The sequence below is a fragment of the Betta splendens genome, chromosome 19, assembly GCF_900634795.4.
Source record: "Betta splendens chromosome 19, fBetSpl5.4, whole genome shotgun sequence".
Lineage (NCBI taxonomy): Eukaryota > Metazoa > Chordata > Actinopteri > Anabantiformes > Osphronemidae > Betta > Betta splendens.
The window spans coordinates 16,384,272-16,454,203 of record NC_040898.2 but is presented as its reverse complement, the minus strand read 5'-3'; the positions used below and the strand labels follow the sequence as shown (position 1 = coordinate 16,454,203).

Below are 69,932 nucleotides of genomic sequence, written 5' to 3'. Positions count from 1 at the left end.
AAAACTCACGTGTTAAACAACAAAACGTGTATAAAAAGTACTACAAACAACAACACAATTCGACACATGAACAATATAAAAATACACAGCAACAAAGACCCAGATCCTCAGATCCGGATTTTGGATTAAAAGTTAGGATTATTTACACAGTGATTAAAATGGCTCATCACCTGAAAAACGTCTCAGCAGATGAGCCTCCACCCACCATAACCAGACTAATTCACAATCTCTCCACTGTCATCAAGCCGGCATCACCCAGAACCACCACACAGACACTTATAGAGGGAAATGCCAAAAACTGGGCATATACCACCATGCTGATCCTCCAAGAACATTACACACAAGTCATGGAGGCGGAAGTGGAGAAACTGACCAACTTGTGTTCCACTCACAGCTGGCACGATCCCTTTGAAGTGGCAAAATCCTGGGTGAGGAGAAACTTGGGTCGTCGTCTCAAGGATGAAACTCTGGACCAGGTCAAACTTGTCCTTGTGGTTCACTTGGACAAAGAGACCTCAAGTGAAAGGGGAGAAAGGGAGGAGGAGCAATGTGGACCACACGACTGCAGCCCGGATAAAACCGAGCACACTGTGCGGCCACGTAGCACAGTCTCAACACAGGTTCACAGTAGGGGACAACACACAGCGACTGCGTTCCCCATAGCCCCCACCCCCCCTCCTCCGACGGACATCACAACTACACGCACCTTGCAAAAGCGATCGCCAATCATACCACATCCTATCACCACTAGGACAACAGCCACAATGACACAGCAAGGGACAGACTGGTCACCACTGAGGAGTGAAGAGGAAACTGGGCAACTCAGCTCTCCCTCGCCTCCTGCTGGGGCCTGGGGACCTGCCTCGGAACCAGCTTCCCCCAAAGAACAGAGAGCGCCAAGAACATTCACCGCCACACACACAACCCTCCCGCAGTCCCCTCCTCCTCCCCCTTGGACCCCCTGTTTTACAAACTCACCTGACCACAGCTTGGACCTCTCAGGACATGAACTGGAAATGAAGCGGGATGGTCCTAGGATCAAATCAACAACCATGGGCCAACACATGCAGTGGGACTCTGGACAGACTCCAACTACAACTAAAAAACTGGAAAGAGCAGTCCAGAGCCAACTAGTGTTGAGTGATCCATCAAACCTAAAGCTCACACCACACATACCAACACGCAGACCCACCAGACATATTAACACTAATAACAAACTGCAGAACTGGAGTCTCAGTGTGGGGAAAAAAATGGCTTTTAATAGGGGACTCGAATTTGGCCAAACTGCCACCATTCAAAGTGCCGGACCTCCAGGTAGACAGCTACCCAGGGGCCACGTTCAGGCACGCTGAGGCCCTGATGAGCAAAGCCACCTGCTCCACCACGGTGGAGAAGGTGGTACTGTCGTTTGGCATTAATAACAGGGCTCAAAAGGTCAAGCAAACCTCTACTAAACAGCTCCAAGCGGCAATCAGAGCCACAAAGCTTCGCTTTCCACAGGCTGAAGTCTGGGTCCCTCTGGTGAACTACTCCCCAGCGCTTCCCCTGAAAGAAAGAAACAACCTGCTGACATTAAATATGTATTTGACAAAAAATTGTCAGTACATACCTGAGCTGCCCAGGGCAAAGTTCAAAACAGGAGATGACAATATCCACTGGACTCCAGAAACGGCCCGCCAGATGCTGCAACATTGGTGTAACCACATAAACTCAAAGTCCCCATAAGCTTGCCGGTACAAGAGGGGAACAAAAATGTTATGATTCTGGCCAAAAAATTCAAACCCACGCACTCACAACTTACCTTGCTAAATAGGGGACTCACCTTCATCCCCACCAGGGGAATCAACCGGAACATCAAAGAACAGGCGAAATGGGACATCCAACAGTATCACAGGAGACTGAAGTTGGCCGTCTATTTCAGAGGCAGGGGAAATCAGAAACCGCCACCTTTCACTCCCGAATCTGACTGGACTCCACCCAAGGGCACACTGCCACCTGAAATCACTGCCCTTACTGCAGCTGATAAGGATCATTTCGATCAGAGCTTCCAGATGTGCCGGGTCAAACACAACCTCTGCGCAGATGAAGCCCAGGCCTTAGAAGAGCTCAGAGACAATAAACACATAGTTATCAAACCAGCCGATAAGGGCAGTGTGATTGTGATCATGGACAGGGAACAGTACTTGTGGGAGGGATATAGACAGCTTAACAACAGAACCTACTACACCAAGCTGGACAGGCCCATCTATCCGGACACCATACCCCTGGTGGACAAAATAATTCACACCCTGCAAGAAAAGAAATTTATTACGGTTAAACAGAAAAAATATTTACTTACCGACACAGAACCTAGAGCGAGGTTATTTTATATGCTCCCCAAAATCCACAAGGATCCGGCAAAATGGAGCAAACCATTCGAAATTCCACCTGGCAGACCAATAGTCTCAGACTGCAGCAGCGAAACCTACCGCACTGCAGAATATTTGGACCACTTCCTCAATCCGCTCTCCACCATGCACCCCAGCTACATTAAGGACACTTACAGCTTCGTACAAACAGTGACGAGACTACAGGTTCCACAAGACGCCATGTTGTTTACAATGGACATTGACAACCTGTACACAAACATAGACATCAAAGAAGGCATACTAGCAGTCAAAAACTGTTTTCAAAGGAATCCAAACAAAAAGAGGCCTGACAAAGAGCTTCTACAGTTACTAGAGATCAACCTGACCAAAAATGATTTTGAGTTTAATGGGGAACACTTCCTACAAATAAAGGGCACAGCCATGGGAAAGAAATTCGCACCAGCATATGCCAACGTTTTTATGGCAGAGTGGGAGACCGGAGCACTTGCTGGGTGCCACAAAAAGCCTCTCCACTATTTCCGTTACCTGGACGACATCTGGGGTGTGTGGACCCACTCACAGCAGGATTTTGAAGAGTTTTTGCACACGCTTAACCATCACAACAGCTCCATCACACTAAAATCAACCACCAACCACACAACAGTAGACTTTCTGGACACAACTACGTTCAAAGGAAAAGACTTCAACAAGACAAACCGACTCGACACTAAGGTTTTTTTTAAAGACACCGACACACATGGTCTGCTCCACAGAACTAGCTTCCATCCCAGACACACATACGCGGGATTAATCAAATCACAGCTGCTTAGATTTAGAAGAATATGTAGTCACTGGGAGGACTTTATGGTGGCAACGAGAACTCTGTTTACGGCGCTGAGGAATAGAGGTTATCCTCGATCCTTCCTCAGAAGGTGCTTTAAGACCTTTGAGCAGATGAAACCGCTCACAGACTCCAGAATCCTCCCGTTTGTCACTACATACTCTCCTTCCACAGTCAAACTGGTCAGACAGGTCAAGACAAATTTCACACGCACAATCTTACACACGGCCATTCTCCCAGAGCACAGGATTATAGCAGCATTCAGAAAAAACAGAAATTTGCATGATTACTTGGTGAGAGCTAAAATCAGGCCACTGCAGGCCACAACGGAAAAAGGATATGTTAGTTTTTTTAAACAAAAGGAGTGGGTCCACAGTACAGACAGGAACACAGTTTATAAGGTGGAGGTGAGAGGCAATCCTCGTAGTAGGAACTGTGTCTATTTGGTCATATGCACGTCCTGTGGAGTACAGTATGTTGGGGAGACATGTAACACGCTGCTCACCAGATTCACCCAACACAGACACAACATACTGAAACAAAAAAAGACCCACACCCACTTCGTCCAACATTTTCTACGCCACGGATGGGATGCTGTAAAGGCCACAGTTTTACAGGCCAATCCCAGGTGGTCACAGAGTCAGAGGCGTAAGGCGGAGAGGGTGTGGATCCACAAATTGGACACACAATTTCCTCGGGGCCTGAATGAGAAATAGCAGGGCCTTCACTGGGCATGGGGATGGCCTGTGCATGGACTTCTGTCGCCGGCTCTTGGCGATGGAATTCCTTTCCCTCTCCCTAAACCAGCCCGTGCCTCCCCTGCTCACATGTGAGTCCGCGGGATCTCCTGGGGCACCTGTAGAGAAGAAAAAGAACAAACAAAAATTTGTCATAACACAATAACAGAAGGAAATATGCGAATGGAATTAATTCATTACACAGAGAATATCTAATTTTGGTACAAAAACAGTGCAGAAGAAATCAAAAAACTGACACCTGGCCCTGTCATTTTCCACTAACCCTAACCACCAAGGGGGGCTTTGCCTGACCCTAAAAAGACCCAGGGATTATTGCCTAACCCTAAAAAGACACAGGGACTATTCCCTAACCTTAAAAAGACCCAGGGGCCACTTGCTGAAGCTGAAGTACAACACAGGACCAAATCAAATAAAATTTTCTGAATTCATTCATAAAAATTTGACCTTTTTTTTGGAAAAAAACAGCTCATGAGAGGAGAAAATAGCTGTATAGAATGGGAATTCTCCTTGGAAAACACAGACTGAAAGGATAAGTATTACAAACCTTTATACATTACAATAGAACATCAAATACAATGTGCTATAAAGAACACAATGCTTTGGACAAATGAACTCTATTAAAGTCAAAAAACGAATTAGACCCCTTTTTTTTTTTTTTTTTTTTAAGGAAAGTCAATTTACATGATATCAAACTGGGTACAAAATTGATTAAAATCCATTGATCTACTAATTCTACTTTAAATTAAATTAAAAATTTGCCTAAAATTCATAAAATCCCAAGGATTTTAATCAATAGTCGCATTCCTGTAGTTATTTTCAACTTCAAAACAAAACATGGGTCCTAAGTGAACCTTTGTGATTGTTTTGCCTCTCAAACCAAAACGGAGACGGATAAATGAATCTGTCGCTCACCGTAGCAAGTGGGCGGGGCCAGGTGCGGCACTCACAGCACTCAGCTCGGACACACACGCGCTGCTGCACTCGCTCACTCGCTCAGACAGAGAGCAGACATAGCGCTCTTCAACATCGAACACGGACTTTTTCTTACTTTTTTTCTCTCCACAAAAACATTTTTTTGAACAAGCTTGCCTGAAGAAGGTTCTTATAAGAACCGAAACGTTGCAATTTAAGCTTGTTCACCTGCATAGAGGCTTTCTACGGAGCAGCTCCGACATGAACAGATGGGAGGAGGAAGACGGCTGGACGGTGGTTGAACGAAGGCGCGGCCGCGGTAAGCAGCGCGACCAAACCTGGCGTCAGCTCCAGCCCCCTCGCTTCCAAGAGACAGTCTACCGCCGCTCCTATGCTTCTGCAACCAGAGCTGGCACACGTACGGGAAGTTACCCCCGACGCTACTACCGAGAGCCAGGCTACAAGCCGCAATTTTTTGATCGCCGGAACCGTAATGGTCCCGGCAATAACAATAAAAACTCACGTGTTAAACAACAAAACGTGTATAAAAAGTACTACAAACAACAACACAATTCGACACATGAACAATATAAAAATACACAGCAACAAAGACCCAGATCCTCAGATCCGGATTTTGGATTAAAAGTTAGGATTATTTACACAGTGATTAAAATGGCTCATCACCTGAAAAACGTCTCAGCAGATGAGCCTCCACCCACCATAACCAGACTAATTCACAATCTCTCCACTGTCATCAAGCCGACATCACCCAGAACCACCACACAGACACTTATAGAGGGAAATGCCAAAAACTGGGCATATACCACCATGCTGATCCTCCAAGAACATTACACACAAGTCATGGAGGCGGAAGTGGAGAAACTGACCAACTTGTGTTCCACTCACAGCTGGCACGATCCCTTTGAAGTGGCAAAATCCTGGGTGAGGAGAAACTTGGGTCGTCGTCTCAAGGATGAAACTCTGGACCAGGTCAAACTTGTCCTTGTGGTTCACTTGGACAAAGAGACCTCAAGTGAAAGGGGAGAAAGGGAGGAGGAGCAATGTGGACCACACGACTGCAGCCCGGATAAAACCGAGCACACTGTGCGGCCACGTAGCACAGTCTCAACACAGGTTCACAGTAGGGGACAACACACAGCGACTGCGTTCCCCATAGCCCCCACCCCCCCCTCCTCCGACGGACATCACAACTACACGCACCTTGCAAAAGCGATCGCCAATCATACCACATCCTATCACCACTAGGACAACAGCCACAATGACACAGCAAGGGACAGACTGGTCACCACTGAGGAGTGAAGAGGAAACTGGGCAACTCAGCTCTCCCTCGCCTCCTGCTGGGGCCTGGGGACCTGCCTCGGAACCAGCTTCCCCCAAAGAACAGAGAGCGCCAAGAACATTCACCGCCACACACACAACCCTCCCGCAGTCCCCTCCTCCTCCCCCTTGGACCCCCTGTTTTACAAACTCACCTGACCACAGCTTGGACCTCTCAGGACATGAACTGGAAATGAAGCGGGATGGTCCTAGGATCAAATCAACAACCATGGGCCAACACATGCAGTGGGACTCTGGACAGACTCCAACTACAACTAAAAAACTGGAAAGAGCAGTCCAGAGCCAACTAGTGTTGAGTGATCCATCAAACCTAAAGCTCACACCACACATACCAACACGCAGACCCACCAGACATATTAACACTAATAACAAACTGCAGAACTGGAGTCTCAGTGTGGGGAAAAAATGGCTTTTAATAGGGGACTCGAATTTGGCCAAACTGCCACCATTCAAAGTGCCGGACCTCCAGGTAGACAGCTACCCAGGGGCCACGTTCAGGCACGCTGAGGCCCTGATGAGCAAAGCCACCTGCTCCACCACGGTGGAGAAGGTGGTACTGTCGTTTGGCATTAATAACAGGGCTCAAAAGGTCAAGCAAACCTCTACTAAACAGCTCCAAGCGGCAATCAGAGCCACAAAGCTTCGCTTTCCACAGGCTGAAGTCTGGGTCCCTCTGGTGAACTACTCCCCAGCGCTTCCCCTGAAAGAAAGAAACAACCTGCTGACATTAAATATGTATTTGACAAAAAATTGTCAGTACATACCTGAGCTGCCCAGGGCAAAGTTCAAAACAGGAGATGACAATATCCACTGGACTCCAGAAACGGCCCGCCAGATGCTGCAACATTGGTGTAACCACATAAACTCAAAGTCCCCATAAGCTTGCCGGTACAAGAGGGGAACAAAAATGTTATGATTCTGGCCAAAAAATTCAAACCCACGCACTCACAACTTACCTTGCTAAATAGGGGACTCACCTTCATCCCCACCAGGGGAATCAACCGGAACATCAAAGAACAGGCGAAATGGGACATCCAACAGTATCACAGGAGACTGAAGTTGGCCGTCTATTTCAGAGGCAGGGGAAATCAGAAACCGCCACCTTTCACTCCCGAATCTGACTGGACTCCACCCAAGGGCACACTGCCACCTGAAATCACTGCCCTTACTGCAGCTGATAAGGATCATTTCGATCAGAGCTTCCAGATGTGCCGGGTCAAACACAACCTCTGCGCAGATGAAGCCCAGGCCTTAGAAGAGCTCAGAGACAATAAACACATAGTTATCAAACCAGCCGATAAGGGCAGTGTGATTGTGATCATGGACAGGGAACAGTACTTGTGGGAGGGATATAGACAGCTTAACAACAGAACCTACTACACCAAGCTGGACAGGCCCATCTATCCGGACACCATACCCCTGGTGGACAAAATAATTCACACCCTGCAAGAAAAGAAATTTATTACGGTTAAACAGAAAAAATATTTACTTACCGACACAGAACCTAGAGCGAGGTTATTTTATATGCTCCCCAAAATCCACAAGGATCCGGCAAAATGGAGCAAACCATTCGAAATTCCACCTGGCAGACCAATAGTCTCAGACTGCAGCAGCGAAACCTACCGCACTGCAGAATATTTGGACCACTTCCTCAATCCGCTCTCCACCATGCACCCCAGCTACATTAAGGACACTTACAGCTTCGTACAAACAGTGACGAGACTACAGGTTCCACAAGACGCCATGTTGTTTACAATGGACATTGACAACCTGTACACAAACATAGACATCAAAGAAGGCATACTAGCAGTCAAAAACTGTTTTCAAAGGAATCCAAACAAAAAGAGGCCTGACAAAGAGCTTCTACAGTTACTAGAGATCAACCTGACCAAAAATGATTTTGAGTTTAATGGGGAACACTTCCTACAAATAAAGGGCACAGCCATGGGAAAGAAATTCGCACCAGCATATGCCAACGTTTTTATGGCAGAGTGGGAGACCGGAGCACTTGCTGGGTGCCACAAAAAGCCTCTCCACTATTTCCGTTACCTGGACGACATCTGGGGTGTGTGGACCCACTCACAGCAGGATTTTGAAGAGTTTTTGCACACGCTTAACCATCACAACAGCTCCATCACACTAAAATCAACCACCAACCACACAACAGTAGACTTTCTGGACACAACTACGTTCAAAGGAAAAGACTTCAACAAGACAAACCGACTCGACACTAAGGTTTTTTTTAAAGACACCGACACACATGGTCTGCTCCACAGAACTAGCTTCCATCCCAGACACACATACGCGGGATTAATCAAATCACAGCTGCTTAGATTTAGAAGAATATGTAGTCACTGGGAGGACTTTATGGTGGCAACGAGAACTCTGTTTACGGCGCTGAGGAATAGAGGTTATCCTCGATCCTTCCTCAGAAGGTGCTTTAAGACCTTTGAGCAGATGAAACCGCTCACAGACTCCAGAATCCTCCCGTTTGTCACTACATACTCTCCTTCCACAGTCAAACTGGTCAGACAGGTCAAGACAAATTTCACACGCACAATCTTACACACGGCCATTCTCCCAGAGCACAGGATTATAGCAGCATTCAGAAAAAACAGAAATTTGCATGATTACTTGGTGAGAGCTAAAATCAGGCCACTGCAGGCCACAACGGAAAAAGGATATGTTAGTTTTTTTAAACAAAAGGAGTGGGTCCACAGTACAGACAGGAACACAGTTTATAAGGTGGAGGTGAGAGGCAATCCTCGTAGTAGGAACTGTGTCTATTTGGTCATATGCACGTCCTGTGGAGTACAGTATGTTGGGGAGACATGTAACACGCTGCTCACCAGATTCACCCAACACAGACACAACATACTGAAACAAAAAAAGACCCACACCCACTTCGTCCAACATTTTCTACGCCACGGATGGGATGCTGTAAAGGCCACAGTTTTACAGGCCAATCCCAGGTGGTCACAGAGTCAGAGGCGTAAGGCGGAGAGGGTGTGGATCCACAAATTGGACACACAATTTCCTCGGGGCCTGAATGAGAAATAGCAGGGCCTTCACTGGGCATGGGGATGGCCTGTGCATGGACTTCTGTCGCCGGCTCTTGGCGATGGAATTCCTTTCCCTCTCCCTACCCCAACAACCTCAGTTCATAATCTTACCTAAAGAGTTGACCAAACCTAGTCACCATTACAACCCAACCCATAGCTCTTTCTAAACTCAACCAATACAGGAACTAGTCTGAAACATCTAAGATCATGTGTACATTTAATTCTTATCTGTGCCTTTCCATATGTACCTCTATTACTCTTGCAAAGTGACTCAAGTATCAGGGAACATGAGTGACATGCGTCGGCCCGGGCATTGCCGCTGGCTCTCCACACCAAACTGCCTAGTCCACGGACGAAAGCGGGGAGAGTCATCTGTGTCTATTTCAATACTCCTAACCCTTCCCTCTTGGGGTCTGGCGTGACCCCCACCTCCCTCCTCCCAACCTGCACGTTCGCTTTCCTCCTGGGGTCCGGCGTGACCCCCTCCTCGCTCCTCCTAACCTGCACGTTCTGTGTCCTCGTGGGGTCTGGCGTGACCCCCTCCTCCCTCCTCCCAACCTGCACGTTCGCTTTCCTCCTGGGGTCTGGCGTGACCCCCACCTCCCTCCTCCCAACCTGCACGTTCGCTTTCCTCCTGGGGTCCGGCGTGACCCCCTCCTCCCTCCTCCTAACCTGCACGTTCTGTGTCCTCGTGGGGTCCGGCGTGACCCCCTCCTCCCTCCTCCTAACCTGCACGTTCGCTTTCCTCCTGGGGTCTGGCGTGACCCCCACCTCCCTCCTCCCACCCTGCACGTTCGCTTTCCTCCTGGGGTCTGGCGTGACCCCCACCTCCCTCCTCCCAACCTGCACGTTCGCTTACCTCCTGGGGTCCGGCGTGACCCCCTCCTCCCTCCTCCTAACCTGCACGTTCTGTGTCCTCGTGGGGTCCGGCGTGACCCCCTCCTCCCTCCTCCTAACCTGCACGTTCGCTTTCCTCCTGGGGTCCGGCGTGACCCCCTCCTCCCTCCTCCCAACCTGCACGTTCGCTTTCCTCCTGGGGTCTGGCGTGACCCCCACCTCCCTCCTCCCAACCTGCACGTTCGCTTTCCTCCTGGGGTCCGGCGTGACCCCGACCGCCACCCCCCACTGCACATCCTCACCCACTTGTGGGGTCAGATGTAAAACCCTCCTCCGTTGCCCTCGTGGGGTCTAAAAATGAGAGCTGCGTGAGGGTTAATGGGGAACACTTCCTACAAATAAAGGGCACAGCCATGGGAAAGAAATTCGCACCAGCATATGCCAACATTTTTATGGCAGAGTGGGAGACCGGAGCACTTGCTGGGTGCCACAAAAAGCCTCTCCACTATTTCCGTTACCTGGACGACATCTGGGGTGTGTGGACCCACTCACAGCAGGATTTTGAAGAGTTTTTGCACACGCTTAACCATCACAACAGCTCCATCACACTAAAATCAACCACCAACCACACAACAGTAGACTTTCTGGACACAACTACGTTCAAAGGAAAAGACTTCAACAAGACAAACCGACTCAATACTAAGGTTTTTTTTAAAGACACCGACACACATGCTCTGCTCCACAGAACAAGCTTCCATCCCAGACACACATACGTGGGATTAATCAAATCACAGCTGCTTAGATTTAGAAGAATATGTAGTCACTGGGAGGACTTTATGGTGGCAACGAGAACTCTGTTTACGGCGCTGAGGAATAGAGGTTATCCTCGATCCTTCCTCAGAAGGTGCTTTAAGACCTTTGAGCAGATGAAAACGCTCACAGACTCCAGAATCCTCCCGTTTGTCACTACATACTCTCCTTCCACGGTCAAACTGGTCAGACAGGTCAAGACAAATTTCACACGCACAATCTTACACACGGCCATTCTCCCAGAGCACAGGATTATAGCAGCATTCAGAAAAAACAGAAATTTGCAGGATTACTTGGTGAGAGCTAAAATCAGGCCACTGCAGGCCACAACGGAAAAAGGATATGTTAGTTTTTTTAAACAAAAGGAGTGGGTCCACAGTACAGACAGGAACACAGTTTATAAGGTGGAGGTGAGAGGCAATCCTCGTAGTAGGAACTGTGTCTATTTGGTCATATGCACGTCCTGTGGAGTACAGTATGTTGGGGAGACATGTAACACGCTGCTCACCAGATTCACCCAACACAGACACAACATACTGAAACAAAAAAAGACCCACACCCACTTCGTCCAACATTTTCTACGCCACGGATGGGATGCTGTAAAGGCCACAGTTTTACAGGCCAATCCCAGGGGGTCACAGAGTCAGAGGTGTAAGGCGGAGAGGGTGTGGATCCACAAATTGGACACACAATTTCCTCGGGGCCTGAATGAGAAATAGCAGGGCCTTCACTGGGCATGGGGATGGCCTGTGCATGGACTTCTGTCGCCGGCTCTTGGCGATGGAATTCCTTTCCCTCTCCCTACCCTAACAACCTCAGTTCATAATCTCACCTAAAGAGTTGACCAAACCTAGTCACCATTACAACCCAACCCATAGCTCTTTCTAAACTCAACCAATACAGGAACTAGTCTGAATCATCTAAGATCATGTGTACATTTAATTCTTATCTGTGCCTTTCCATATGTACCTCTATTACTCTTGCAAAGTGACTCAAGTATCAGGGAACATGAGTGACATGCGTCGGCCCGTGCATTGCTGCTGGCTCTCCACACCGAACTGCCTAGTCCACGGACGAAAGCGGGGAGAGTCATCTGTGTCTATTTCAATACCCCTAACCCTAAAGCAGAAAATATTGTGAATGAGCCACAAGGCTCAGGAAGACTGGACCGAGGTTCGCTATGGACGACAAGTGACCTTTGAGAACCCATGGTGGGGGGGCAGGAGGGGAGCAGGGGCAGGGGGGATGGACCGTGCAATGTCGGGACACTGGAAAGGGGATCCCTGTTTTCACCCTCCTCCTAACCCTTTTATATATGGTTTATTTATCCCTCACTTTTATTTTTTTCTAACCTTAAAACAATTGAAGTGTACCTAATCTTAACCATGTTTTTGGTTTCTAGTTCAACTTCATTTATTGCAATCAATTCTCATTTTTTCACACATATATAGCTTTCCTCTCAACCGCCTTGCACAGCTTGACCATAATTCCCACAATTACAAGACAACTGGGAGTCTACCTCAGCCAGTGCGGATAAATAAAATATGGTTCTTTCAACTCATATGACTCTGTTCCTAACCCTGAACAGGATCTTAGCACTGTGTTTTCTGGTTAGTTTGGGGCACACAACTCCATCAACAGATCAACACATGACTAACTATAAGAAAATTGTATGGGGAGAACTCATGTGCTTTCACGCGTTCACTGCCCATGCTTACTACCAGAATGCACTTCGGAAAATAAAGACAGTTTAATGTTACACACCTGTCTGAGTGGAAAGTCATATTTGGTTTTGTTGTGTTTTCTCTACAATTATATTTTAATTTTCAAAGTGCCTGTTGTTCTTATAGATTATTATTCATATTCTCATGGATCAGGGAAAGGTGTGCTTGTCGGGAGGGTACAGCAGAGGGAGACAGAGCTGTGATGGTGCAGCTCTCTGACTGAGGGATGCTCAGAAAGAGGAGGAGGAGGAGGAGGAGGTGACGCCAGTAGGAGCTGCAGTGATGCTAACAGCCCAGACACACACAGGAGCTAATGATCACACACACACACAGACAGGCACAGATCAAGACAGAGGAAACAGTGAGTTAGGAGGAATTTTACTGCACACACACACACAGTGATCGCTGGCGCAAAAACTGAGCTGCAGTGACGTTAGCTGCTTTTAGCATAAGGAGGCTAACCCTCCCACACACACACACATATAAAACGATGCAGAGGGTTACTATTGGACGGTGAGTGATTTATATTTGTGTGTGTGTGTGTGTGTGTGTGTGTGTGTGTGTGTGTGTGTGTGTGTGTGTGTGTGTGTGTGAGGAGTTACAACTTGGGGGCTCAATGATGACAGCTGGAATGATGCTGTTACCATAGAAACAGCCATGTTTTCATACTGAGTCTGTCATTTTACCTTCAAAATACAGGAAACTACACTTACTACTAATACCGCTAATTCTACCACAATTACTGATTCTGCTACTGATACAGTACTTTTGAAACTACTACTGCTGATATTAGGAGTAACTGTGGTTGTTCACCAATCAAACAGATCAGCGATGTGCAATTCTGATCACAACTGTGTGTAAAATGAGTGACCCAACTAGAGCCAAAATTCAGTTTAAATAACTTTGAGAAATAATGTTGCCTGTTGATGGGAATGTTCTTCTTTCAATGTGCCAGATGCCAAAGCCATCAAACTTCAGATTGACACATAACTTTCTGGGGGACTCAACCAGGCGCCAGTGGTGATGTCAAAAAAAGGAGCAGGGATACGAGGGAAAGGGGAGCGACCAGATGCCATGGCAACCCTTCAAGCAGCCAATGAGGAGTTGAGAGCCAAGCTTACTGACATCCAAATTGAACTACAACAAGAGAAGAACAAGGTAAGAACTACAGGTACCACACAGGTACAGAGAGTAGCCAGCTATTTTCTGACTCACTAGGTGTTATCTCCAGGTCAGTCGCCTGGAGAGGGAGAAGAGCCAGGAGCTGAAGGCAGAACACCACCGGGCAACAGTAGCTGCCACAGAGCTGAAGACTAAACTTCATGAGGAGAAGCAAAGGGAGCTGTCTCTCACCAGGGAGACCTTACTACGGCAACACGAGATGGAGCTGATGAGGGTTATCAAGATCAAAGACGGGGAGATTCAGCGGGTTAATGGGCTAGTCCAGAGTCTGCGGGATGGGTCCACTGACAAGGTGCGACATGCACAGTCTGTCCATCTTCAGAGAGCCGCTGTTTATTCTTGGCCTTCCAGGATTCCTGCAGAATTACGAACATGGTCATACAGTGGAAGCAGTATAGGCCCCTGACATTGATCTGTGCAGCTGAGGAGCCAGGGTTGGGCATGAGTCGATTCATTAGTATTATCTTAGTAACAGTCCTGTTGTGTTACAGGTGAGGAGCACCTTAATGGCAGAGTTGGAGGAGGCCAGGAGGAACTGGGAAGCAGAGCGCTGTCGCTTACAGCAAGAGGTCCAGGAGCTGCGAGCAGCAAAGAGGTGTGCTGAGGAGGCTCTTAGCTCAGCTCAGCAGGCCTGCCAGGCTCGAGCTGCTGAACTCAGATCAGCTCATCACCAACACCAAGAAGAGCTGAACAGGACCAAGCGCGAATGCGAGAGGGAGATCCGTCGCCTGGTATGAAACTGGCAGCTTTTCACTTTACACGTGCAAGACTAACAATACACATAGTGTCCAGGACATGGCCACTACAGTATGTGGTGAATAGATTAATCAGAAATAACCTGCAGAATTTAGGAAACCTCTGGTCAGTCCTGGATCTGTGCATATTGGTTTCGTCAACATCAATAATAATTATCTGTCAAACTCTGGACTCCTATCTGTTAGTCTACAAACACTGAGGATGAGGGTCAGCAGTTCCATTACTGCAGTCCTCTATGTGCCACAGGGTTAGTGGCTCAACTCCTGGTTCCTTCAGCTTGCAGTACATGTCACACTGACATTTAACATAAAGCAAGCTTTTAGGTCAGAAGTTCTCCCAAAGGGATCAATGCAGTAGTTACAGTAATAAAGGGTTATCTTAGCATGAAGGACAGGATTTTATAATAATACAATATTTGAAATACACAACAGATAAGCATTATTCCTGATGTGAACACAGGGGGAAACGGGGAGTGGGCTTCATAGCCTGGTACTACACACAGAACACACAGAGACTGGTACCAGCCGAACACATATTGTATTTACTGAATGAACAGAGACTCGGTTCACTGACAAAGAAACTGTTGCAGCCTTTTAAAAGTGCCCTTAACCCTAACCCTAATGTCAAACTACTGAATCACAAAATAGCTACATTCAGTAACAAAGTAAAAAAACACATAGAAAGATTCACATCTGCCGAGAGAAACACAAGTATTAAATGCTGTTATGTCCACATAACACTAGAGCATATGGAAACTAATGCTGCTCACAGAAACCATAGAGGGTATGTTAAGCTGGGTCATTGAGTTTGACTTGGACTGATGGAGTTTATTTCATTTTAAACTCATTGGGCATTTATTAAATCATGTGTGCCGCTTTGTCAGTCAACAGCCCCATGTTACTAATGATTAAAAATTGACAGTTGACAGTGTAACAGATTCCTATCGGTTATTTTGGTGAAAGAGTGAGAAAACATGTCTTTTCAGAGAGATGACAGTAAACAAAAGTGGTTTGTACAGTTTTGGGCCATCACATACGAATCTGCCAACCAAAGTGGGTTAGGCTCAGTCATTCGCTCCTTCATCTACGCAGCTTGTTTTAGTGATGGAATCAAGTCTCGAGAAGGTCGTCCAGTACAAAAACACACACCTCCAATGTAAGTGGTGGTGAAAAGTGGTGATAAGTGAAATTGTTGCAATGTCCTTAAATGTGTGAACCATCAGAAAGCTTTGATGTGTGTGCTGGTGCTGTTGACTGAAGATGTTTTTTAACCACTGCACTGGACACAGTATGGTTCAAAACAGATATTTCTTGTGATTGTTACAAAACACAAAAAAGGAGGTGGCACTTTATCACCAGATTCATAAAAAAAGAAAAAGGCATGCTTTTTGTTCATCCTGAAGTAACACCAAAGTGAGAACTGATGCATTTTCCTTGTTACTGAGTTGTGCTCTGTTCCACAACGAACCAGAACAACCCATGAGTCCAGTTGTTTAGGTTGTAGGTTGATGTGTTTTGACACTAGAAGAGAGAGCTGCAGCCTCAGGCTTCTGACCTGCCCAGCTGACTAACCTGTCCCTCACCTAAAGCCTAACTTACCCATCTAGTTTTCTAACCCCACATTCTACCTATCTGTCTCTCACCTGTCTGTCTACCTGTCTACCTTGTGTGTCTGTGTGCAGATGGATGAGATAAAGCTGAAGGACAGAGCTGTCAGTGTTTTGGACAAAGCCCTGGGGCTGCAGGCTGGACATGCTCACCGCCTGCAGCTGCAGACTCAGGTGGCCGAGCAGCAAATCGCAGCCCTGAGAGATGCACAGAGGGCGGGGATAAACACTCCAGGCCACACCTCTAACCCCTCCCATAACTCTGTCACTCATCTTGTAAGATCTGCCTTCTCCTGCATGCTGTAACTCACCTATCTGTCCCACTTTGACTTCATCAAACAAACAACTTCACTCTCAGCCTTAATGTCAAAGGTGGAACTCTGATCTTTACGTTCTCACAATCCATCTGGACCTCACAGCTGAGAGGGTCATGTGACCAGCTTTTTTTTTATTTTCTCATCATCATCATCATCATCATCATCAGCAGCAGCAGCAGCAGAAGCAGCAGCAGGGGCCATGTTACTGAAATGTTTGCATTACATTAATGTTCAGTGTTTCTTTATATGTATTTTTTGTGCTTCTCAACCTCTTCTACCAGTAACATGATTTACCTTATGTTAGTAAGACTGGGTCAAAACTGCAACAGTCAGACATCAAGCTCAGTTGTTCTGTATAGCACCAATTCATTCATTTTATGATTTAAACCTTATACAACAGGAAAATACAACAAATCCCAGTGCAAAGCCCCAAGAGATGGCGAGACAGTGTTTAGCAGCTAATGAAAAGACAGAAGCATCTGTTGACTGCTGTCATATACTGAATGATACAGCAGCTAAAGGTTTAAAGACGGGGAAGCTTAGTAATCGGCTAGCTGTGATTGAAACACACCCTTTGGCTAATTTAAAACTACAATGAGAAAATAATGCAGGACATTAACCTCTGTGTGTGTGTGTGTGTGTGTGTGTGTGTGTGTGTGTGTGTGTGTGTGTGTGTGTGTTATCAGGAGGACAGAGACACTCGCAGGTTTCACTTAAAAATTGCTGAGTACAGTTCCACTGTCAGGAAGCTGGAGGATCGAAACGCTCTGCTGTCTGAGGAGCGCAATGAGCTGGTAACAACTGAAACATATCCTTACACATGCCTCCAGTTCTGGGTAATACATGTTTTACATGTTTTATCTCTTGCTGTTTAAGCTAAAGCGTCTCAGAGAGACCGAGAGTCAGTTTCTTCCTCTTTTGGACAAAAACAAACGTCTGAGCAGGAAGAATGAGGAACTGGCACTCACGGTGCGTCGCCTCGATAACAAGCTTCGTTTTGTAACCCAAGAGAACCTGGAGATGGTAACTATGGTAACCTCTGACCCTGAAAACACAGCCACACAGTTTGAGAAAAGAATGTGTCCCAATCAAACTGTAGCGCAGGGGTGTCAAACTCAAATTAGTCCCTTGCTGCTTTTCCAATTCCCCCTTCCCCAGAGCCTGCTGATTACCTTGTTCAGGTGTGTTAAGACAATCAGCAGCTAGATAAGACAACTGGCCTGTTTAAGGTAATCAGCAGGAGAGTTGGAAAACCAGCAGGGACACCAGCCCTCGAGGACCACAGCTTGACACCCCTGGGCTAGAGTGAAGGACCCAAATGCACAGCACAAACTAAGAACAGCAGGCAAATGCATGGTCAGGCAGGCAATGGTCAGAAATAAAAAATCCAGCATAGGCAGTGGTACCGACAGGAAACAGGATCGTTTACTAAAAAACAGGTAGAGCGCTGGATAGTGGTGAGTACACGCAACAGTCGGGTAAAGCAAGGAGGTCAGTACTGGAGTATTAGTAACAGAATGACTGATTGAACAAAGATGGTGACATCACATGAGTAGAATGACTAGCAGGAACTAAATGGCAAAAATAGTGACTAACAGTACCAATTCATGACACAAACTAGGTTCAACTGCAGGTCTCCTGGCTTTTATTGTAAAACAACTACAGTGAGAGAAAGAAAACGTTCCACATCAGAAAGACTGACTCTGCCGCCTGAGACTTTTCATTGATTGTGTTGTTTTTTTCCTCTCCAGAGGAGACCAAGCTCATTAAATGACCTTGATCGAAGCCACTCTACCAGTTATCATGGTTACAGCCAGGACGAAAGAGAGATGGAGTTTCTGCGACTACAGGTGATGGAGCAGCAGCACATCATCGATGACCTGTCCAAGGTGCTACTAATACAGTACATATTATATAAAAATATTTCATTGTACTAGCACACTGTGTCTTTGATGAGCAGTATGGGTGAGCAGCCAGGAACATCTGCTAATACAAATCATCAGCTGCCACCTTTTAACAGTGGAGCACCATTAACGCCTGCCAGGGTGCCACCTGGAAGCAGCTGGGGGTCGCCATCTTTTCCCCACTGTAGCTCAGGCAGGTTTAGAGGAAGTTACTCAGTCCACAAGGCCAGTTCACTTCCATGTCATTGCATGCACCAACAACCAGCCTTGTTACTGACAGGTCTGGTGACCCAGCCTGGTACTGGACAGCAGGTGGTCGTCCACCCCCGTGGGTTTGGCTGTCTGGCAGCTCTCATCAGTGTTAATTGGGACAGTTATGCAGAACTACATATTTTATACATTTTGTTTTGTAGTTAGTATCCAGAAGATATGCTGCATAAATATTACTCCCCTCTGCCTCCAGCTTGTCAGTAATTACGGCTTCATTGAGTTCATATGTTCACATTCTCTTTCCAGTTGCCAGGTTGTCAGATATTCCTGTTAATTTATTCTGCATTTATTTCACCTTCTTTTCCCCATCCATCCATCCATCTATCCATTTTCAACCACTTTATCCGGGGCCGGGTCGCGGGGGTAGCAGTCTGAGCAGAGAGTTCCAGACTTCCTTCTCCCTGGACACTTCCTCCAGCTCTTCCGGTGGGACCCCAAGGTGTTCTCCAAGCCAGCCGAGAGACATAGTCTCTCCAGCATGTCCTGGGTCTTCCTCGGGGTCTCCTACCAGTGGGACATGCCCGGAACACCTCCCCAGGGAGGCGTCCAGGAGGCATCCGAACCACTGCCCGAGCCACCTCAATTGGCTCCTCTTGATATGGAGGAGCAGGGACTCTACTCCGAGCTCCTCCCGGTTGACAGAGCTCCTCACCTTATCTCTAAGGGAGCGCCCAGCCACCCTACGGAGGAAGCTCGTTTCGGCCGTTTGTGTCCGTGACCTTGCTCTTTCGGTCATGACCCAAAGCTCATAACCATGGGTGAGGGTAGGAATGTAGATTGACCAATAAATTGAAAGCTTTGCCTTTCGGCTCAGCTCCCTCTTCACCACGATGGACACCGACCGCAATACTGCAGCCGCCACACCGATCCGTCTGTCAATCTCACTCTTCTACTTGGGGCAGGAACTCTCCTCCAACCTGGAGAGGGCAAACCACCTTTTTCCAGTCGAGAACCATGGCCTCAGATTTGGAAGGAACTGATTCTCATCCCAGCTGCTTCACACTCAGCTGCAAACTGCACCAGCGCACGCTGAAGGTCCTGGCCTGATGAAGCCAACAGGACAACTTCATCTGCAAAAAGTAGAGATGCTATCTTGTGGTCCCCAAACCAGATGCCTCCAGCCCCTGGCTGTACAGAGACCGAACAGCCCTGACAGAGGGTTCAGCCAGGCGTTCCAAACAGACCCTCACAATACGTTTGGGCCTGCCAAGTCATTCCAGCCCCCTTCCCTGCCAGCGGATCTTACTCACCACTAGGTGGTGATCAGTTGAGAGCTCAGCCCCTCTCTTCACCCAAGTGTCCTAAACATATGGCCGAAGGTCAGGTGAAACAACTACAAAGTCTATCATTGACCTCCGGCCTAGGGTGTCCTGGTGCTATGTGCACCGATGGACACCCTTATGTTCAAACATGGTGTTTGTTATGGCCAAACTGTGCCTAGCACAGAGGTCCAATAACATAACACCATTCGGGTTCAGATCAGGGAGGCCGTTCCTCCCAATCACGCCTCTCCAGGTATCACTGTCGTTACCCACGTGGGTATTGAAATCTCCAAGAAAAACGATGGGGTCCACAAGTGGAGCACTTTCCAACACTCCCTCCAGAGACCCCAAGAAGGCTGGGTACTCCACACTACCATTTGGCCCGTAAGCACAAACGACAGTAAGTGACCTATCCCCCACCCTCTCGTCCAGTGGGGAAAACTTCAACATATGACGGCTAAGCTCGGGAGCTATGAGCAAGCCCACACCAGCCCACCGCCTCTCCCCGCAGGCAACTCTAGAGTAGAAGAGGGTCCAGCCCTTTCAAGGAGTTGGGCTGTGTGTGGCGGTGACCCCACTATTTCTAGTCGGTACCGCTCGACCTCCTGCACTAGCTCAGGCTCCTTCCCCCCCAGTGACGTAACATTTCATGTCCCAATAGCCAGATTGGTTATCTAGGGATTGGGTTGCCTAAGCTCCCCGCCGTCAACTGCTGCCCAATCCACTATGCACCGTCCCCCTATGGTTCCTCCTGCGGATGGTGGGTCTACCTGAGGACTCAGGCTGTGCCACCAGGCCACCAGGCGATCGCATACGAGCCCCAACCCCGGGCCTGGCTCCAGGGTGGGGCCCTGGCTGCGCCATAGCGGGCGACATCTCGGTCCTTGCTTGTCTTCCTTTTATAGTTTTCCCCAAACAGAATAGATTTTATTTGAAAGCTTGTTTCATTGTTGATACTGCAACATACTTACACGACTGTGATTTTGTTTTCAGGCTCTGGAGACAGCTGGTTACGTAAAGAACGTCATAGTAAGTACTGATGTCAACCAGGTGAGGTGTATGAAAGTCGAGTCTTGGTATCTGGACTTTGCTGTTCAAGGCAGAAATGTTTCACTACTCATCCAGTAGGTTCATCAGCTAAAAAGCTGCAATCCATTTGGCCATGGTCCCCTTCTGGGGACAGACAACAGGGAAGCGGGGAGGCAGGTTGTGTCTGAGGCCTCCGCTTCTTAAAGATGAGTACCTATCCTCTGACCCCCGTCCAAATCGACTTGTCCATATTGCTCTGTTCACACCCACTCACCCTCATCTTTAGCTATGATCCATCCAGTGCAGGTATGAAAATAAACCTGTCTGTAACACCTGTGGTCTCCAGTCAAAATATCACAGGCCCCATGAAACTACTGGGATGAATACTGAAAAGTTTCCACCTAAAAGGAAAGAAGTCCAGATATTACAACTCAACATCTCCTGTGATGCTCCACATTACATCAGTAGGAGACTTGAATTGTTGTCAAATCTGTCATATGTTTTTCACACATCTATGTGTGAACAGCTGTTGTTGTGTTCTCTGCAGGAGAGAGACATGTTATTGAGGTACAGACGCCAGGAGTCAGTAAGGAGGAAACGAACCTTCAGAGCCTGCAGAGTGAGTCTGTCTCACCTCACATTACTCCTGCAGCTATTTGTTAGTCCAGTATTAAGGAAACAAGCTACTTATTAGTTACTGCAGAATGTTCACTGGGGCACAAACATCTGAGCTACATACTGTAACATCACTGTTGCAGGGAATCAGTTCCCTTTGGAGAGTCCATGCTCTTTATTTACAAGTTACCTGTCACTAGTGCTACAGTCTGGTTTAGTTTGGACCTGATGTTAATGGACTATGCTTTGCTGTATTTGTAAGCAGGTCATAGAGACGTTTTATGGTTATGATGAAGAAGGCTCGGTGGACTCTGATGGATCCTCTTTGTCTTTTCACACTGACAAGACTCCAGACACTGAACCAGAGGAGGTAAAGCTCTGACTCCTCAACCTAATTTGCAGGACCCCTGGTTCCCCAACTGGTTGTTAGTCTCATAGGTTCCTGTTTTGTGGCTGTGTGCTTCAGGTGTGTGTGCGTGAGGAGACGGAGCTTCGGTACCGTCAGTTGACGCAGGAGTATCAGGCACTGCAGAGAGCATACGCTTTGCTGACAGAGACCAGTGGAGTAAACTATGATGCCGAGAAGGAGATCAAGGTGAACGGACCACTGAGACCAGCAAGTGGCTGGATCTGTTGTATGCAATTAATCACTACACCAACAGGTGGCTGGTTCTGTTGATTGTGTTTCAGACCAGAGAGCAGCTGCTCACTGAAATCAGCAGATACCAAAGCAAAGTCATAGATCTGGAGTCAGCGCTGACACAACAAGGAATGGTAACACATTTCTGTTCAGTAAGAAAACAGGTGCTAGGGAAAAGACACGATGAGACACATTCTAGCTCTCACACCCTGCAAGGTCAGAGACAGAAAAACTGCAGTTTTATGGTTAGGTTTCAAATTAAAAGAGGAAAACAGAACAATAAATATGGAGTCAAATTAGGGTCACATTAGACTTGTGCGTGAGTAAACCGATCTGAGCATGCATAACCAGATTTGTATTTGTAGACTCATACCATGTGCTATACCATGCTTACACTTATAATTTGGGGCGTTAACATACATAATATATATTTATATTTAATGAGCAGACAGACATGATGGCTCATATTTATGTGTATGAAGTGTGACGTTACTCTCGTGATTTGCTGGGATGATGCAGTTGCGTGAACGTGTTTCTATCATACGTCAATGTAGCATGTTAGTCGACAGGCTATTAGCAATGCCATGCTATGTTATGATGCAGCTGGAGTTAAGGTGGGTATGTTGCAGTAACGCTACCGTTGTGACTCTGTGTGACCGTTTATCAGACCACAATAAACACGTCTGCTTTAACAACCGTCAGCTGAGACCTGCACCGCTCTGACTCTGCTTCGCTTCGCCCACAGTTTACTTAGGTGCTGACAGCGCCTGCCGGCAGGTAACAGGTAAATCAGTGAAGGACAAGACGCTCCTGATCGTTCACAAAAAACAACACAAAACACAAGTTAAACGCTACTCTCCGTCCATAGATCACTCTGTCACGGAGAGCGCAGGCTCTAACAGATAGGTAACGTAAACCAAGGCATTGACAGGAACAGCTAACAAGATGTCACCCAGGTAAAACAACTCACCGGAAGTCGGTTGCCAGTTAACATGGTCGGTTACAGATCGGTTTACGCATGCACAGATTGGTTTACACACACACAGAATAAACAATGAGTGAATGATCTGTGTGTCAGTTATTTAGACCATCAGGGCTCAAACATCTGCAGATATTCTTTCTGAAAAGAAATCTGGGACTCTGAGTAAGAAAACATATCAGCCTAAGTCACATGTCTCCTTGACTACATTGACCTCCATGATAAAACTGTCATCACATCATGTCAGAGCATGGGGATCAAGTCAAACTCATACTAACCCTAATGCCCTGCATACAACATGCAACATACTCCACCTCCAACAAGCCTGGAGATAGGTGGGAATAGACAGGTGTGGGGACAAATGGTAGAACGTAGAACACCCATAGTAGTGAAGTACTGTAAAAGTCTAAAAGTCTGGTCGGACAATTCGGAGTTCCTACTTTGAGACACTGACCTGGGAATAGTTTAGGAAATAGCATCTGTTGGTTCTATGTGGACTAAAGACATAGAACCAACAGATGATCAGAATCTGATCTGAAACTAAACTGACTGTCTCTCTTTCCTAGGATGTGAAGTGGGTGGAGGAGAAGCAAGCACTGTATCAGAGAAACCAGGAGCTGGTGGAGAAGGTGAAGCACAGGTTTATATTTAACCCTGGACACATGGTGACACTCTTCACATTACTGGGCAAGCACAGCAGTTACTTGTAGAGAAACACCACGGGTTGGATCAGCATCTGAGGCAGAACTATATGAAGCTGAGGGCTGAAGAATCACTGGTCGCTGCTACCAATTCAAAATACAGAATTACAGATACAAGCTGCAACTATTTGAAAACCTTCTCCTAAAACGTCTTAATGCAGAATATCCCTCCATCGATCCAGGAGAAAACAGAGGAGTCAAGGTTCCCTCCACGAAATGATGGCAGTTTGTTCTGCATGTTCATGGTGACGCTGGTCTCTGGCAATGCTTCGGCTTTTAATGAAATGTGAACCTGTGGCTTAAGGTTCAAAGAAAGCGAACATTTGGGTTTTTTGGACCTAATCAGACGAAATGTTTAAAACCTGTTTCATTTGCTGGTCTCTGTTCTTTTTATTTTTGAAATGATGCAGGTGAGGCAGATGGAAGGAGAAGATCTGCGTCTGAGAAATGACATCCAGGACATCAGAGATCAGAACGAGTTGCTGGAGTTTAGAATATTAGAACTAGAGGTAAAAACACCCAGAGATGACCAGTTGACACAGTAATAGTCATGTCAACAACTTATTCTCTGTTTCCATGGAAACACTGTTTCGTGTTTAGGAAAGGGAGCGAAGGTCCCCTGCCATTAGCTTCCATCAAGTTCATTTTCCAGACGGCCTCAGTCCTCTGCAGATCTACTGTGAGGCAGAAGGAGTCACAGTAAGTCATACCTGCCTACACCTGTAACCTCACCTGAACACCTGAGTACCCTGTCCACTAGCCCCCAGTCTAATCATTTGTTTCACTAGGACATTGTAATCAGCGAGTTGATGAAGAAGCTTGACATTCTGGGCGATAACGCCGTAAGTGTATGTTGAATTTCTTTTGTACATGTTTCTGTCTCTTTTGATCTTCATCACCAGTTGCTTATTTTAAATGGATGCTAAAAAAACAGGGAAATCCGGTTTAACTAAACTAAACTAAGTTATTTTCGAGAGACAGAACTTTATGTCCACATGGAAAAAACACATTCTGTTGTTTTCGTTCCGATGACATAAATCTACCTTCAGTAGAGTCAATGAAATTTTCTCTAATTATTGTTCACTCCAAGCAGTTGAGGCAAACATCGGCCTACATTGAGCCTGGTTCTGGTACTGCTGGAGGTTTTCTTTTTTTATTTATTGATGGATCGGCTGCAATTGAAATCTTGTTTTGTGTGGGATTTGTTGGCTTTAGCTAAACCTTGTAAAGTGCATTGAGATAAGCTTTGTTGTGATTTAGTGTTATATAGTAAAAAACTGAACTGAAATGATACTAGTTGATGAGCCTGTAGTTGAGGAGCTTTTCATGTGTGCCTTCACAGAAATTCAAAGGCTGACTGATCTGTATAGTCTGCTGAACTGTCGTTTTAAAGTTAGGTTTTTCCTAGATGGTCTGTGTAGTCAACACAGATACATAAATCAAGCATAGTGGGTCATTAACATATAGTTGCCTCATTCTCTGTTGTCATTTCAGTGTGTTGAGGTAGCTGTGTCATTGTTGTTTTTCCACAGAACCTGTCCAATGAGGAGCAGGTGGTGGTAATACATGCCCGGACGGTGCTCACGCTGGCAGAGAAGGTAAAACAGATCCACCTGTGAGCCCTAACTCAGACCACTTCCTAAAGGAGGAAGTGAGTGTTGACTTATTTTGCCTTTCTGTCCAATCAGTGGTTGGAGTCCATTGAAGTGACAAAGTCGGCTCTACAACAGAAGATGTTGGACATTGAGAATGAAAAGGTAAAAAGCTGTGATGTGTTTTGCTGATATATTATATATATATATATATATATATATATATATATATATATATATATATATATATATACACACACACTCTATTCTCACCCTCCGTGGGTGGTCTCATCCACTTTCCAAGCTCGGGTCCTCTACCAGAGGCCGGGGAGCTTGAGGGTTCTGCGCAGTATCCTTGCTGTTCCTAGGACTGCACTTTTCTGGAATGAGATGTCGGATGTTTTTCCAGGGATCTGTTGTAGCCACTCCTCCAGTTTGGGGGTCACCACAGTCCAATCACCACAGGCACAACTGTGGCCTACACACACACACACACACACACACACACACACACACACACACACACACACACACACACACACACACACACACACACACACACACACACGTCCGAGTTAACATCAGCCCATAAACCATGAATCTGATTCTGTGTTTTAGGAGCTGTTCAGTAAACAGAAGTGTTACCTGGATGAGGAGCTGGACTTCAGGAAGCAGTCAATGGATCAGGCTCATAAGGTCTAAAACAATGAAAACAAGCAGAGAAAATAGTCAAATTTTTAATGTTTTATCATGTTACATGTTACATCAACACCATAATAAAAGCAAAGTTTATCCTTGTACAGAGGATCCTGGAGCTGGAGGCGATGTTGTTTGAGGCTCTGCAGCATGAGGAGGAATCCAGGATGGAGGGATTAAAGGTCGAGGAAGGTCGCCTCACCGAAACACTGACAGAGGATGAAAGGGAGGCTCTGAGGAAAGCCATGGATCAGTGGAAGCGAACAGTGATGTACGAGCTGAGAGAGAGGGATGCTCAGATCCTTCGAGACAGGATGGAGTTACTGCTGCTCACACAACAGGTTAAATATTCAGTGTCAACGTAAATAACCAAACATGAAAAACAGCCTTTGACTTAATACGTTTTCTCCAGAGAAACAAAGACCTGGAGGAGTTTATAGAAGCACAGAAACGACAGATTAAAGAGCTTGAAGAGAAGGTAAAGAAAGTCTGAGTTTGGTGCAATTGCCACAGCTCATTTCACTTTATGCTGTTTAACTCAAATTATCCTGTGACTCACTCACAACTCACTCTCCTGTTTTATTCTTTTTTTCCAGTTTCTATTCCTGTTCCTATTCTTCTCACTGGCATTTATTCTCTGGTCCTAACGACAAGTGGTAAGTAAGCACTACATACTGTATGGGGTCTGTAGGAGGCAAAGTAGGCCACAGGCTGCTCTCGGGATGGAGATCAAAACAATCACAACTCAAATCAACAGAACTAATATTAGTTCCTTTCCATGAGCTGTTCAAATGTATTATTCGCACAAAACCCAGCCCCAAGAACAACAAAGTAAATTGTGAGAAAAGACAAGTGAGAGATAAGCCCACATTCAAACCCCTATCAGACAATAAATTAAAAAAGAATTCTACAACTCCCAAAATAAATGCTCTTTAAAGTTACTGTCCAACTAAAACTGTCTTTAGAGAGGAATCTAAAGCCAATTTGCTCCTGGTAAGCTGCCACCGGGTCATCCAAAACGCTGGCTGACACCGGGTCAATGGGTCTTAGAACCAGAACCAGAAAAGTAGGATGTGACAATTGTTGGATGGGAAACTTTCTGAATAACAGTTAAGTAAACAGAAATCCAAGAAGCCCAGAACTGACTGGATTGTTCTGTTTTAGAAATACATTAATATTTTAAAAATACACAAGGGCTGATTTGTTATGATATTCATTGGGTTAAACTTTTTAGATCTGTATTTACACAGGCATCTTCATCTCAAACCACAGAAGCAATACTGACATTTCATCTTTTGTGCAGAGTCCAGCAGCTGCACACTCAGCAGGGTCAGCATAGTCTGGGCCAAACCTGACAGGAAGATTGTGGTTTGGAACCAGCAGCATCCCGGCTTCACTGCCCTACTGACCTGCCATCTGCTGCTGTCAGCCAATCAGAGCAAGGCCCAGCTGTCAGCTGTCAGTTTCCAGTAACAGCTGAACCAACTTTAAGCTAACTCCACCCAGTTAGCAAATCCACAACAGGATGTTCTTGGTTAGTCGCCTGAGAAATGGGTCCAGTGTCCTGCTGTGACCAAAGTGGTGCTGGACTGGACACAGTGTTAGTTGGACTTCTTCAACCCAGCTAAACTAGATTTTAAAATCTGTCCTGTTAATAGGATTTCTGTCGTTTTCCGAGCAGGGTTACATCCGTACTGAGGTGGTTTGAGCCAGTATCAGTGACTTAACCTGTTTGGGGGTTAACGATTAACAGAAGTTTAATAAAGAAACAGTGAAACAGTAGAAAGTGTTCTGCCTGACTGTTCTACCTGGAGACTGGGCCATCCAAGTTTGACATCAATGCAGTACAACGTCAGAATTCACAGACGATAGATGATTTCTCAGGCTGTATGAATTGACGCGTACTCTGACTTTGGAGACAGTAGACGTGTTCTCACATAAATAATGTTTAAGATTTATTTGGTTAAATGTCAGTCAATACTTGGTCTTCTCTTTCTTGTAGCCCATTTACAAAGGGTTCTTATGCACAAAACCAAGGTGTACGTACATCCTTATCTACGCAAACGTTCAGATGTATCATTAACTACAGTACGTGACCATAGAAATGTGCGTAGATCCACGGCAGTTCCCTGGCTGCATATATATATATATATATACATATATATATATAAAAGTACCAAGGGCTCAGAGAAGAACTGGAGAAGGTTTGGAAGGTGAAGGCCACAGTGGTGCCTGTGGTGATTGGGCCACTGACCCCCAAACTGGAGGAGTGGCTACAACAGATCTCTGGAGAAACATCTCATTCCAGATAAGTGCAGTCCTAGGAACAGCAAGGATACTGCGCAGAACCCTCAAGGTCCATGGCCTCTGGTAGAGGACCCGAGCTTGGAAAACGGAGACCACCCGCGGAGGATGATAATAGAGAAAACACACACACACACACACACACACACACACACACACACACACACACACACACACACACACACACACACACACACACACACACACACACACACACACACACACACACACACACACACACACACACACACACACACACACACACACGAACTGTGTCAAATACAGGACAAATAACAACCGTCACGCATCTTCATTATTTTTACTTTATTGCTTTGGGTGCTAAAACCACCATCCCTTAACAGTAACCAATCAGAGTTGCTTCACCCACAGTTTAATGTATATGACACAAAGTGATCACCGTGCAGATGCAGGCTGGGAAGCAACAAGCAGATCAGCTGGGTGATGTGAAGAACTTTTTCCCTGGTTCACTGACGAGACAACAGAGAAATCACAATCACCTGAGTCCAAAACATTTTATTCAATCCTCTGTGGTAGAATAAAATTAAGAACATGAAGATGAACCTCTGTCCTTACATGTTGAGTACAGTGTTGATCCTTCCTGTCCCAGGTCGTCTGCAGGTTTTTATGTAAGGGCTCAGCTCTGGAGATGTCAAAGGCTGAAACAAGCACGCTGGAACTGGAAAATAGAAGGTTTCTTTAGAAACGGTGAGCTCAGAAACTGCATAGGGAACCTGAAAATTTCCAGAACCCACAACTGAAGGTTTAACATTTAACTAATACTGTTTAATTAACTTGAATTACTACTATATCACTACAAAAAAACATTAGGAAACCATAAAGATTTTCCTTGCAGATACTGGACCTCTGTAGGTTTTTGGTTGCAGACTACTGGCTACCACTACCGACAGAATAATGTCTGCAGACCCACCGCGTCCGCCGTCCAGGTTGGTGGTTTTACAGGTGGAAGGTGACGTATGGTCTGTGGTAACCGTGAGGACGCGTCTCCATGAGTCTTCAGGGAGGGACAGAAGATGGCACATCACCTGAGAGCAGAGCAGGATGTGTAAAGAAGCACCTCAGGTGAAGCTGTTGGCCACAAGTCCATGGCCCACGGGGGAGCTGACCTTGAGCTGAACGTTGGTGTCTCGGAGGATAGTGGTTGGAGTCGGCTCAGACATCCCATAGCCCACAATAGTTGGAGCAAAGACACGGGCCAAATTACTCCGGTCCATTTGACAATGGGGGCTCCTCATCACCCTCAACGATGAAGACACATATTCATTTGGTTATTTGTTCCATATAAACGCTAGTCGTTCCTCACCTGTAGAAGTGCAGCATGAGGAAAGCCAGAGTATCTTTGTTGGCCTTGGGCAGCTCAGCTATGGCCTGATACATCTTGGCAGAGCGGTTATCATCATCATTCAGTTCTGAATCAGATGGGGAAAATGAGGACAGAACTGACACAACCGTGTTCATTTCAGTTTTAAGCCCTAAACTTTGAATTATACCCAAAGGATCAAAACACTGACATTGGTGCTGGTTTGAGATTTTCACATGGTGTTAACACTCAGAGCGCCATGTTTCAGGGTTCAAACCTGCAGCCTCCATAAACGTCTTGTGCAGTCGGAAAGGGATGATGGGCTCTTTTAGTTTCCTTAGGAAGTCTTTGAGACAGCCACACACCACATGGACGTCCTGCACGTTGCTGAGCAGGACAGGGTTTTTCCCCTGAATAAACTGATCTCTCAGCTCCTTCACCAGACGCTCCCCTCCAGGAATTCTATAGAGTCCTTTCTGCCAGGTCCAAACACAGTCATAAGTGCTTTATGATAACGACAACCAAGCCTTGAACGCATGAGGTCCAACTCACCTCTTGTAGCCCCCGCCTCTCAATCTCAGTAACACACTGCCGCACCAGAGCAGGAACACTGGGATGGGTGACAGGAGCAAGAGCCTCCAGTGAATCCTGCAGAGAATCAGCTTTTTTGAAAATCACGTGTGGACACGTTGCAGTGCAAGGGGCTCAGTCTGATGGATTCACACCTGAGGTGCTGTCACATGGCTGCTTTTCTCCATGGGCCAGCAGCTCTCGCTTAGTTTCTGCTGGCACTCTGGATGAGCTACAACGCGACAGTCCCTGCACTTGACCACTATCTTTCCAAAGCGAACTCTCTTCTTGCAGAGCAGGCACGTCTCTGGCATGATGACCTGGGGAGACACGGCCTCAGCGTCAGAGCTGTTGCTCAGCTCAGTCTGGGACCATCATCTTGAAACAATTGCTACCGTTTTAGAAACAAAGACATGTTTGCGGGACTCTGCTCTGCTGGGAGCAGGGACTGCAGCGAAGTCCTCCACCTTCACTTCCATCACGGAATCGTCACAGTGAGACCACACCGAGGTTTCATCTGCAGAACAGTAACAGGGTTGAAAGAAACTTTTAGCCAGAAATTTTATTTCAATCACTCAATTCACTCCTCCTTGAACCGACGCCTTATCGCCTAGGCGACCAAATCCCTGGATAACCAATCTGGCTATTGGGACATGGAATGTCACGTCACTGGGGGGAAAGGAGCCTGAGCTTGTGCAGGAGGTCGATCGGTACCGGCTAGAAATAGTGGGGTCACCTCCACACACAGCCTGGGCTCTGGAACCTAACTCCTTGAGAGGGGCTGGACCCTCTTCTACTCTAGAGTTGCCTGCGGCGAGAGGCGACGGGCTGGTGTGGGCTTGCTCATAGCTCCCCAGCTTAGTCGCCATGTGTTGGAGTTTTCCCCGGTGGACGAGAGGGTCGCTTCCCTGCGCCTTCAGGTGGGGGATAGGTCACTCACTGTCATTTGTGCTTACAGGCCAAATGATAGTGTGGAGTACCCAGCCTTCTTGGGGTCTCTGGAGGGAGTGTTGGAAAGCGCTCCAACTGTGGACCCCATCATTCTTCTGGGGAATTTCAATGCCCACGTGGGTAACGACAGTGATACCTGGAGAGACGTGATTGGCAGGAACGGCCTCCCTGATCTGAACCCGAATGGTGTTATGTTATTGGCCTTCTGTGCTAGGCACAGTTTGTCCATAACAAACACCATGTTCTAACATAAGGGTGTCCATCAGTGCACATGGCACCAGGACACCCTAGGCCGGAGGTCGATGATAGACTTTGTAGTCATTTCACCTGACCTTCGGCCATATGTTTTGGACACTCGGGTGAAGAGAGGGGCTGAGCTGTCAAATGATCACCATCTAGTGGTGAGTAGGATCCGCTGGCATGGAAGGAGGCTGGAACGACTTGGCAGGCCCAAACGTATTGTGAGGGACTGTTGGGAACGCCTGGCTGAACCCTCTGTCAGACAAACCTTCAACTCACACCTCCGGGAGAGCTTCGACCAGATTCCGAGGGAGGTTGGAGACATAGAGTCTGAGTGGACCATGTTCTCCGTCTCCATCGTCAACGCGTTCGGAGCTGTGGACGCAGGGTCTCCGGTGCCTGTCGTGTTGGTACGCCCCGAACCCGGTGGTGTACGCCGGAGGTAGGGGACGCCATCAAGCTGAAGAAGGAGTCCTACCTCAGCAAACTGTTCGGCGCCTCAGGTGGGGGGGAGCAGTTATTTACCACTACTCTGTTTTCAGTGAAGGTGGGGAGCTGTTGACCTCAACTGGGGATGTTATTGGACGGGGAAGGAGTACTTTGAGGATCTCCTCAACCCCTATTTCATTTCTATTAAACTAGTGAAGCGATCACTAACCATGTGTGTAACGAGGAGAGTGAAGGTAATATATTCTGATTTGACCCTAACAACAGAGGCGGGTTTATTTCACATGGAAACAGGGATGAACTCACTCGTGTGCTCTTGCATCAGTGAGACCTCACGCTCCTGGGGAGCCTTGTGGACTGGAGGACCACTCTCATGCAGGATTCCGACCACCATGTGGATCTGCCTGCCGCTTTCTGGTGTCACCACTGACGCTTTCACAATAGTCTCCGGCTCCTGAGTAAATAAGCCACAGCATCAGACTTATGAACCTGGACTAGCCACAAACCTGTCAGAAATCAGTTTGATTAAATCTCCAAAGGATTCTAGTAGTCACAGCTGAGAGAATTAAGTGGCTTCAGATGAGACACCACCATCATATCTAGATGCTCACCTTGTTTACAGGCTTTTTGTCCAGCACTTCTGCATAGACATTGCTGCCTCGCCTCCTCCTCCGAACCAGTGCTCCCACAGCCGGGCCCATGGAGGAGCGCTGCACATAAACAACCTGTGTTCACTAATAAAGCCAGATCACATAGTTTACCACAAAAGGCATCATGGTCCATATATGTACGCACATCTGAGGTGGTACTGGGTCTGGTTGTAATTAGGATCTACATAAACAAACTGGTCTACTGCTACCGAGGAAAGAGGACGTTAAAAGGTGCTGACACACAGCTGAGCAGCAGATGTTCTGGTCTCACCCGTCTCTCTCTGGCTCTGGATCGCAGAGGCTTTAAAACAGTTGTGTCGAAATCCTGAAACCAAATGAAATCCACAGTCATAGTCTTAATGTAGAAACAACAGCCAAAATTATTTTAATTTGAAGGAGCTTTGATCAACAAATGAAATTAAAGATAAACAAAGTTTTATTGAAAGTCTTTCCTGAAATGTAAAAGTCTACAAAAACACATTTTCTGCTTCTGCAGCAACAGGTTAAGTAATGAAATAAAACAAAGAAGGTAAAAAAAAAACATAATCAAGAAGATGGTTAGGGTCAATTTAGAAGCTGCAGAACTTGTTACACTTGAATGAATCGATTTAGATTAAATGATCGTACCACATCATCGTCTGTTCGATCGTAGCTGATGTCAGAATGGGACAGAAAAGACGACTCATCGATCACTGACAACCTGAAAGAACAAAAAGAAATAAAAATAAAACCTTGATTCGCCTCAACTCATCTACTGAAACCCGTCACCTCCCAATGCAATCACATTAACAAGAAGTGGTGGTCAAGGGTCCACAGGTGCTTCCTGCAGGAATAGACTGTCTCACCGTCTGCTGCTCTTGTGAAGGGTCGCATTTGCTCCTTTGTGATCAAAAGCAGCTAGAAGAGTCTTTTGCTCGTCGTTCAAACACGAGCTGGATTTACTGTCGTGGATTAGGATGTCACACATTAGCTGCATCTGCCGCTCCTGGAAGCATCAGACAAAAAAAAAAAAAAAAAAGTTACACATTTTTGTCACAGGCCCTGAGCATCGAGCTAGAACGTGTGTGTTCTCAGCAATATCATAGCCTGAACCACCTGCAGACACAGCTCCACATGAGTCCATAGGATCTAGCACGGAGCTGAAATGATGCCCATCACACCAGACAAGTGCTGCTGCAGTTCCTTAGATATTAATGTATCAACATATTTACATTACGTAAAATCACATTATGTCATATTACAGTTGAGGACAGCCAGCTGTACTAAATGCCTTTAGTGTTCTTTCTGATGCTACGTTTACCTAACCTTGTCTCTTTCTATCCAGTAGTTGTGCTTTTCCCCCGCTCGGTCTCTCCCCCCCCCTCTGTCCTCACCTACAGGTATCATCAGACTCAGAGCTATGTGTCTGTGATGGGCAGCTGCAGATCTAGCCATCCTGCCTGTGTCCAGTCTCTGGTCCAACTATCCTGCCTGTGTCCAGTCCAGTCTCTGGTCCAACCATCCTGCCTGTGTCCAGTCTCTGGTCTGTGATGGGAAAAAAATGTTTCTTCCTTATTCTATGCAGTTATTATATGATTTATGACTTATGTATTACACTGAATGCCATATTGTGATGGACAGCTTTGCTTTAACATATATATATATATACACACATAATATATATACACACATAATATATATATATATATATATATATACACACATAATATATATATATATATATATATATATATATATATATATATATATATATATACACTCTTCCTGATTTAGGGTTTATTTAATGGTTTATTTAGCTAATCCAAAATGTGTGTGATGTTGCTGTGTTGGTGGACAGGTTAGGTTTCGGCTTTACGGTGTGTATGTGGGAGGGTGTGTGTGTGGGGGGGTGGGGGGGTGGGGGGGTAAGGGCTGCAACCAGCTGCTGAAACCAAGCAAATCTGTTAAGTAAACAATCGGAGGAAAAAAAAAAAAAAAAAAAAGAAGCAGGGATATACCTTAGGCTAACACATTTATATCTAAACAACCGTTGTACTGTGGTTTACCTTGGAGATTAATACTAATACCAATAATAGTGCTAAGGTATGTGCACATACTCATACAAACATATACATATAATATACATACATATGTGCATTATTTTACATATTCCATACTACTTAATAAAAGTCATGACATACAACACCACAAATTCCATATTCATACATTATTGATATTGGTAGTGATACAGATGGAGCGGCAAATTTTCGTTGCCTCGTTGCTGCAGGATTTCACACTGATCTTGTCATGACATTAGCATGACTTAGGTACCATTCCACCAAGCCCCCCTACACCAGTCATGACCCCCCACTGTGATGTACTTAATGCGTGGCTGCCTTGTTAACGCCCCCTAAACCTTTTTTAAGAAATGACCTGCAATTGCACATCCATGCACCAGGTGGAGCAGTGATGTGTAATCCAGGCCCACAGGCAGATTAGAAGTGAACAGAAATGAGCGTCTTAAATGTAAAGTAGTTTATAACTGAACTTAAAGTTATTTATGTCTAAGCAAGTAGAAAATTACAGCTGTTATGAATACAATGCCCTTTAGTCAAACATTCAGTCAACATCCACATGGATATTTTATTTGTTTTAATTATACTGTATTGTATGTATTACTGTATTGTAATGTTTAGCTCTAAATTTACTGGCATTTTTTGACAACTGACAAAGACTAAAAGCTTCCTCAGTCTGAGGGAAGTTCCATATCATCCTCCAGTTTGGCTTCACTTCACACTTGCAAAGAACTGGCTCGTTACGTGAACAAAAGACACAAAAGTGAGTAGGTGTGACGAACCCTCCCCCAAGAAGGACACCAGACTGAAAGAGTTGACATGACTCAACTTCCACACAACTTTACCTAAGCCATGAAAACCAGATATATTTGTAAAGGTTAAAGGTTCCACTCAAATCAAGGCTCTGTTAACATAATGCTGTATGGAGGAATTTAGTTACATTTAGTTAGTTAGTCCATACATTAGGTCTCCCTCAGAGGATCAACAGCCTAGTGGTTAAGGCACAGAAGCTCCCAGCTAGAGACTCCTGGTGTAAACTTGCCTCTGGTGTCTTTTGTTTACTACACAAATTCAAGTGACGCAAAATACAGAGATCTGCATACATATGTGTTATGAGTTATGCCAGCTGATATTCTTTCAGTTCATTTTAGTCACCTTTTACTGCCAAATGTCACCGCAATCGGCTGATTGTGACTGCTCAATAATTTTCAAGTTAACTTACAGACTTTTCTTCAAGCACTTTTTTCTTAAAACATTACCAAAAGTGCAGGAACCTTCAGTCTGAGTAAAGGCACTATCCTCTATTTACAATAGGCTTCACTTCACACCTGTAAAGAACTGGCTCATCAGTTGAACAAAGGACTGTGAGAAGGTGTGAAGACCATGTCCCCCATGAAGAACATATAATGTAAAAGCTCCTTGAGAAACATTTCTGCTCTAAAATAATGTAGTGACCCAACTTTCAGACAACTTGGTTTAGGAAATGGTCAAATGAACTGGACGTTTATAAAATCTGTAAATAAAACTTGTTAAAAAGAAAGTGTTAAGTCTATGGCTTTAGGATATAAAAGTTTCCCTTTTTTAAACCACCAACTAACAAAAACAGTTTAGTTAAAAACTGTGGGTGAGAAGTTGTGTGCTTTAACCACTAGGCTCTTATAAGTGATGGATGGATGAAGTAGTTCACAAATGTATCTGGTTACATCAGGTAACAGCACTGCAGGACTCTGGTGCTTTGGGGAGAAGGGGGTGGTGTGAAACCAGTCTAACTGGTGGTGTGGATTGGTCGTTCTGTCAGAAAAGAGGCTCTATTGTTATGTTCATCTAAGCTTGATTAGAACATTGAAATGTTCTTTTTTTAATTTAAAACAGCTCCTGAAGCAGGCAGACTGACACACACTCCATTCAAGAGAATATGAATAATATATAGAATGAGAATTTAATAATTTCATTTGTGCAACTCAACCTAATACAGCCAGTAACTGATAAACCTCCAGAAGGTAGTTTGGCAGCTGTGGCAGCGTGAGCTGCCGATGCTTATCTATAATTAAAAAAAAGTTAGTACAACATTCAATTCTGAAATGAAGTCAACTTTTCAAGTTTTCTCAACTTTTTAGTTGACTGTTTAGACAGACTATTGTCTGCCTGTCTGTTTGTCTGTATGCCCTAGCAAACAGTGTAGAACTGACATTATCCGATCCATGTCCTGTTCTCAGAACTGTGCCTATACTTGCTGTTTGACCCTAACTCTATGGGTCAGATACTAAAGCTCCACCTTTTGGTTTTACCCTGGAATTGCGTCTTTGGTGCTAAAATGGGGGTGGCCTCATTAACATTTTTAACGCCTTCCCCAGACAGACCAAGGAGGGGGGCTGCTGACAGTCGGCTGATGAGGGTGTGATAAGTGTGTGATGAGCGTCAGAAAGGTGACTGACAGTCGACTGAAATCAGCGAAAATGAACCGCTCCATCTGTAAGTATCAATAATACTTACAGTTGGATTTGGAAAATGTCCTACTACAAGGTTAGTAAGGCTGTAGCTTAACATTATTCACCCAAAGGGTGAGGCAGACGTTGGTGCATGAACAATGCCACTTGTGGAAGCCAGGGTGATGTGAGGGGCTCGGCCGCTACGCCCATCCAGCAAGCAGAGGAAGGAATCCCAGCAGCCAGGGAGCCCACAGACCTTCAGTTCCAGGAGGGCAGGTGTGCGACCCAAGCCGCCCACACAGAGCCCCCCACAGAGCTGCAGCAGCCACAGAGACAGCACCCGAGGCCAGAGTGGGCCACCGGGGGTCAACGCTGTCCGCCCCATGAGAACCAGGGGCAAACACTCCCCCCGGCGGGAGGGTCGGCCTGAAAGAGTAGAGCCCGAGGACCCACGGTCCGTAGGGAGCCCGCCAGAAGATGCCCCCGCGCCCAGAGTGGGGCCCACCCCCAGTCCACCACCCCCACACGAGCGGAGCGGGGCCGACCCCATTGGCCCGACCTCATCCCCCGGCGCCACCGCGGCCTGCAGCACAAGGCCAGCAATTGGTGGGGGTCAGCAGAAAAGAGACCACCCAGGCAGACGATCATCGTACCCCGGGCGGAAAACCGGACCCCCCACACTTCAACCGCACCACACTCCTTCGTCTCTGATAGTCAGATGCCAGTGATGCCGGTGTGAGAATGTAAACATCTCCACACACACGGCGACAGGGATGAGATGGGGCATGCAGTCTGATTGGGCCACACAAACATTCCATCGTAGTCGGACAGAGGGGTTAAAAGGCAGAAGGAACTTGAGGATCGTGGGCTCTTTGCATCACACCTTCGTGGTGTGTGCACTGATCTCCCCAGCTGGTTTTTGGTTTGTTGATGTGCACGATCAACATCCATGTTTTTGATTTGCTTTCCCCATTATTTTTATTTTTATAATAAATCTCACAAAAGACAACTCTCTCATCTACCTCTTTATGGGAAATTTCCACCCCAGGTCCAACCACCCTGCCTGTGCTCTGTTGTTGCTTGTTGTTGTTGCTGTGCTTTTCTCCCTTTCCCCTCACACCAACTGGTCAAGGCAGATGGCCGCCCACATCCAGCCTGGTTCTGCTGGAGGTTTCTTCCTCAAAAGAGAAAGAGTTTTTCCTCTCCACTATTGCTGTCAAATTAAAGGCTTGCTGTATGTGGGATTTGTTGGGTTTAGTTGTGTAAGGTCTTAAACCTTACTTTGTAAAGTGCCTTGAGATAACCTTGTGATTTGGCGCCATATAAATAAAACTAAATTGAATTGAATGCAGGACTTACCAAGTAATGATAATCTGCTTCCATCTTGTAACGTTTTCTCATTTCCACATCCAGCTGGTTCCGAGCATGTTTCAGTTTCACCTCCAAAGCGGCTTTGGCCACGTCCGACTTCACCAGAAGCTCTTTGTATTTCTTCAGCTCCAGCTCTGAATTCAGCCACTTCTTCCGGACCACCTCAAAGTTCCTCACCACTTCAATTAGCTCTGAAAGATAAAACTCAGTGAGAGAAGAAATAAACCTCTGGTCCTCACCTCTGGACAGACAGAAGACAGAAGTCAGACGCAACTCATTTGTTCTATCTGCAGCCTGCTTAGAAACCTACTTATGTTCTTTATTTCTAACTAGTCTTCAGTAACCAGCAAAATGTGATTCAAGGTCTTCAACTCCCTCAAACTGCAGAAACACCTATAAGGGTCAAAGGTTACATGTATAGTAACAATAATAAATTAATATGATGTGGTGTAATGTCTGACTAAACATGGAGGACGTGTTTACTCACTGTGTTCACTGTCCAGCATGTCTTCCTCCATGTTGAGCCTCTGAAGACAAAGCACCAGCGCTTCATCTACAAAGTGCCGCGTCTCCATCAGTCAGAAGTGGACCTGTGAAGAACACACAAGTCTTCAGCTTTTAAATGTGCCACAGACATTATAGGTTCCTTGTGTAAACTGAGCTTTCTTACTGCCTGAACTGGTACCGACCCTGGTCCAGCCAGCAGCTCATTAAATCCTGCTTTATCCCAGACATACAGTTGATGCAGGCTTGACCCAAATTTACATCAGCAACTGTTTAGGTCAAAAAACAGTATGAACCATCGGTTGCTCTGAATCGGCCTGAAGCAGATTGTGTATCCACTCATTGATTTTTACTCCTAAGCATCAGCTTTACTGGATGTTTGACTTTGAGATCTGCTTTCAAATTACTGGACCGTGGAGTTGGTACAGTTTTTGTTTGTTCTCTTTTACCATCGGACCCGGCACATTGTTTTCTGTAGTTTAAATAATTACAGCACCTGTGCAAACCACTGACATCTGAAAGCTTGTCGATTTTAATAAACAATAAAAGCAAATGTTTGCTGGTCTGCATTTTGTTGGAGCACCTGGTTCAGCTAAATTCACTTAGTGAACAACACCGAGCAAACACCAGGCCAGGGTTGATTGGTCGGTTCGGTACCAGTGCTGACCGCTCTGTGGTTCGAAGTCGGTTCATCAGTTGAAAAAAAGAGCCAGAAACAGAAGGGATATCAACTCCCGGTGAAAAAGATTAACTCACGTCATGAAGCTCCGTTTATCGCAGTTAACGCCTGTGCCGTTCTTATTGAGAATGACGTAATTTGCTCAGGTGTTTGGAGGTTTTAATGAGTAAAGCTGCAGCGAAACAGCTGAGTTAATGAGAGCGCTAGTCAACACAAAAATATATGAACACTGAGGTAATAACCGGTTTAATTAGTAAAGAAAACCGGCAGTTAATCAGCTGTTAGTTAAACAGAACCGCGAGCAGCTGCTGAGACTATTCTCGTTAGTCCAGGATCGCTGTCAAATGAGCCGCTGTTTGCTTTTCCGTGGTCAAGTGAGCAGTCGCTATATTTCAGGTGCACGATTCGTGCGATGGTTACGGTAACAGTGTTGCGATCACTGAGAAGGGCGTAGAGACTCGCTCTAGTGAGCAATGGAGACGATATTAGGATTAGGAAATTATGGAATTTACAGTCTATGTTTGATAATATCACTGACGTAAAATATCAAGAGGATATAAAGAGGCAACTGGCCTCTATTCTAAAACTTGGATTTGAATAAAAGATCTTCTTCAAATTAGTACATCACCATTAATTCACAGTTCTACTTAATATTTCATGGACTACTACCACAGAAAATATCCATTTTACTGTATAGTTTTGGAGTAATCCATATAAAATAAAATAATAATAAAAATCAATAAAATATTGTATTGTACGTTGAATTGACATCAATGGCTGAACTTTTGACAGTGGTACTTTGCTAAAAGTATACAGTAAAATGAATAGATACTGTTTTGGGATACAGTAGTAGACTATGAAGTACTAAATAGGGAATGATAATCTACTAATTTAAATGTCCATATTGAAATTATATATCCATTAGTAAACTATCATACAGTAATCAGCCTTTAACTACTTTTCTTCAACTACTTCAGTATCAACTCAACAATATCAAGTATCATACAATACATTAAATTAACAATGGCTGAACTTTGACATTCAATAAAACAAGTCCCTCAAATTTCCAAAACTATATACTAAAATTAGTTGATATTTACTTTGGTAGTAGTCGAGAAGTACTAAGTAGAACTGTAAAGAAATCGTGATATACCAATTTGGTTAAAGTTAAGCTGTCCAATCCCAGCAACCCCTGCACTTTAGGAGATCTAAGTGGGCTTGACCTAGAGACAAACTCATCACACACACTTCTTTCTGCCTTCTGTGTTGCAAAGATGAACTGGAAAACTAAAGGAATTAAGCATTACTCAATACTTGTTAGATTACAACACCTTTAACACATTGTCTTGTTCAAATCAATAACCAAAACTATACTCTGATTGATTCCATTTACAGGTAGGATGTGTGGAGCTCAGGTGCTGCACCATGTCTGGCGCGGTGGTGGGGGTGTCTGGTGGTTGGGAGTGTCTACCTGCCCAAGGGACGGGGACAGCGAGGCTGGTTGATGTGCCTGCCTGCCCTGTGTCCGGAAGGGCTCCTCTGGGGGTGCCTGCCTTTGTACTGCCCCTGCTCAGGTGGGGCGCTGCCTGCCCTAAGTGCTAATGCCTCTGGTAACTTCTCAGCCTGTTGCATCAGCAAAGGAACGGGAATTGGCTTGGCAAAAAATAACCGACAGAGTAAATGCGTGAGTTCATTTAATTAATAACATAATGTTGCCCTCTCCTCCTTTAATGTAATAGCAAAATAAACATAACTTCCACATCGTTTGGACTATAATTTTCACAAGATTAGAATAATATTGGATAATAATTTTCTTGTTTAATTAAGGTTTAAGTTCTGATCCTTCTGGAGCAAGAAGAATTCTATCCCAAGTCAAAATGAAACACAAAAACATCCTACAAAAAGGTAAGATTTGATTACACATTTACAGAATATATGTATTAAATGTGTTTTAATGTATTCTTTCTGTAATGTAGCCAATAGAAATAAGGCAGAGGCTCGTTGAACAGGTGGGGGGCCACCACCACCTCCCCTCACCCCATCTGAGGAGCTGGCTCTGTCCCTGAATAAAGGGCGACCAGTGGTCGAGGGCATTCCTGGGGGCACTTCATCCCACACCACCTCCCACGACCCAGGTAATTTAGTGAAATGTACGTTTTACCACGGTAGTACTAATTTATGTTTTATTCTGCCTTTAAATCAACTACTATCTCTGTCACTAGGATTTTTTTAATCTGCTTAACAGCAGTATGTAGGCTTGTTTAATTTAACTGCATATGCTGCATAAGCTTCTACAATGTTGTAGTACTCTGACTTTATTTCACATTGATCTTATGGGCTGCATTGTCTTACAGTTACTGACGGACAGATTGTGTTATTGGACCCTCCAGAAAGCACGCAGTTTGTGACAGGTGTAAGTCATTTGTTGCCAGGTACCTTTTTTAGTTATTTGTTTTATCACCAGATAAAGTTTACTTGCATATTTCCACTGTAGGATGAAGATGAAGAGACCACGTCTGCTGTAACAGAAATGGTCAGTGCTCCTAGATCCACAGAGGTCTGATACATACGATAACATAACACATGATCCCTTTTAAAATTAGAGAGTAACAAATTGTCATTTTACAGAACATTCCTGGAGATTTAATCGCAGATGATGGTCCATTTACAGTACCTCCTCAGAAAATCTAAGCAGCGTAAGAATGTGTCTGCAGTTATATTTGCATCGCATAATGTTTAATATGATTTTCTAACCTATATATATTCCCTTTTTAATGCCTTCCTAGTTGCCAGCAAAGGAGCTGTATACAGTAAGGTCCACCTTAGACAATAAATTAAAAGGAATGACTTGGAGATGGACCTTATACAGCTCAAAATAGAGGAGAACAGACTGGTCATTAAAAAGGCTACACTGGAAATTGAAATCCTGGAGCATTGCCTTAAGATTTGGACTTTATCTGAAAATTACTGTTACAATTTGAAGTGTGGGTGCGTGAATCGATGTACATAATGGTCCATTGTCTGTTTCAGGACATGAAGAAATGAAGAGCACTGTTGGTGCAGAAACATTTTAATAAAAATGATTCTGACAAATCATCTGTCTTGAGTCTTCCATCTTTGTGGTGTACTTGGTTAACTGGATCCTCTTGGTCCTCTTCAGCAGGACAAGGAGGGTGGCCCTCTCCTCGTATCGTGGCAATGTTGTGAAGGACAACACACACCACAATAATGTCACATGCCCTCTCTGGACTGACCCTGAGGCCATGCAGACACTGGAACCTCGCCTTCAGGATGCCTGTGGTCATCTCCACCTTGGCTCGTGTTCTGCTGTGGGCCCGGTTGAACTGTGTCTGTGGTTCAGGGTAGGGTGTCATTAAATAGGGCAGACAAGGCTACCCTCTGTCCCCCAGGAAGAAGCTATTGTAGTGTCCTGTAATGATTGAAATGTGTAAAACAATACAGTAAAAACATGAACTTGTGTAAATTACAACATACCTTGTTCAAACGTCTGGCATAGTGATGATTCCCTGAAGATTCTGGAATCATGTACTGACCCTGGCCATTTTGCTTCCACATTTGTGATGAGATGGGTTGCATCACATATTACCTAGTTAGTGGAAACAGTAATGAGTTTAGTGGTATGTTCATCAAAAGATTCTGGACATGAAATCATAGTTACGTACACATTGATACTATGAAATGACTTCCTATTAACATAGTCTCCCTCATTGACTGAAGGAGCTTTAATAGGAATCTGGGTGCCATCAATGCACCCAATCACGTTTGGAAACCCTGAAATGGAAAGCATAAAGTAATACGGAAAGTGTATGTGTGCAGTACGTCCGAGGTGTATGCATTAAAATATGTGTCATAGATTATAATAAAAGGGACAAACCTGCCACTCTGTGGAATCATCTTTAATGACACGCAGAGGTTTGTGGCCAGGGAACTGTACAAATGTGTGCAGGAACCGTTTGAGTGCCAGACACACGGTATGAACGGCTCTACACACCGCTGCCTTTCCCACATGCTCTGCATCGCCCAAATTATATAAAAATGTCCTGATGCAAAAAAACGAAGAGCTACGCACAGAATGCTTTCTGTGGTAAGTGCAGGTAAGTGTTATGCTCGAAATAAAAGGTTTGCAAAGTTTTGTTAAATAAATTATCGATTCTTTAGAGAAACGATAACGCTCCTTCAAATAATCATCAGGATATGACAAAACATCAATATGTGGCTTTATGACCCTCTCACAGTGGAAGAATCCTCGTATAAGCTACGCCTCCACGTCCACAGGCTCGTCGTTAAACGGGCATGTCCTGTTCACTGACCTCCGGAACGAACTTACCCCGAAACATAACCTGCTCCGGAGCAGGTTATGTTCAGAGAGTAAGTTGCTATGGTTACATACATACCCTGAAGGTTACGTCCGTTTTTGGAACCGAAAGCTGAGCTTTATCACTAACTTACCCTCAAACTTACCTGGGTATGTCACATAACCCGCTTTCTGGAACACACCTCAGGTCCAGTTGTTTGCTTTGTGGTCACTAAACCATATACTAACTGCGTTCGTAATGAAGGTTCAGGTTTTAACAACCTGCCTGGTTTCACGCAGTCTCTTAACTCGATGCATGTGAAGAGCAATCATCTGAGTCTGAACCTAACTGGACGTGTCTGCGTTCTGCACTGGATGAACATTCATACACTGATGAGCGTCATTTGCTTCTTCATAGCAGATCTATACAGTACGTCGTACTCAAAGCGAAAGCTGGAGCTGGTTTTCAGCTTCTGTAATTTCAGAAATGAACATAACAGGAAGCAGAGTTAACGTCACGATGAAACACTGCCTTTATTTAAAGCTGTGAATAAAGACAAATGTTGCAACTTGCAGTTTCACTATTTATTCATGCACCTTTATCACTACTGTAAGTATAACATTCACAACACCAGATGTGCTGTTGCCATGGTAACCACACTTGTACACATACAGTATCTTCACTGTGTATGAAGAGTCTACATCAGTTTTAAACACTTCCATGCTACAGAAACTGTTCAGCCTGCAAAGAGCACAGCCAGCATATTAGGCATTGAACCTACTCATAAGAACTCTGTTACCATAGCAGCAACTTCATACAAACATAGCGACTGTGAATGCAGGACAGACAAGATCTAACTAAGATCACAGATGCTAAGCTTAAACTGCAGGATATAAAATTGTAAAAATACAAAACAATCATGTATCAAATTAAGTTTTTTACGAATCAAACACACTATTAAAAATTTGGGGGGTCAGAGGTCATCAGCAGGATCAGCTCATTAATGTGTGGTTCATGACTTGGGCATCACAGGTCATAACCAATGTTATCATCCTTATCCAAGTAGCTTCAGTTGGCTCCTGCCCTAGCTGTCATAGCACTATCACAGCCACTAACTCCTTCCCCTTCCTTTGTCTTTAGTGGCTCCGTTTATTGAGTTCACATTGACTCTAAACTTGCAGCCCACAGTGTTAATGCTTCTTTTTCAGATGTTATAGAGTCACAGGTTGTAGCTGTGACTTGAGCCAATCTCGTTCTTGTCTCAATCTTGTTGATTGAGTTGTCCCAAAAATAAGCTCAACCAACATACTTCTGTTTCCTTTGTGTCAGTTCTGCCAGTCTTTGCCACCATCATCTCAGCTGGGTCACTGGGCTGCTAAAACAGTTGGAACTTCAAACTGAAACCAACAGTAATAGACTTACGTGGATCTGGGACTATTATGCTTTAACTAAAATGGAGGCATGAAAAGAAAATTCCACATCTATACTTAATATACTCTACAGTCTCAACTGGTCGTAGTGCTACATTATATGAATACAATTACAATCAGACAAATCAGTTTAGGAAGAAATGGTGCTAAAATTTTTAACAACCCAAATGGATTTTGGGAGCGTTCGACCACAGCAGGTTTCACCAGTACTGTAATTCCAGTTTAAATGTGTACTGGCTAATGAGAACTCAAACAGTAACTTTTTTCAGGAATCATATGACTTTTAGAGGTGTTAGTAGCTTGGTGTGCTGCTGAGGGGTTGTAACATCAGCGCACAGTGCTTTGGATTAAAATGTATTATAGCTGTAAAATAGTTTTCTAAATAGTTGTTAAGCTGCAGTGTTGATACTTCTGCTCCTACTGCTGCATTCCGCTTGTTGGGATCAGTGTTACCGAAGGCACCACACATATTGAGGTGTAGTGAATCTGCAAGGTTTTAAATGTTTCTTAGACTTTATTAATGGTTCTTTTTAGGGTGCAGTTCCAGGCTGCTCAGTATTAATTGAAGTACAACTATTAGTACTTTTAGTGGTGAGGTTGCATTATTGTTCTGCTGTATTTTGCAGTACTTGCATCCAGCATCCTGTACTTTAGGATAAAGACGTGATGTTGGAGCGACCACCAGGAGGAGCTACGATCCTCTGAGCAGAACGTCGAGGAATGTGGTCATCGATCTGAGCTCCTGCAAGGCAGAGAACATGATCAGTTTTTGATGAGTTCTGCTGACTTGTTTGCAGATGTAAACACTACCTGCGAGCGTAAATCCTGATTGGTGGAGGTTACGGGGGCCAGTCTGGGTTTTAGGACAGGGGGGGCCTCTGCTGGTTGGAGTGGGGGGGACTGATTTATTCATACTGATGACATCATGGACCGGACCGTCATAGCTTCCACGGGGAACACCGCGAGTCTCCGCCATCTAGGGCCAAAGCAAGGACACATCTGGATAAGTCTGTTCAACTGGACTGGTTGGTTTGCTCATCAGTTAGTAGGTTACCTTGCTGCGAGCTCTAATCCTCTTGTACACAGCATCAGGAAATGCCTTTCTTGGGACAAACCTTCCTGAACCTTCAGTAACATTGAGTTTTCCATCCTCCAGAACAACTCGCCCACCACTGATGACCACTGACGCCACGCCTCGAAACTCAAAACCCTCCAGGATGTTCACTTCCACCATCTGCACAAAGTCTAAAGTCAGTAAGTGATGCTCAGTCAGTCTCACGTAGTGACGGATTAGGGCGTCATTACCAGGTTGTGAGTGGTTGCGGAAACAGTTCGGGTGTCCTTTGGGTTCCAGACAACAATATCAGCATCAGACCCAACAGCGATCCGTCCTGATCACAGAATGAACAAAGACACGAGTCTATCGTTTCGGTTTGCATATTAGGCCACAAAGATTTACGTCACAGCTAAAGAAAGTTGACATTTTTTATACCCTTTTTTGGATAAATGTTGAACAGTTTAGCAGCGTTGGTGCTTGTTACTGCAACAAACTCATTCTCATCCATCTTCCCTGTCGCCTGCAGGGAGAAAGGACAAAAAAACGTCGACTGACTGTCTGAAAGGAATCCAGATTATCACATGTGTACCAGACCAAATATTCATACCACTGCTCTGTCCCAAACCACTGACAGCCTCTCCTCAATCCCGTTAGTTCCCTCTGGGATCAAAGTGAAGTCGTCTTTGCCAACAGCTTTCTGAGCTGTGGAGAAGGTGGCGTGAGCACTGGACGTCACCTGCAGATCTCCACTAGAAAAATACACAACAAGCACCTGTCAGCTCAGTGAATGCCTTAACAGTGGAATCAGTTAATGTGAGCTAAAGCAACGCTAACCATGCTAACAGAGAGGTCAGGTACTGTGGGGTTGAAGGATCCGAGTTAAGAGGTGGACTCATGACAAAGGCAGCAGCTGTGGCCCAGTCTTTGGACCAATAGTGAGAACCGTCAGTTGCAAGGCTGACTGTGATTGGTTCCCCATACACAACCATTCCTGAGAACACAAACAGGAAGGTGTTTAATGACAAGGGAGCACAGACCAGTCCGATAGCCAGTACCATGTTGTGTTTCAGTGGTGCTTCTTGAACCCTGGCTTCCGAATGCAAATTGGACCACGTTGATCCTTAACAAATATTTAAAATAAAAGCTAATACCACTGTATCCTGACCCTTCATGCAGTTCTCTACTTTGTTGCTTGTGCTTGATCAACTTAACAGTCACCCCCCACTGTGGCATGTGAATAAATTATATAGTGATATTTAGCGAGGTCCAAAAAAAATCAAATCTAGATTGAACTGGATTAAAGGTGAGCTAGGTGTGGATGTCACCTTTCTTCCTGGCCTTGGCGATGACATCAGCAGCAGATTTACTCATCACTTTAGTAACATACAATGGGCAGTTTGCCTGTTTGGCAATGGTGACAGCCCGGTACACTGCTTCTGTCTCGACCTGCAACACAGCATTAGTTACACATGCATGCTGTCGCCAACGGGACGACTGTTTCTGCAGCTGTGTGTGCTACTTGCAGTGGGTGTATACCTCCTCAGGATGAGACAAAATGTGTCCTTCAGGGCCAGTGATTCCGAGACCAAGAAGCTTCTTTTGTTCCTGAGACACAAACCAGATCAGTCCAGTTAAAACTAACAAAAACAATGCAGACATGAACTTCATGCAAAGATTTTTACATAACAAAGCATGGAGAAAGGTCCCCAACCTTGTTCAGCATATATTACCTCATCAATGATGTCACCGTTCTCAGCATGTACCTGGGCAATGGCTCCAAGGTCTCGGAGGACACAGAAGGCCTCGTAGAGCTGTAACCATGATAACAAGGGACAGCGTCATTCCCGTGACGTGATGCAAGCAACAACAATCACTGATGCCTGTTTTAATTACCTGAGAGTCAGAGCTTTGGTATTTGTCTTTGTAGGCCATGAAGAACAAGAAGGCGTTCACACCTAAAACACAGAAACTAATTAATGGCTGTCAATACTTAGTCTGGGACAGATGAGCTGTTTGTCTGCAGTTTTAGGAGAATCCAAACTCTAAGAACCACTGAGGTCATATGTCTCATTCTGCTTTATTTAAGTGATATCTTGTTAGGTGTGTTCCAGACATCCGGTTCTGTTTTCTACAGGAATCCGTAAACCTGATCTGACCTTTGTCTTTGACTAGGATCTCTAGTTCCTCAAAGAGCCCTTCATGCCAGCGTGTGATGTCCAGATGCAGAGAGAAGTCACAGCAGGCCCTCTGCTCCCCAGCCTCCTTCCACTGTTCAAACACTGACAGTAAACTAGAGCCAGGTTCTACTAGGACATGGTCCACTGTAAGGAAACATTACTACAATTAGACGTCAAGCCAAGAGGATCAGTAATGATTAGGATGAACTACTGATGATAACTGACTGATAGTGGTGGTTCCTCCAGACAGGGCAGCTCTGGTTCCATGGTACAAGTCATCAGCCGGGTTAAGGCCTCTCTGCGGCGAGCGCAGGTTAGTGTTAGCATCAATTCCCCCGGGAATCACCAGCTGACTGTACGCATCCACAATCTTTACCCCGGCTGGGACGATCAGGTTCTCTCCAATTTGTCTGATGGAAAAAAACAGACAGTACCACAGGAAGTACCAGACCCAGATCAGATGAGACATTACATTCACAGGAGAATTTCTTACTTGATGATCCCATCCTCAATGTAGACATCAGCATAAAACGACTGATCATCATTGACGACCTTTCCACCTTTGATGATCAGACGGTCACCCTGGAAATACAGAGAGAGAAGATGCTGCATAAGCTGGGTTCTGCACTCTGCATTAAATCTCCAGTTGCAAACAAACTCTGCTGTTTTTACTTGTATGAGGACTTGTGGTAGTACAGTAAATGCTGAGAAGACGCAGTAGTAAACAACCTACAAAACATTTTTAGGTGAGAATTTACCAGCCAGGAAGGATTAGCAGACTTTTAATTACCACAACTTGTTTAATATTTTATTTATTTTTTAATATATAAATTGAAATGTTTCGACTTTTCCAATATGATGTTTTGCTACAGAGCGTCAAAGTTTAATTTTTACTTATTATCAGTCAATGCAGTCAATGATGTTGTAACCTCAGGTAAGGTACAAATACTATGGCATTATCTGGGATTTCCTCTCTCTCCCCTCTGTACATTTCCAATGGTCGGTTACACCAACAGCTATGTTTCCTTTCTGTGGAGGAACTGGTCAAGGCAGATGGTCGCCCGCCCTGACCCTGGTTCTGAGGTTTCTTCCATTAAGGTTTTTTTTTCTCTCTACTGTCGCCTGCTTCACTGGATTTGACATCTGAATTCACTAAATGTTTCTAAAAGATCTTAAGCCTTTGAGATTTAATGAATTGGGGCAAATGACCAATACATTACTGTGTTGCAATCATCACCAGACCTGTGTAATTGCAAAATTTTCATTGTCATCAGCCAAAATTGAAATGCACCAATGTACTTGAACTCACACGTTATCGCTTAATAAACGGTGCTTTGTCTAACACATGTATATTACAATACAATTAGCTTGAGACCGAGCTTGTCCGCTGTAGACGCAGACCCTGCTCTCCGCCTCGGTCCGATGATTGACAGGCGGAGCCGCAGTGTCCTCGCAAACCACCCGGTATTTCTCTGCGCGAATCGGACCAATTCGGCTTCGGTTGAACCTACCGCGGATCTAGCGCTTGTCTTCTTGTTCTGGAACGACATCCTGATCGATCAGTTGATTGATACACATAAACACACCTACAGCTATTGTTACGGCCGTCAGAGGTGACGTCACGGTACCGACAAACGCAGAGCTTCCGGCGCGGAGTTTCTAAAATAAAGCATTACTTAAGATTATTTTATTAATTGTTGAGGTTTTACACGTATGCGTGCATTTATTTAGAAAAGGGATCCCGGATGCGTTTTAATGATGGATTTCAATTGGCTGTCACAATCAGACAGATGTTGGGGAAGGTTGAAAAATGGAAAATACAGTATAAAGTCATAGCGATCAATATGTTTACGGATGTGTCGTATTTAATTTATTTAGGTATTTTTTGTTACATTGTGCCTCCATTATATATTCATTTATACATGACTGCACTGGTCAGTAAAACACACACACACACACACACACACACATACATTGAATTAGCTATAAACAAAGTCACACATTTTTAAATCATGAATTTTACACTGTTACCTCTCTCCTGCCAAAGTTTTCCTGCCCTGAAAAGAACACCATGGTTTGTCCTGTGGTTGCCAGACATTTGTCCTGATCATTGTTTCTGGGTCGACTGGCTCTGTGTCGTTGCGTTTGAGGACTGAAGGACTCAAAGTTCAAAGTTTTGTTCTCAAAAGCACCTTCAACACTGCAGAACATCCCTCCATACTTCATCCGAGGACGGGGAGAGTCCGAACCCAGCCGAGACAGTAGAGACGAGCAGTCGTCCTCATGAGACATTATAACAAGATCAATGGTCTCCCAGACAGCCAGAAGAGATAGAAAAGAAAGAGAGGAGGAGGGGGAGGAAAAATGAGGTCGTGGAAGCAGGAGGAGCAGCAACTTAAACTGAGCCTGAGATCAAAGAAAAATCAGTCTAAGGAGTCTATTCATTCAGTTTTCTGGATCAGTTCCTGTGACACGATGGACCTGGAGAGTCTTCTGACCATCTCTAACACCCAGAGGTCTGGGTGTTCTGGGTATGAACCATGAAGCTCCATCCTGGTCTTCCTCTCCAGGCATCACTCTGCTCTCTAATTCTGTCAATTCAGTATTTTATATATACAGATTTTATACAGCACCAATTCACAACAAAGAACAAAGGTTGGTCGTTGATCCAGCAACACAGCTATAATCAAAGAAGGGTTCCACAAGCAGGAACTAGACATTGTCTGAAGCTCAAGTCAGCTGAAGTCAGAAGATCATTAGTGACTAGAGGTATTTCAGTGGTATAACAAATATAAACATTCATACAGGTTTTTCACTGATATAAATGTGCTGATTAAAAGTAAACATTATTAAGTAGTTTAGTTGGGTTTGGGTCTGAGACATAAGTAGATGATTTACTTTCTAAGGAAGACTCCTTAGAAGGTAAATCATCTACTTGCGTCTTAGACATACAACTAGAAAATCAAAAAGTCTAAAGCTAAAGCTGAGTAAGCACGTTTATTTATTATCCATTTGTAGACAGAGTGTATTTGAAAGAAATTCATAAACTCATAACACCACAATTATGACTCTAGAATAGTGCTGTTTTCTTGAGATATTTACAGAAACTGTTTTCCTCAAAGGAAGAACAAAGGTTTTAGGGTTTTGAGATAAATTTCTTCAGCTGATATATTGTTTTTCCTGAGGTTCAGACTGAAGTTAAAAACATTAGGCAGAACGAGAGCAACTGTTTCAGCTTCACTGATTCCGATTCCTGTTGGCTCTTTAACACAGTAACAAACTCACACAGGTCAGTGCTCGTTACTGCTGATGTTCTGAAGCTTTGAACTGGCTGCGATCTGAACTGGGCTGCACTGCCTGTCACATTTCATTACTGTCTCTCACACATGACATGCTCATGTTTTAGACTAAATAGTCACTTCCTGTGTCACAGAATCTCACATGCACACACTGTACAGTACTGTATACCTAAATACTACAGAATCATGTCCTGTAACACAACAAGTCAAAAGGAAACTGCAGGACTTATGAAACATTAGATTTTATTATTACAAATTCACAGAACGATGAAACTCAATACCAGAAGGATGGTATTGAGTTTTAAGTCACCTCCTCTACATGGATGACATCAAGCTGTACGCCAAGAGTGAGCGAGACATCGACTCGCTGATCCACACCACCAGGATCTACAGCTCGGACATTGGGATGCCATTCTGGCTCGAGAAATTTGGGAGGATGGTGACAAAGAGAGTCAAGGTAATCCACACAGAAGGGGTCTCACTCCCAGAAGTAACAATAGCAGATATTGAGGACAATTACAAGTACCTTGGAATACCACAGGCGATTGGCAACCTTGAACAGGCAACAAGGAAAGCAGCAACAGCCAAATACCTCCAATGAGTAAGGCAAGTCCTAAGAAGCCAGCTCAATGGCAAGAACAAATCCCAGGCAATAAACAGCCACGCCCTGCCAGTGATCAGATACCCTGCGGGAATAATAAGGTGGCCAAAGGAAGAGATACAGACCACAGATGTTAAGACACGAAAGCTCCTCACCATGCATGGAGGGTTCCACCCCAAATCCAGCACCCTGAGACTGTACGCTAGCCGCAAAGAAGGAGGCCGAGGACTAGTGAGCGTGAGAGCCACTATCCGGGATGAAACATCCAAGATCCATAAGTACATCAAGGATAAGGCTCTGACAGATGACGTGCTGAGTGAATGTCTCAGGCAGTGGAGAACAGAGGATGAGATGCTGGATGAGGGACCATCATGGGAGGACAAACCCTTGCACGGGATGTACCACCGGAACATAAGTGGGTGATCTCAACAAATCCTACCAATGGCTTGAAAGGGCTGGGCTGAAGGACAGCACAGAGGCACTCATCCTGGCTGCACAGGAGCAGGTCCTGAGCACCAGAGCCATAGAGGCCCAGATCTACCACACCAGACAAGACCCAAGGTGTAGACTGTGAAAAGAGGCCCCTGAAACGGTCCAGCACATAACTGCAGGGTGTAAGATGCTGGCAGGGAAAGCATACATGGAACGCCATAACCAACAGGCTGGCATAGTATACAGGAACATCTGCGCAGAGTATGGACTGGAAACCCCAAGGTCAAAGTGGGAAACACCTCCCAAGGTGGTAGAGATCGAGCGAGCCAAGATCCTGTGGGACTTCCAGATACAGACAGAATGGTAATGGCGAACCAACCAGACATTAAGGTGGTGGACAAAGAGCAGAGGAAAGCCGTAGTGGTGGATGTGGCAATACCAAGCGATGGCAACATCAGGAAAAAGGAACATGAGAAACTAGAGAAATACCAAGGGCTCAGAGAAGAACTGGAGAAGGCTTGGAAGGTGAAGGCCACAGTGGTGCCTGTGGTGATTGGAGCACTGGGGGCAGTGACCCCCAAATTGGAGGAATGGCTACAACAGATCCCTGGAATAACATCCGACATCTCAGTCCAGAAAAGTGCAGTCCTAGGAACAGCAAGGATACTGCGCAGAACCCTCAAGCTTCCTGGCCTCTGGTAGAGGACCCGAGCTTGGAAAGTGGATGAGACCACCCGCGTGTGGTGAGAAGGGAGATTTTTTTTTTTATATATTATAAAAAGTGTGTAATGGTAGACTAAGCTAAAGCATGTTGCAGAACAGCCCATGCCTAAATGTCAAAAACTGCCTTCACTAGGAACCTACAGTTACATTAGACTGTTTGTCCTCTATTTGTGTGACTGTGTCTAAAGAAAACATTGTGAATATACACATGGCAACTCCAACCTGCTATTAGCTATTGGATTGTTCCAAGAGAAAAGCTTGCAGAGTTATGCAACAGTGGTGTGGACTCTCCCGGCTTTATATAACACTAATTCTGTCCCAGCTCTCACTGTCCTCTGGCTGATGAAGACCTGCAGAATCACACACTGCACTTTTCCCTCTTTCAGCCAATATAAACCTGTCCTATTCAGAGATTGTTTCTTAGCTTTCAGGGAAACGGGTACTTTAGCTGCCACATGAACAAAGCCAAAGCTGCCCATAAGTCTGGATGTGGATTTAACATTGCTGAGCCCCAATTTTATCTTTATGGAGAGAGAGAGAGAGAGAGTAGTTATATAACTATAATCTGAGAACAGAAACAGAATGACTGTGCAGAATAATAAACAGAGTTCGGAGACAGATGAAAATCTAAATTTTAGTCTGAGTGGGAGCAGCACAGTCATTTAGTTCAGGGTCTAGATGCAGCGTATGAGTTTCAATCTCATTGCTACTGTCTGATGTGCTGCATGTACTTTATTATTGTTTGATTTATTCACTGATTAATAAATATTTTACCAAAAAGTCACTGATCTCCCTTTTTAACACTAAACATACCTTTATTAGGAAAAAACACCTGAAAATAAACAGTCGCTTACATCAATTCCTGCTTCTACAATCCCTTGTGACATCATCATTACAGTACATTGCACATTACATCACAGCCATTACAAATGCTAGTAGCTAGTTAGCATCTTAGCTATACAACCTGAATGCATTTACCTTATCTATTAAATTAGTTTAAGCTAAGCTAACTTTGGATTATTTGCTGTTTTCAAGTCGTACATTTAGTTAATACATTTAAGTGTGTGGTTTATAGCAGATTCCTCATTGAGACCGGGGCCACACAACCAGCTCAGGGACCCAAAGATAAAATAATATCTATATTTAGCATCTTCCTACTCTTACTGCTACACCAATGTGCACTTCAATACCTTAACCAGGGCATGACTAAACAACCACAAATAAAACCATGTGAACTTCCATATGAAGAGTAAAGTGGTTTTTATTCTACTGTGTTTGGGATAATAGTTAAAGTGCAGTTCTGTGTTTTAGTGAGTTATCACTTTACTGAACAATGCTGAAGCTTTTCGGTGACATAAATCTCATCTCTGGGATCTCTAAAGATTAATATAATGTTTCCTTGTGGACGCAAACTACTGAACCCACTGAAAGACATTAAATCTCATTCAGCAATGGTCATCACAACAACAAGTACGGTTTCCTTTGTTTGCAGCCCTGATACTGAAGCTGAAGTGGAGGACGACTGAGAGGTCAACACAGTCTTTGGTCGACCTATCCTCCTCAGATTAACGACAGCTTCATTTAACAGTTTCTGCTTACTTTTTTGATTGTACTGCATAAAATATACTATAAAATATTTTAAAATCTGCACATGACCGGATTACAGCAGGTTTCATCCAGACTCTCAAACACTGTTACATGCTTTCTATTCCCAAACAATACATCAACCTCCTAACAACATCAAGATTCACAAAGACACAGTCAGCAGCTACAGAGGCTTAAAGGGATTTGTTTAGCTTTTACTCATCTACAGCAAAAAAACAAAGTGCATAGATCCATTACCTGGGACAAGAAAGAAACTGTTTAGTATCAATAGCATCTATGCTAAATCCTAGGGTTATTCAGCTAAAAAAAAAAACATAAAGCAACACTTTCCCTCAACCTCTTCTAAATTCAGAATATGCTACATTTGTATGAGGTTAGTCTGGAGCCTAAAGGACGACTAAGAATAGAGCCTACAAACCTGAGACAAGGAGACTTAGACTAGACAAGAGCAGTGTCAAGGTCCGGACATACTTAAAGCCAGTGTCTGTTTGGGTTTTGGATGAGCTGAGCCTAAAACGCTTTAAGACAGGAACGAGATTCGATACTGGACAAATATACATTCATCATTTTCTCTTTGTAACAACAATTTTCAGCTGTTTAATTAAAGCCTAAAAAGACCTTTTTTAGAATGGTCAGGATCATTTTGTTGGTGTTAGAAAATAAAGAGGAAACATTTTAAATTTCAAACCTACAGTCTCAAAGACAGAACTTCCCACAACTGTTATGAAGAAAGGCTCAACACTTATAGCGATTTATACAAAACCCACCGTCAAACAGCAAATGAACCATAGTGCAACTCCATAAAGAACAAGTAAGGCTGTAAATATTTGAAAGTACAATCTGTGTGACGCTGGTGAAGAAAACAGCAAAATTCTGTACTGTGATGGTTCAAAGTTACCAGCCCTTTAGCCCTAGAAAACTTCATCTCTTGAGAAGCCTTGTGCTCGTCAGTTTCCATCATCTTTGATACTTCTCTGTGCTTTGTAAAGGAAGAAGTTCCTTTCTGCTGTCTGGTCACAGTTTGTTACGTCACAGCCCTAGGACTACATAGACTCAGGTTTTAAAGTGCACAATCTAAAGATCTGATCAGGGTCAGCTCCAGTTTGCAGCACTCAGACTAGAATCAATCATCCACTCCTGGTCAACTGGGACAGTTCTGGCACTTCCGTCAACCTGAATCTGGGGCACGTGTGAAACCCAGGTGTTCCAGTACACTTTTAGATTTTTGTGGTTGGGTCTCAAAGCCGCATTCATAATCCACAACTTATGCAGAAAAGGAGTTTAAGCAGTTCATTTGATGTCAAATCAAACCATGTCTAGATTACCTGAGTCTGGGTTGTAAAGCCCCTCTGAAAGTTAGGTGAACCTCCTACACCAGAGTGGAAAGTCATGTTCTGTTGTACTATTACCAGTATGGGGAGCTCGTTTCTATGCATCTCCAGGTCTGCCACTCAGAGAGGATCCCTGTTGATGTCCTTGGACTTCCAAATGGATCAAAGTCCATCTCAACCCCTTTCTCTCCACCACAGACTCTCTGGATATCTAGCTGTCTTGAAGCATCAGGGCTCTGCGCCAGACTGCCGCTGGGGTCAGCCACCAGTAGGTGATAGTTATTGCCATCATTGTTATCCCAGAAGGTGTTGTCAGGAGTTTTGTACTGTATGCAGAACTCCACTCTGTTTGGAAGCTCAATGATCTCTGGCACCAAGATGGAAAAAGAGAAGGTGTCTGTGTCAGGGCCACCATAGACATTGTTTAGGTATTGACACTTAACATCCTCGAAAGAGTGCCATGAATCAAAGGTAATCCGGACTGACACCAACTTCTCAAAACTGATGTTGTGGACCTGAACAGTTCCAGAGAGCAGATGCTCCTGGACATGACACGTTTCCAGACAAACATGCTGAGCTTTGAGCCGGTTCCTCAGGTTTAGATAGTCTGAAGCTGGTGAAGTGAAGTCCAAAACCAGCACCGAGCCAGAGTCTCCAACATCTGGAGGAGATGCACAAAATCAATTTCTTTAAAATGTAACTAAAATGTTAAACGTCGTTTGCAAAAAATAAAAGCTTATGAATTTCTGTGTGCAACAAGCAAATTCAATTTCAGATTTCAGAAACCAGTAGAGGGAAGGCACTCAAGCAAAATAACGCCGGTATGGTGACATAATGACATGATACCTGGTTTACCTGCATTATTCATATAGACCTAAGAATTAAGTATGTCCTACAGACCAGACAATCCCTTTCTACAGCTCCTCATGGTTTTAAAAAGAACAGAATTTGTTAGCAGTAAATATCTTTTTATTTTTGGTCAGGCAAAGGATATGAATGGGGATAAATAAAAAAAAATAGCATTACCAAAAAAAGCCTCTAACTTTCATCGAGACATTTCTTTAAACATTCCTAAAATGAAATTGTTGTTTAAAGAAGCCAAACAAGGTTTAATTCTTGATATTCTGTCTGCATTATTCATCTGAAAATATTTTCGCTCTATCAGGTCTTGTTTCAAGTTAGTTACCTTTGCCATCTCCCAGGTGTGATCCAGCTGTGGCACCCTCCATCTCGTTTAGATGGAACTGCAGCTCATTCAGCGGTTCATCCTCAAATTGGTTGAAGATATGGACCACAGTGAGTGCCAGACCTTGTGAATCAGCAAACACCACGTTTTTCTTCTTCTGCAGTATCCTGCTGTGTCCGAAGATGACATCTGCGGCACTCCTCTTTGAGTTCATTGACATTGTTGGGGGCGTGGTAGCCATCGCAATATTACGACCAGATGAAAGACACGGCCGCAGTGGTTCATGGCACTGCAGCAGAGTAGCTGATGATGATGACGATGAAGAACAGAGGAAGGGGTGTAAAGGCGGGGAGGTGGCCAGGCATATCCTCATTGCCATATCAATCGGAATGATGGGAGAAAGACCCCCCTGGCGAATGTTCAGGATTTGGATGACACTGAGAACAAAAAACAGGATTGTAAAGTGAGATGAACGTCACAATTTCCAGCATTTTAGTTACAAAAAAACGTTATCATTTATCAACAGACCAATTAAATGAAGCTTGAATAAGCTAATTACAGCACTGCTTGTTTGTGTTTTATTAAATCAGATTGTGATTACAGTGGCCCGTTGGTGTCAAGAGAAATCTGACAAACTCACAACTTCGAAAAGATCATAAATAAAATAAAAAATCACTCCAATTTTATTTTCAATATCGTTTCAATCAATCAATAAAACAAAATTACAAAAACAGCAGCTTCCATTCGCTGGTTTTAGCATCAGGATTATTATGAGCTTTTATTTTTTCCATAAGCGTTTCTACATAAAACTACAAATGGAAAATTAAATTTTATATCAATTATGTTTGATTTACTTTTTCATATTATGTACTCCTGACCCTGTTCTGAAACAAACAAATACTATTTACTGTTTATAATATGATGTTGAGATAATTTTAATAAAAGAAAAGAACTTTACTAAAATGACTTGGGTCGTTTTAAATGGGCTTGGGCGCCTTGGGTAAAGCGCAGTAAAGTACGTCAAAGGTAATAGGCACAAAGAGAATCGGTCCTGCTGCGTTTGTCGGAGTTTTACTTTACTGCATTTTGCAGTAATGCACGTTTTTCTTACTTTGATACCACTTGTAGGATCAGACCGTTACAATCAGTGGAACCGTCATCAGAACCTTCACGAGCCTCGTTCTCACCGACTCAAAGCGGCTGTTGCGCACTTAAATTTACGGTCTCTTACCTGGTGCTGTTCATTGGTAACTTCCGCTCAGTAACATCCGCCAGAATTATTCCCGGTTCGCCTCCTAATACAACAACAACCTGACCTCAGTTTCTTCAATAACGTCTTTTTTGTTTTGTTCCCTTATTAACTTTCAGCCATTTTTAGCAGGAAAAGCTGCCGTCTGTCCGCGCGCTGGCGCACGCCCCCTAAGACAGACAGAAAGCCAACCAATCAACACTCAGCCGCTCACTCTCTCAGCTAATGACGACCCCGAAGGTCAAGCTGCAACACTCCCAGCCAACCACAGAGAAGCTGAAAGGATACAAGCGGATTTAATTGTGACGCAACGGAGGGGCGGGGCCCAATTGCTAAACCCTGTTCCGCGGCAGGGGCTTGTAGTCTGAAGGTGTCGCGGAGCTCGGACCGACGTGAAACAAACGACATTTGACATTGTTTCCAGTGAGTGGGATTAGATATCTGTGTTCAACTGAAGACAAGGTTATGAGAATAAGAAAGTTAAGCTGTAAAGGCTTGTGCCAGAAATAAACGATAATCTGGTTCATCTGCCATGTTAATGCTCTAGAGTTATCACTGGCATAACTGGGTGCTGACATTTTAAGATAAGGATGTTTTTTAAGCAAAGAGAAAAAAAACAAGGAACAGCAAGAAATTACAAATAATTAACAATATCATGTAATATTCTTACTTCCTTCAGTTCAAGGGGAAAGTGAAAATCAGGATCAGTGTGGGCAGCCATCTGCCTTGACTGGTTGGAATGAAGGAACAAATAATAATTGTGACAACTTCCCAGAACTGTCATGCAGTAGGATTAGAACCACAGACACTGAAAATTTATCTTATAGTTTAGATATAATAATGACCCAGTCCTTCAGCTGTTGAGAATAAAAGTGTTTAATAGCTGTTAAGGTTAATAAATCAAACAGAACCCCTGATGTGGTCTGCTTAAACAAAAAATGTGCTTCAACACTTTGGTTACAAAATCTGCATAGAAACATCGTCAACAGAAAACACAAGTGCTAACGAAGGTTGTGCAAATCAAATTAATACTGTCAAACACTGTGAGTGTGGTCTGGTCCATCTACTGCTTCTCCATTAATACCGTACCATGAAAATAAAATTCAGCAGCTTCACACCTGCAAGACCAACAGAACCTGCAGGACTGACAGACGTGGACCTGCAACACATCTCATGACCTGCAGGGGGCAGTGCGCTGCTCAAGCTACAACAATACTATACAATACAATAAGACTGGCCACTCACCCAGGGAGTGGTCTAAGGTCCGCAGAGATGTATGTGGTGGTCATACCATAAGTTTAAACTTTGCTTTCATGGGGACTTATTATTTTTATAGAAAGTCTCTATGAATGTATGTACAGTAAAACCTAATTTTTCACAGGTGGGTCTGGATCTTATACTGCAATTACAAACTTCAAACTTTCACCAAAGAATCATTAAAAAACACTTTCAATCAAGATAAAGGCCAGTTTTATCATAAGTAGTTATGGAATATTTTCCTTTTTTGATTTTCTGGACGTAAACTGTGTATTTTTTTAGTATTAGAATCTAAATCACACACCAACATGATGTAGTTGGTACAGTAAGTAAAGTAGTAAGTAAAAATATGGCTTAAAAGTGTAAACATCCTAACATGACCCTGATCCCCATGAACTATGGAAGAACCAGCAGTGTGGTTCATGTTCCTGCACTTCTTTCATAGAAAAGCATCCTTCACAACTGTTAACACACAAATCTGAATAAATATGTGAGTTGGATTTTTTGGCACAAACTGAAGTTGAAGGCTCCAAACAAACAAACCTCTGACAGTTTTACTGGTAAACTAGTTACTGAATTCAGACACTGATCCGAAGAATTAAACATAACGTTTGACTTAAGTCTGAGTCACGTCATGTTATAACTATAAAGATTTCTTTGGTTGCATTTCTCATATTGAATTTTTCACTTATCCTACAGGTCCTACAGACAGATGTTGATCTGTTTGGCCAGCTCTCGGTCCAGGTCATGGATCAGAGTGTCAAAATCCTTTAGGCTGAGTCGACAGTTAAACGGTGCTTCAAAGTCCATGAAGTCGTCCATGTACAGACCTGCTCCACCTGAGGACCACACCTTCTTCTCCTCCTCCTCTTCATCGTCACTCCCTAAAAACAGTCAAAGAGCTTTTTTCAGACCAGCAGCTGAATGGAAGCTGGTATCCATACAACTTTATTTATTTATTTATTACCTGCATCGCTCTCACTTCCAGCAACCTCGTCGTAGTCCGCCTCCTGTCCACACACTAGGTCTTCTCTACAGATGCTCCAGTCTCCAGCATACCTGTTGATTGGCGGTGGGCTCTCAAGCCGGGCCCCGCTGCCTCGACCCCGACGTGACACTACCACCTCCTCCTCTGGATCCTGGTCCACAGCCAAGCACAGTGCAGGAAGGCGATGCTGCTGCTGAAAATTGAGGGGGAGGACGGAGGTGGAGGGCAGAGAGGAGACGCCGATGCTGTCCTCAGTGGGCACTCGATGGGTCGGCACTGAACAAAATGACAAACTTAGTATTCTAATTTGTGAAAAGTAAAGTGGTTTCCCCAGTAAAAGTACCTCCTCCCACCTGGCCACAACTGCAGAAGGTAGTGCAACACCTCGATGTGTCGTTTGAAATCCACAGCATTTGTTATGTCTTCATTGCCTTTGGCTCCACCCCTCCAGGCATCCTGAGTCGGTGTGAGGAGCACAGGACCAAAGCAGACAGCGAGGTTCTGGTGTGTCATCCTGTTTGAGGGGCTGAACGATGCTACCAGGCTGAGGTGGTCCAGGAGGATACACAGGGTGGTCTACAAAAAGCAGGAACAAATCGGACCACATCCAACCTAAAGCAGAAATGAGTTTCCCATTGTGCCACCAGGTGGCACTATAACTCTCCTTTCTCTTGGAGCAGACCTGTTGCTTAACATCTAATCTGAGAGACTCAGAGCAAGCGCTAGGACAAACCAAACAGCTGCTCATCCTTTACATCCAGCCCCATGTAAAGCAACACAACAGAACATGTTGTACTCTAGTACTGCGGTAGTAGGATGTGGCATTACCCTTTCTGGGAGGGGCAGACAGTCCAGCAGCACCACAGTCCTCTGGGCCAGCTGTGGGTCAGGGTTTGCAGGAGGAGGTCTTAGGATCATGGCCTCCATGACCACATGGTACAGAGTGTTGGTAATGAGTGGAGAGGGGAGCTCCCGCAGGTAGTCCTTCAGGATCCCTGAACACATCAAAGCAGACACCAACATCCACATCAGGTGCAGACTCAGGGTGAAGTGTAACCCACAACCCAGCATACCTTCAGCAGTAGGTTTGACAGAGTAACAGGTTAAATTGGGTTCTGCACCAATATGGCTTTAGGGTGAGGAGTAATACAAAGTCAAAAAAGTTGTGTCGTTAACTATAACTGAGTTATACCCAAGCCTTTCATCTAAACCACATGTTTGAATCCGTTCCTCGTGTCCTGATTCCTGAGCAGAATGCGAGGCAATGACCTGTAATGACGTTGATGTCGGGGTAGAGATCCTCATGGAGGCAGACAGCTGAACTGTTCCTTTCAAACCAGTCACGGAGCTCCTTCTTTACCGCTGCAGAACCACACAGTCGGTACAGGCCCACCATCTGATGCACAAAGACACATGTCAGATGGTCCCTAAAGTCCAGAAGGCAGATCTCTGAAGCCACTAATGAAAAGCAAAACAAACTGCCAGTAGCTAAAATCACACCTTTAGACCTCGTCGCTCTATTTCTGCCACACATTTCTGGATTAGTAGAGGGACTGGAGCTGCACATCCTTCCTTCTGCACCAGGAGGTGTAGTTCAACACCAAACACATTTGAAGGTGCTGAACTGTCACTGTTGGGCTGTGGACAGAAATATCCCATTCCTACAGTATTCAGTACTGGTAAATCCTCACTACTACTACATTTAACTGTAATATACATCAGAAACTGTGGCTGTCACTTTGGTACACACACTGATTAGCTGGGTTTAAGTTTCATTAGTCTTTGTATTGTACCTGTGTGTCCCATTTCTCCTGCAGAGACAGTTTGACATAGAGAAGTCCTCTGGGCTCCAGCTTCACGCAGAGCTGCTGACTACGACTACCTGAAAGACATCTGTCTTGAAATACCTGTGTCCATGTATATGCAAATATATAAAGTGTGATCGGTGTTACAATGTGATCAACCTTTAAAGAGTGGAGGAATGGCGAGTTCACCCAAACAACAGACCCTGTTCCTGGACGGTCCCCCTGAAGCCTCTGGCTTTGAGCCTTGTGCTGTTGAAAGACTGGGTGCAGAGACAGAAAAACCAGTAACACCTAGAAAGAAGAGTTTGGACGACATTTAGTCTGGATTTCTCATCAAACCTACTTGTTTATAATCATCATCATCATCATCATCATCATCATCATCATCATCATCATCATCATCATCTCTGTTTAGAGCATGCTGGTAAAAGACCAGGCAGCCTTCTGTTTCAGTTTCAGTCTTGATTTTCCCTCCCAGTTCGTTTAGTGAAAGTGAAGCTGTGAAGCTGAAGCTGGAGGACGGACACAAAGCAGAAGCCTCAGTTTGGCTCAGTTTCGGATCTTTTGTTTATACCTAACCAGATCAACTGGTTGAAAGAATTTAACTTTATTACATTATTCAGTGTGTAAAGCTTTCAAAAGAAAAATCTGATGAATTATTGTTGTCGTGTGCAATGGGTTGGAAGCCAAATCTGAAATATAAAGTCCACAATTACACGGAAAAGCATGAATTATGCAGTGTTTGTCAGCATCACAGATAATCACACCCAGGATAAGAAGTAAACTTATAATGAGCAGCTGTACCTGGTGTTAACACCACTATGCGGAGCTGCTGTGCTCTCTCCAGCTCCAGGTGAAAGGTGTGGTTTAGTGGCAGAACCGAGCCTCTCAGGGTCAGCAGGGCGGTCCTTGCTCTCGTAGCGCCGTCAATCTGGATCACCAAGAAGATCTCCTTCGATCCTTCGGACCTGAAGAACCGTTTAAATGTGAGGCTGCTCTGATCATGGGAAACCCTCCAGCCCTGCATTACCAACAAATCTGACTCAAATGTCTTTGTATCATGTTATTCAGATGAAATGTCAATATTGAGATGGCTGCTGTTTGTACCGGTTGACCTTCATCTCCTCTAAGCCCAGCAGATGGACCGTGAGTAAACCCGTCACACGCTGGCTGCATCGAGGAGGGTCACAGCCTGCGTACAGCCTGAAGGAACCAAAGTCAGAAGCCGCCTCCTGGGAGGTTGCAGGTTGATGGGGTTGTTGGCGTGGCAGAAGCTCAGGAGAGTCTCCATCACTAAGGTAACCTGAAACAAGGTTTGCAGGCACAGAATACATTGAATACACACGTTTGTTGATCATATAAACAGTCCAGTTTAAACATAGGGAAGTTCATTATGATTCGTCCTCATTACCCCCTTTGCTGGCGGACCGTCCTCTAGAGGATTGCCGCAGGGGTCGTGCTGGGGCTGCAGAGGTGTCCAGGTGGTATCTGCTGATCACGTTCTGGTTGGACAATGATGATGCTGCCACAGTTTTGGTGCTGGACTCGTTTTCCTGTTGATGAGCTCGAGAGGACGAGCGAAGGCTGAGTTTACGCCGCAGCTCGGGAAGTTTTTTCATCTTCAGGGACAGTTTCCTGACAGTACCAGGAGACCTTAGCCTGTGCATTACACTGCTAGCCCTGGCCCCTTTCTTTTGGGAGGTAGGGCTGGAGTCTGAGAAGAAGAGAGAATGAAGGTCTGACCCCTCTGCAGGCCTAGTGTATAACAATAAACAGGTCAACAGGAGGAGCAGATGAAGATAGAACTCACCTGTGTTTTCTGCTCCGATCTTTTCGATATTGCTGTTGAGATTTGGATCGGTTCCCTCCTGTGGACCGCCGCCTTCTGATGACCCAATCCACAGACCCTGATGTTCTGTTCTGGACTCTTCTGACTCCGCTGCCTTTGACACTCCTTCCTCCTCTGTGTCATTCCTCCTCCTCCATATGACCTCCTCCCTGCAGGGACCTGGATCCTCCTCTTCTGGGATTGGGTTGTACCAAATGTTGCTTCCACTTTCCTCCTGTGCACCACTAGCCTCATCTGAAACCTGAGCCTTTCCAGACAGCACCCAGGCTCGGCTGCTGCGATCTAGGCTCTGTAGGTAGGTGCGCTGCCCAAATAGCTTGGTATGTCCAGGTGTGCTGGCGACATGGGGGCAGCCTCCTGCTGGCTGGAGGCCTTCCTGCTGTTTGGTCATAGTCACAGCAGTGCATGGGCTGCTGCTCAGGTCCCAGGCCAGACGGGTGCACGTCCTGTCCTCACACTGCTCTGCCTGACACTTAAAAATATAAAGGGGTTCAAACTAGAAGCACTTCAAGAAGAAGTCACCACTGAAACACACCCAACTGTTCTGTACCTCGTTGGGTGTCAGCCGCCCAGCTGTATGGTGGGATCTAATGGAGAGCTGTTCCTGGTCACACATTCTTGGGGTGGATGCTGGGGCCAGGCAGGGTGAAACCACAGACCCCTGCCGTGCCCACTGCTGTTTCTTAGCAACTGTAATGTGGTTGTGTGATGGGAAAGGAGGATCGGGACTGGTTGTTGTGGTCATCAACATTGATGATGTTGATGATGATGATGATGACTGGATGATTGTGTTTGGCTTCACTGGAGCATCTAATGAACACACAGATTTACAGACATACTTCTTATTCTCCACAAAACTTGATCTGGCTCATTAGAAAGAAAATTCAACATATTCGTCCAGTTTTGTCACTTTTCAGCCAGCTAAGATCTGGTTGGGTCTCTGTTGATTGTCATGGTATAACTTAGTGTAGAAGTTTTTACACGAGACACAGTGAGAAGTGGAAAACAACACTTCATGAATTAAAACCATTGATTTGTCTCATCTCGAGGGTAGCACGGTGGTGCACCGTTGCCTCACAGCGAGAAGGTTCTGGGTTTGATTCCCGGAGGCAGCCCGGGTGCCTTTCTGTGTGGACTTTGCATGTTCTCCCCGTGTTCGTGTGGATTCTCTCCAGGTTCTCCGGGTCCTCCCACAGTTCAAAAATTATTAGCATTAGGTTTATTGGCCTCTCTCCATTGTGAGTTCGTGTGTGAATGGTTGTTTGTCTCTGTGTTGCCCTGCAATGGGCTGGCGACCTGTCCAGGGTGTACCCTGCCTCTCGCCCATAGGTTCAAGGCTCCAGCCCCTCTGCAACCCTGCATATGGGATTAAGCGGTATGGAAAATGGATGGATGTCTCATCTCACAGACATCTGGATTTCCCTCTTGTGTTTGTGAAGACGTTTACACAGCCCATCCTCACCTCTGAAAGGTTCTGGGTCTGATTCCCGGTTCAGAACCAGACAGATTGTGTTAATGGGTGTCGTCCCTCACAATGGACAGTGCGCAGCACATCTGACTGAGCAGATAAATCCAGCCTCTGTCTGTGTCTGCGCAGGAATCTGATGTGTTCCAGTCTTAACCATGAAGACTATGTTGTGCTTCCACAGGTTTGCTTTAACTGCAGAGCCTCTTTCTTCAGTACACCTGTAAAGCTGTAAACAGTTTCTTTCTGTACCAGAAGTTTTTCACTGGTCCGCTGTAATATTTAAACTGCAGTACATCAGCTTTGAGGAAATGCTAGTAAAATACTATTCCTGCTACTGGACTAAACTACTGACAGGAAAAGACCATAGAAAGACCTGAGAGAGTTACATAATAACAGTCCATCTGGCTCCAATTCAAGCAGTCTGAAAAATAATCAGTGAGAAAACTGGAGGGGGGGGGTTGTCAGTGGGAATAGGGGGAGGCAGGGGCAAACTGGCAAACAGCTGTGAGTGTGCAGATGTCAATGAAGTCTATGTTCAGGCCTAAACACACTGCTGCCTATTCACTATTCATTAGTCTTAAAATACACAAACACACAAAGGCTGTGTGTGTGTGTGTGTGTGTGTGTGTGTGTGTGTGTGTGTGTGTGTGTGTGTGTGTGTGTGTGTGTGTGTGTGTGTGTGTGTGTGTGTGTGTGTGTGTGCGCGTAACCCTCTACTTGCCAGAAAAAATCATCTGATCGACAGTTAATGATGTCGAAAAATCTGTGAAATAATTTGGACATAAAAAACAGACCTTCCGCCGTATCTCCAACATATCTCTTCTATCCAGGAAATAGTCACTCTCAGGTCTAATGACAGTACAGTAGGTTGGTGACTCAACCATGTGTAGATGAGCAGATTAGAGACAGACAGAACGACAGCACTCAGTGGTCTCACGGTCAAGGACTGGTCTTACTTAGAATTAAACTAACCTGGTGCCATGAAGCTTGAATCTGCTGTGGTGCTGCAGGTCAGTCCTGATCTGTGGCTCTGTAAGAAATGCTCTGGCCTCGATGCTAGACGCTGCCTATTGATAGTAAAACACATGAGCATAGGCCGGAGCATCGACAGAACAACACGCTGGCCCTGACATCATCATGCTTCATATGACATGGTTTGGTCAGAGACGGACACTAACTCAGTGACACTGAAGTGTCAGCTACAGTTTTCTGGTAACTATTCATTCTCAGATACAATTATTTATAAACTATAGTGCAGCCCAGAAAATTGTTTCTGAGGGAACAAAACATTTTTAAACTCTGGACATGTGAGCTTGTAGCTCTTCCATGGATCCTGGTACTGTTAGCATGCAGACCCACGTCCTCCACAGTCAAAGGTCACATTATATAAGACCCACTTTACTAAATATGACGCTCAGATAAGCCTGTGTTTCTTTCTGTTGGGAATGTAAACACAGATCTGGCTCCAGGCTTCTGGAATCACAGTGCCTGAACTGGTTCGTAGCCATGAGACCTGCTCGCTCACTGTGGCCACATCTAAACTGTTACAGTGGAAAATATCCAAACTGGGCTGTCGGGTCAAATGTGGCATCGGCATTTACAGCAGAGGGTGAAACTGAGAATACAGACTACAGAAGCAGCCTGGGTCAAAGCATTCCTCTGGGAACATTCTCATTTTATCAGACTTTAGCAGACACTGACGCTTCATCCGCAGTCACAGGAAGAGTCACCAACCCAGCAAGCACTGAGGCCTGTCAGAGGAGCAATGGCCTGTATGCATCAGTCTGTGTGACTGCTTGGACCCAGCGTTAGGTCTCAACCATCTTGACTGGATTAACTTCAGGGATTGCCACTGAACAAACTGAGCTGAGACCCATTGGAAGATGACCGAAACGCACATCAGGTCTTCCTTCTAGTTATACAGCGGCTTCCCCTTCGTTTACTGAGCAACTGACTAAGAAATCTGTTGCATTAAAGTTTAGGTTTGGGTTGGGTTGATATTTCCTTTATGTAATATTGGCACCTCATCTCTATACTCTAAGTACTTACATTGCCCTACAATCCTCTGGCAGTTTAAAAGCTGCTGAAATGAAACGAAAGCTCAGATTTTAAAAAGGACCTGTGAACAGTGGAAGGTTCTGCATGGAACGGTTTTCTGGGTTCACCCTTGGTAGAACGAGCTTGTGAGAGACGCAGCAGGTTTCAGGAGGAGAAGCTGAGTGTGATAAACAGGATGTGGACCATCATCCCTCAGAGGAGCTGGTGGGATGTAAGCTAACGTGTGCAGATCTCTCACCGCTTCCTTTGGGCTCCGTCTTCCTCCTGGTTCTATCCTTGCCTCTCAGCCTGGAGAGGGTCCTCTTCAGGAGAGGCTCGGCCATGATGGCCTCTCTGTTTGCCACCTCCTCCTCAGAGGTCCTGGAGGTGACGGTCCAGGAGTCCGCGCAGCTTCTTCATGTTTCCACAGACCACAGTTTGTTCAGGCTCGGCCATTACTGCACTGGCTACATAGCTGCAGAACAGGAAATGAATTCCTCACATTCTTTCCCAAACTCCCCCTCCTCCTCCTCCTCCTTTTTCTCCTCCCACTCTCCTCCCTCTGTTTGGAAAGAGCAGACAGGACAGAGGGTTCATGGGAAATATAGTTGTTGGAATGAAACCATCCAGTTTCTAAGACCATTGGGGAGGAAATAATGTCATCCAAGCTAACATTAACAAAGCAATAGTGTTACTCTTAAGGTGAAAAGGGTTGTAGAGTCCAATGTTCTGCTCAGGTTCTAAACTTTAATGAAAAGTTTAGAAAAGCTCATGAGTTTTGCTCCTATAAACAGCCAGGCGAGCTACATGTTAGGTTTAAAGAAGGACCGAGCATTTCACTCATATTTTATTTCCTTGGTGCGACACAGACCTGGATCTGTTCGGTTCCAACACCAGTACTGATGTCAAGTTCAGATTTAACATCAAGTAACAGTGGAAACAATTAGACATAAAAATACTGTATGTGGTTTGCACACAAGACAGCTGAGCTTGGAATTTTGGCAGGTTAAACTCCAGGGGAGCGGTGGGCAACCACAGTGCGGTGCCTGAGCAGCTAGTGTAAAGGGTCTTGCTTAAGGATTGATCTCCCTACTGAGCTTTGTTTAAACCAGAAAACTGGACTCAGGACTAAACCGACCCTCTGCCACTTTTCTGAGATGCTGATTATTGCGAGGACCTATCTCAGGCTGTTGTCACCACATTAGACACTGGCTCAGGCATTCCAGTCTCTATCCAGCAGATGGAGACAAAGCCCAAGAAACAGCTCGACCTGACTTGGATCAGTCAGGATCAGTTGCACAGCATAAGACTTAACACAACAAATATGACAGCAAGACCCTGACAGGACGTTTTGTGTTGCTTTAGTTCATTTTATCGTTAGTTA

The 69,932-nt window shown here is 44.9% G+C and overlaps 5 protein-coding genes across 17 annotated transcripts; 1 reads left to right on the top strand and 4 right to left on the bottom strand.

The window, feature by feature from the left end:
* The first annotated feature begins 12,894 nt into the window (after positions 1-12,894).
* Positions 12,895-27,986, top strand: jakmip3 (Janus kinase and microtubule interacting protein 3). Of its 5 annotated transcripts, none has more exons than XM_029134591.3 (24): positions 12,895-13,164; positions 13,607-13,809; positions 13,883-14,125; positions 14,325-14,564; positions 16,271-16,471; positions 17,199-17,306; positions 17,389-17,544; positions 18,264-18,401; positions 20,942-20,977; positions 21,525-21,596; positions 21,855-21,962; positions 22,059-22,187; positions 22,283-22,366; positions 23,778-23,840; positions 24,323-24,421; positions 24,513-24,611; positions 24,701-24,760; positions 25,445-25,510; positions 25,601-25,669; positions 26,123-26,200; positions 26,308-26,541; positions 26,613-26,678; positions 26,797-26,856; positions 27,504-27,986. In XM_029134591.3, exons 2-23 carry the CDS (start codon positions 13,675-13,677, stop codon positions 26,845-26,847), a joined length of 2,535 nt encoding a protein of 844 aa, XP_028990424.1. In that variant the 5' UTR covers positions 12,895-13,164; positions 13,607-13,674; the 3' UTR covers positions 26,848-26,856; positions 27,504-27,986. The 5 variants fall into 5 exon arrangements, with proteins under 5 accessions (XP_028990424.1, XP_028990429.1, XP_028990425.1 ...); XM_029134592.3 differs by having other exon boundaries at positions 12,896-13,164; positions 21,858-21,962; XM_029134593.3 differs by having other exon boundaries at positions 12,896-13,164; positions 24,701-24,754.
* An 827-nt stretch (positions 27,987-28,813) lies between these two features.
* Positions 28,814-40,062, bottom strand: si:ch1073-416j23.1 (rac GTPase-activating protein 1). 6 transcript variants are annotated; one of them, XM_055504458.1, is made up of 18 exons: positions 39,816-40,062; positions 39,643-39,730; positions 39,043-39,145; positions 38,544-38,746; positions 33,547-33,686; positions 33,329-33,401; positions 32,973-33,026; positions 32,663-32,761; positions 32,358-32,505; positions 30,809-30,930; positions 30,569-30,733; positions 30,396-30,491; positions 30,121-30,319; positions 29,847-29,952; positions 29,650-29,782; positions 29,454-29,568; positions 29,099-29,201; positions 28,814-28,992 (listed from the first exon to the last, which is right to left on the bottom strand). In XM_055504458.1, the coding sequence occupies exons 3-18, from the start codon at positions 39,128-39,130 to the stop codon at positions 28,956-28,958; spliced, it is 1,881 nt and encodes a 626-aa protein (XP_055360433.1). In that variant the 5' UTR covers positions 39,131-39,145; positions 39,643-39,730; positions 39,816-40,062; the 3' UTR covers positions 28,814-28,955. The 6 variants fall into 6 exon arrangements, with proteins under 6 accessions (XP_055360433.1, XP_028991136.1, XP_028991137.1 ...); XM_029135303.3 differs by lacking the exon at positions 39,643-39,730 and having other exon boundaries at positions 39,816-40,061; XM_029135304.3 differs by lacking the exon at positions 39,816-40,062 and having other exon boundaries at positions 39,643-39,809.
* Positions 40,063-44,562: 4,500 nt separating this feature from the next.
* On the bottom strand, positions 44,563-53,231 carry dpysl4 (dihydropyrimidinase like 4). 3 transcript variants are annotated; one of them, XM_029134764.3, is made up of 15 exons: positions 50,750-53,231; positions 49,212-49,300; positions 48,944-49,128; positions 48,698-48,862; positions 48,435-48,496; positions 48,272-48,352; positions 48,078-48,146; positions 47,867-47,987; positions 47,376-47,532; positions 47,149-47,290; positions 46,977-47,061; positions 46,790-46,875; positions 46,539-46,718; positions 46,295-46,460; positions 44,563-46,226 (listed from the first exon to the last, which is right to left on the bottom strand). In XM_029134764.3, exons 1-15 carry the CDS (start codon positions 51,008-51,010, stop codon positions 46,135-46,137), a joined length of 1,941 nt encoding a protein of 646 aa, XP_028990597.1. In that variant the 5' UTR covers positions 51,011-53,231; the 3' UTR covers positions 44,563-46,134. The 3 variants fall into 3 exon arrangements, with proteins under 3 accessions (XP_028990597.1, XP_028990599.1, XP_028990598.1); XM_029134766.3 differs by having other exon boundaries at positions 50,911-53,231; XM_029134765.3 differs by lacking the exon at positions 50,750-53,231 and adding an exon at positions 50,230-50,386.
* A 1,156-nt stretch (positions 53,232-54,387) lies between these two features.
* On the bottom strand, positions 54,388-59,379 carry LOC114846051 (protein phosphatase 1 regulatory subunit 3C-B-like). Its single transcript, XM_029134801.3, has 3 exons — positions 59,127-59,379; positions 57,896-58,332; positions 54,388-57,370 (listed from the first exon to the last, which is right to left on the bottom strand). Exons 1-3 carry the CDS (start codon positions 59,138-59,140, stop codon positions 56,784-56,786), a joined length of 1,038 nt encoding a protein of 345 aa, XP_028990634.1. The 5' UTR covers positions 59,141-59,379; the 3' UTR covers positions 54,388-56,783.
* Positions 59,380-60,002: 623 nt separating this feature from the next.
* Positions 60,003-69,066, bottom strand: LOC114846036 (rho GTPase-activating protein SYDE1). 2 transcript variants are annotated; one of them, XM_029134776.3, is made up of 15 exons: positions 68,808-69,066; positions 67,484-67,578; positions 65,594-65,853; positions 65,005-65,515; positions 64,606-64,908; positions 64,302-64,497; positions 63,999-64,162; positions 63,354-63,485; positions 63,183-63,271; positions 62,890-63,027; positions 62,659-62,785; positions 62,218-62,384; positions 61,743-61,965; positions 61,369-61,665; positions 60,003-61,285 (listed from the first exon to the last, which is right to left on the bottom strand). In XM_029134776.3, the coding sequence occupies exons 2-15, from the start codon at positions 67,491-67,493 to the stop codon at positions 61,104-61,106; spliced, it is 2,799 nt and encodes a 932-aa protein (XP_028990609.1). In that variant the 5' UTR covers positions 67,494-67,578; positions 68,808-69,066; the 3' UTR covers positions 60,003-61,103. The 2 variants fall into 2 exon arrangements, with proteins under 2 accessions (XP_028990609.1, XP_028990608.1); XM_029134775.3 differs by lacking the exon at positions 67,484-67,578.
* Between the last annotated feature and the right edge of the window lie 866 nt (positions 69,067-69,932).

Bases quoted from the DNA above. Each gene is read 5' to 3' on its own strand.
- jakmip3 (XM_029134591.3), top strand. From the start codon at position 13,675: ATGTCAAAAAAAGGAGCAGGGATACGAGGGAAAGGGGAGCGACCAGAT. The intron at 23,841-24,322 runs GTGAAGCACAGG...GAAATGATGCAG, and splicing joins ACCAGGAGCTGGTGGAGAAG to GTGAGGCAGATGGAAGGAGA. The intron at 25,670-26,122 runs GTAAAAAGCTGT...TCTGTGTTTTAG, and splicing joins TGGACATTGAGAATGAAAAG to GAGCTGTTCAGTAAACAGAA.
- si:ch1073-416j23.1 (XM_055504458.1), bottom strand. From the start codon at position 39,130: ATGGAGACGCGGCACTTTGTAGATGAAGCGCTGGTGCTTTGTCTTCAG. The intron at 33,402-33,546 runs GTGAGACAGTCT...TTGTTCTTTCAG, and splicing joins CTTCACAAGAGCAGCAGACG to GTTGTCAGTGATCGATGAGT. The intron at 30,320-30,395 runs GTGAGTTGGACC...TGGACCTGGCAG, and splicing joins AGAGGCGGGGGCTACAAGAG to AAAGGACTCTATAGAATTCC.
- dpysl4 (XM_029134764.3), bottom strand. From the start codon at position 51,010: ATGTCTCATGAGGACGACTGCTCGTCTCTACTGTCTCGGCTGGGTTCG. The intron at 48,497-48,697 runs GTCAGATCAGGT...TCTGTGTTTTAG, and splicing joins GATCCTAGTCAAAGACAAAG to GTGTGAACGCCTTCTTGTTC. The intron at 47,988-48,077 runs GTATACACCCAC...GCTGTGTTGCAG, and splicing joins TTTTGTCTCATCCTGAGGAG to GTCGAGACAGAAGCAGTGTA.
- LOC114846051 (XM_029134801.3), bottom strand. The intron at 57,371-57,895 runs GTAACTAACTTG...CATCTCCTCCAG, and splicing joins ACACCTGGGAGATGGCAAAG to ATGTTGGAGACTCTGGCTCG.
- LOC114846036 (XM_029134775.3), bottom strand. From the start codon at position 68,892: ATGGCCGAGCCTCTCCTGAAGAGGACCCTCTCCAGGCTGAGAGGCAAG. The intron at 65,854-68,807 runs GTGAGAGATCTG...TGTGTTCATTAG, and splicing joins GACGGAGCCCAAAGGAAGCG to ATGCTCCAGTGAAGCCAAAC. The intron at 64,909-65,004 runs GTGAGTTCTATC...TCTTCTTCTCAG, and splicing joins GATCGGAGCAGAAAACACAG to ACTCCAGCCCTACCTCCCAA.